Raw genomic sequence first — 69,249 nt, 5'->3', positions numbered from 1 at the left:
TACTATTAGGCAGGGGTTTGTGGAAAATGATCCAGGACCCTTCATTTGCAGTGTACCTGGGAGAGACTTTAGATGTAGCTAAGGTAACCAAGTCTCAGAGATTATTCAGACAACAGTGATAGAGTGAAATGCTGAATTACCTCCTTGGTAATTTTCTATTGCTTTTTGTACTAATCTCTGACAGGTAGATTGAATCCTGATAAAGGTACTTTAGAGTAAAGGTCTTCACCATATCACAGAAGATTTTTGATCTTCAGCCAATTTTCCATTTATTTGCAAACAGTCAATACAATTGAATTCCAGTAAAATAAAGGATTTAGGTAGTCCCTTGGAAGTTATGACAATAGAGGATTAAATTTGTACCCCAGGGCTCAAAGTCCTGGAAAACCATTGGTTTAGTCCACCTCTTTCTGTTCCTATTTTTAATGCATTGTTCTTTTTGAATACGAATAACATTTCTGTGCTAATAAGTCTGCATTGCTGTAGGTAAATGATTATCAGTTCTTCAAAAGGGTGGAAAAGCACCTTGGCAAAGAAGTGAAGTTTATTTCATCCAGGTTATTCATTAGTGATCAGAGAACAAGAGCTATATTAATTCTCTGAAATTCCGACCCATCTCTTTGTTTCATCGCCAAAGATTGAGAGAGAGAAGGCCTTTCCTTTTAACCCTAATCTCAGTCTCAAGACAATTTGTTTTTAAATTTTAAGAAAAGGCTTTTCAGTCATTAATTGACCCAATAAATGGGGGAGCTCTGTCTCAACTTGATTACTCAACATCTTTATTTATTCATGTGTTTTATTTCATCCAACGCAATCTTCAAAAGAATTGACTGGTTTGGGCCGATCTGGTAGGCCATCAAAGGATATTAAGATATACTTTCATGATCTGAGTTAAGTTAGATTGTTTTGAATCAAGAATCAAATCGGGTCAGAGGAGAAATCCCAGACCTAGGACATTTTGGATGTTTGTTGAGTTAGTGACTGATTCCCGTAATATTAACAACAGTTACAAACTTATCTTATACCCCTATTCATTCATGTGATTCACTTTACGCTGCGGGAATTCTATAGCTTTGTGGTTTGTGCTCTTAGCTTCCTTCCCTCTATCCCTTCAGTCATTTCTCAGTTGCCAACAGAACCCCGATTTTGTTTAGGGCAGCTGTGTGCTCAGGAATATACACTTGCTATAAAGGGAAGCATTTGATAGATAGCCAATGAGAAGAAAGCCTGACTTGCTAGATGTTTCTTATTGAAAGGGATTGGATATGGTACCATCGGTTCTATTTTTCCCATCTTGAATTAAACAAGTCAAGCATCCATCTTGTGATGCTAGAGAAAAGGCCAGGAGAACTAAAGAGCCATCAGTTCTGACACTGAAGATCTGCTATTCAAAAAATAAGTCATAACATATATCATACACGCAATGTGCCAATATGTAGTTTCTGGTGGGCCCAAAGCACTCCGTTTCATCTATAGGTAGGTCCCCGAGAAGTGGTTGCTTAAATTGTGTATTTGGGCCGGTAGAAGAAGAGCATTCTGGCTTTAGATAAGGCAGATAAGTAAGAAGGCACAATGCATTCTTAGAATTTTAACTCCTACTCAGAGAGATTGCAGAGAGGAGCACCAAGGACAGACCCAGGGAAAGACAACACTTGAGGAGGAGCTAATAATTAAATGAAAACTGAATGTATGCTTCAGTTCCATGCAGCTACTGATTGTCCACCTTAAAATTGTCTACCTAAAAGAAATGTAATTCAACTCAAGAAGAAGAAATAATAAAAAAGACACTTTACTTTGTTATGCTTATTCAATCTCAACCAACACTAAAAATTATAACTAGATTTTTCCCTGGTTAACTCAATGTTCTATTTCTGTTGATTTCCTCTTCTGGTCACTCTATGATCTTTCAGTGGGGAGATAAAATAAATTTGTTGCTGTTAATTCTTTTAAAAAATCACATTTAATTTTTCTAAAGCAGAGATGAGCCCATGTTTTTCTATAAAGGGTCAAATAGTAAATATTTTAGGCTTTTGGGCCATAGGGTCTCTGTTGCAACTATTCTGCTCTATCATTGCAGTGGGAAAGCAGTTCTAGCAATCCATAAATGAATAGGTGTGGCTGTGTTTCAGTAAAATTTTATTTTCCAAAACATGGGATGGCTTTGGCCCATGAGTCTCCTTTGCCAACCTCAACTCTAAATAAAGTTACATCCACACAGGGTTCTAACTATCAGCGTTGGCTTAAGCTACTTAGGCCATCTTTGCCTATTCTCTCCCTGTAGATGCCCTAGGGCAACTTTTATAAGACTCTAGAAAAGACAATGGTTAGATTAGAAAAACAAAAGCGTATTCATTGAAAGAGGAAGATACTAAGGAAGGTAATACATGAACATTTTACTATAGTGAGTTTATAAACTCAGATATGTGTGAAACATATAAACACCTTTCATAATCATTTAAGAGGTGAGAATCAATAATTATAGAGTCAATATTTTCAAGTTCAAAGAGAATAGTCATCCTGCCCCTTTGTTTAACAGGTAAGGAAATTGACTCAGATAAGGATAAGAGACACACTGAGCTGAAAGCATTGCCAGGCGTGGATCTGGGTATTCAGAAAGTCCAACTGAGTTGGAACTAGCACATTTGTGACACAGAAAAAAATGACACAGTTTCTAATTTAGAAACTCTTTGGTGCTTTTAGAAGAAGTATGTCAAATTAAAACATGATGTTACTGTTAGAAAAAAAAATTTTTTTTTAATTTTGTTTTTGTGTTCTAGGAGATTTTATAGGTTAAACACACACACAGGTTGTTTAGCTGATGCGCTTTTTCATTAGGCAGAGATAACTAGCTTTGCAAATCCCATGCCGCTTTCAGGACTGAATAGGAGCTCAGAGATGTAAACAGTTGTGGGTTCTTCACACCAGGTGCAAAGGCCAGCCCAGGTCCCCATCTGTCTCCTGGAGAGGCCCAGGAGAGACCAATCACACCAGGGGTGCCGGACTCCGAGTCGAGTCCGAGGGGCCTTCCAGGCAGCTGTTAACCTGGATCTCAGGCAGAGCTGATTTCCACAACAAAAAGGAGGTAGCAGAGGCAGAAGACTGAGGGATGAAAGGTAAGAAAAGAATGGGTGCCAAACTTCTGGAAAGTCAGCAAAACCATGTGGTTACTTACTTTCCTCTGGGCAAAATAAAATCAGTCAAAGGACATTTACGCTCAGGTCCAGCTGCTAAATTTCTACATCACATCCAAGTTAATATCTGCAGTACTGCCCTCTGGTGGACAGAAACTTCATTACAGTGTTAGAACGGAGCTGTAGTTCCAAGCAGTTGTCAACCACCTGTTGAAAGCCAAAATTCTTGAGAACTGCCTTTTTTCCCCCGGCAGCTGAGAACACTGATGACTATCGTTATTCTAAAACCAGCGCAGCCTACTTTACATACTACGTGGATATAAAAATCACTAAGGCAGTGATTTCCAAATGTTCTTTTTTGGTAGCTAAACATGTTATTCAAGCAAACTCTTGGATAAGTGGCTTAGTATGAAATCAGGGCTCATTTCAGCCCCATGGCAGCCCCTGTAGTTCCACAGAACCACGGCACTCGGCAGAGGCCAAGTTTGAAAAAAAAAAATCCACTCTGAGATCTCACGTTTGGAGAAAAACTAAGATGAATGATTTGCAAACCTCTTTCTCTGTTTAAAACCTGTTTTTTAATGAACTGATTTCCCAAACCTAAAGTACTCCTCCCCTCCAAAAACATGAAGGTTTCAATTTCCTAACTTCCTCAGAAAAAAACTTTGCCAAATTTCTGCAGAGAGCCATAGTATGTCTCTATGTAGTGCTATGGCTATCAAAGGAAACGGGAACATTCTGAAACGTGTAGAAATTAAAGGAATATATACTTATCCAAACCAGGTGGTCTCTGGGGCTGTCTTCTATGTATCTGTCAGGTGCTTATTTGGTAATGTAGCTTCTTAGTACCTTTGCAGACTTGAAAATTAATTTTCTTTTTTCCCAATAGTGGTTGTCTATCTCTTGAGGCAGACCCACAATAAGCAAGAATCCAAAAAAAAAATTTTAAGTTTATATTAAGAAATATGACATCATGCAGAGAATTCTCTCCTGTGTCAGACCTACCCAATGTTCTAGCCCATGAGCCCAAGGCCAACTGGAACAGGTCTGAAATCTGAAAATTCGGGTCTATTGAACCATTGTGTTAAGGAAGACTGCACCCCAGAGGAACTGTGAAGCATCTCACCCAATAAAGGGAAGGATGAGTTATTATAGGATTTGAAGAAAGGGTGAAATTAAGGTGAAAATTAAATGCAGTGCTTTGATATCTTGCTCAAAGCAAGATAGGGCTGTGGATAAAGGGTCAACATAAGTCTGAATCATCACACGGACTTAGAACACTGTTTCTGTGGAAACCACAAAGTTAAGATAGATGTGGAATATTGTGTCCAGATATTCTTTACCTGAAGCTCTACATCTGGATTAGAAATTGAGGCTGCTTTCCTGTATCAAAGTGATTGAGATCCTCCAGGCAAAATGGAATGTGTTATCCTTACTGATGTAATTTCACACAGCAATGTTTGATGTCTATGATACTAGAGAAAAATGTTTCTCAGTGAATGAGAAAGCAATAGGCACTCAGGAAAGAAGGTTGGCTGACACTTTCTAGCTGTGGCATGTCCTTGGGAGAAATATTGCTTCCCATAAACTTTGCAGCTAGTTTTCTCATGTCTGTTATTCTAACTTGATGAATGGCTGGCCATGTGTTTAGTTTCTCAATCTAAGAGAATCTGTACTTTCTCAGTGGCTGGCAAATGACTGTCCAAGGAGGCTGTGAGAGCATGTGAGCTGGGTGAGGCTACCGGAGCAAGGTCACTGTCATTTCTAGCATGTGAGAGCATCAGGCCGGGATAGGCAGTCACACTCGCCTACCATCAGCCTCTGACCCTTACTCCTTTCCTTTTTCTCCATTGCTCCTAGGTTCTTTACAAAAGCTCTTATTTGACACATTCCTCCTTTAGATGTGTTAATACTTTCAATCGAAGTTTTCTTCTTTCTGTTATAGTTCATTTTAGGTTATCTTCATAGTTTCAGTCTAAGAGGAGGATGGGGGTCATATCTTATTTCTGAATTATTGGGGGAGACACCTCATGGTTTGTCCTTGATGGGGGTTCTGGACATGCTACCCCCAAATATGTCACCTTGGCATATTGAATATCTTAAACTGAAGGAGTTTGAGAAAACAGCAGAAGCAGGAAGTTTACTCAGACCTCCTCCCACTCAGGTTTTCTTCTCTGAAAGCAGGAGATAACTCGCCTATGTAAAAGGAACCCTCTCTGTACCTCGAGGAAGGGAGACATTCTTATCACCAGAGACAGGGATTGTAGGGCCAAGAAGGTTATATAAAGAAAGCTTTAACTTCACCATTTACTACCCCCAGCCCAAACCCGTTTGTCTTCTCTCAATTCTTCGGAAATGTGTTGTTTCTTTGTCTAAAAGGTAAAAAGCTTCCTGCTCTGGTCACTTCTTTGAGTCTTCATTCTCTTGTGAAAGCTCCCAGGTACATGTAAAAATTTAATCAAATGTGTATGTTTTTCTTCTGTTAATCTGTCTTTGTCAGTTTAACTTTCACACCCAGCCAGGAACCCTTAGAGAGCTGAGGAAAACATTCTCTCCCCACACCCTAAAATATAGCTGAAAAACTATCTTTGTTTATGTGAGTGAAAACGGATCAAATAATCCTTAGTCAAAGGAATATAATTTTGGTTGAAGTTATAATTTGGCCTCACTGAGACAAAATAAAATACTGAAAATAGCTTCTAAGTAAAACTATCTTATATTTATTTAATAATACGGTAGTTTGTTTATTGTGATGTGACTCTTTGCCAAACTAAGTGAAAAAAAAAGTGACTTTCAGCCCTATAGCTTTTTTTTTTAAGTAGTTGCTTAGATACAAGTTCTTTTAAAAAAATGTACAGAAAAGTTAATAAATGACTTTTGATTAACTTTCAAATCAAAGGTTTTCTTGATGTGACATCTACATAATTTTCTGAATTTTCCAAATGAGGCAGATCTGAAATCCCCAGGGCCATTTCTGCCCATGGAAAAGCTGGATAAGCCTGGACTTCCCAAGTGATGTCACGGTGAGACTTGAGCTTTGATAATCAGGAATTTCAAGACCAAGCCAACATTTCAAGAGATGGGCTGAGAAAACAATTGTGAGAAAATCTCTGTGAGAGATTCAATTGAAATGAGAGAGTCTTGTTTTCATTAAGTACCTATGATTGCATATTCAAAATAAACTCTTAAAATATCTTGCTATACAGTGTCCAAATATCTTGGAGAGTACATGTTAAAAATTATCTAGCAAGATATTCACACTACAATATTTTTAAGCGATGAAAACAAGTTGTAGAATGATCTGGGTACTACAACTCTCTTTTGTTGAAAAAAATAGGAAAGAAAAGAAATTATCTGTGAATGGTTGTGTGTGTGTGTGTGTGTGTGTGTGTGTGTGTGTGTGTGTGGGTGTAAAAAGTATCAAAAATATCTAGATATCTGGCAGGAAACCTATCAAACTGCTAAATGTAATTACCTCTTGGAATGTAGAGAGAGAGCAGGAAACTCTTATTTTTCATTTTATGACCTTTTGTGTCATTTGCATTTGTTATGATTCGCATTACTATATTTGTCATTTCAGAATTCAATTAAAAAAGGGCTATCCAAGTTCTGAAATATCACATGTCTCTCTTGACTCATAACTTCTTCAGGTTTGCATGTCGTTAACATTTAGCAAGAACATGATGGTAAATTGCTTTTAATTTCAATATCAATGGGCCAATAAAGTTCTTTCTGATACAGTAAGATATAAAGGAATTGTACCGAACATTACAATATACAATATTAGTATTATGTATTATATGATAGACAACATAATGTGTAGTATGAATACTGGAGTCTCTGAAATTGTCAAAGTGTAATCTATTTGTGAATGTATTCGTTCATTCAATAAATGTTTAAGTACCATCTACTCACAAGGCTCTGAGCTAGATGTCAGGGCAGCAAACATGAAAATGTCATGGTCCTTATTCCTGAGGAGCTTGTGCTCCCTTGGCATGGACCAGCACACAGAAAATAATTAATACACCATGAGAAGTGGTCTGTATAATAGAAATATTTGTATCAAACAGATGCAGGACACCGTGTGAAGGAAGGACAGGGGGGCTCCTAGGAGCTCACTCCAGCTGGAACTTGAAGGATATAAAGTTTTCCAGGCAGAGAACATGGGTAAGGATACTCCAGGTAGAAAAAATAGCATGAATGAAAGAACAGAGATATCAAAATTTCTAGCACAGAATGGGATAGATAAACCTCTTGAGAGTATCAGATTAGCTTACATTGACCTCACTTACTCTGGAAAATGTTGGACTAAGTTGGACTAAGTTGGTCCCTTGGTAACCATGCTTATGTTATGTGATACCTCCCCCCCAGCCATATGAAACAGTTATATTCTTTTGTAACAATAACCTTTTAAGTATAAACGTGTATGATCTTTATATAATTGAGTGTTGGCAAAAATTAAAGACAACCCAAGTATTATAAGTCAAAGCATCTAGTTGATGAACCAACAATGTTTGGATGAATAATAAAATGACATATAAATTCATAAATTAATATGCATTTATTTCATAAAATATATTTTTCTTTTCTTGTGTTTTATTCAAATGAATAATTATGTTGTTATGATTCAGAGTTTCACAAAAGTTGCGTTCTCTCAACAATAATGTGTGATGTTTCTTGAGTCATTATAGTTCTCAGTTTTTATTAGTTTCAGTTTGGGTCAACTTTGCTCTCCTGAGGCAGTAGCATCAGGAATGGTCAATAAAATTCTTAAAGCAACACTCAGAATGAACAAGGAGATTTATATATGATTCTTTAAACTTTTTTAAAAATTGAGATATAATTGACATGTACATGATGTTTAATCATTTTAATGGAGCTACATGTAATAAATTACCATGATCACAGAATCTATTATAAAGTATTGTAATTTCGTATGTTACTGTCACTTAGACAAATTTCATAGTCTCTTGGGGCAATATCCATACAGTACTTAAGTTTTTCTTCTTTTAAAAATTTCAACATTGTAACATTATAAAAAATGAAAACAGCAATAACATATTGCTCAGTTTATTGAAACCTCTCTTCGTTCAAGACTATATCTAACCTATAATATGTTCAGAAAATAATCTCGATAGAAAATGGTTTAGAGGTTATGGGTACATGAATCTTCATAGATAAACAAACATTCTCATTTCCGTTTTCTTTATTGGAATGCTACTTTTGTTGTTTATTTTATATGCAGCTTCAATTTTAAAAATCTTTTCTCTAACTTTAAAAAATAAGTACTATTAATTTTTTAAAAGTGGACCAAAAGTATCTGTTTGAGTTCCCTGTAAGTTTTTGCTAACACAGTTATTAGCAAATAACAGTTCACACCAAATAGCCAAATACAAGACTAACTCATTCTGTTTCAAGTGCACTATGTGGTACAAAGAATGATCATGACTTTGAGCTAAAATTCTGGTTTATGCACTTGTTCAAACCAACTATGTTGATGCCATTATCATAGATCTGCCTAGATAACCTTTCAGATCAACGCCTAACACTGAAAATTGCGTTTGCTTTTTTTTTTTTTTTTAACAAAAAATCTAATTTATTTAACTTTGGCATCTGGGGTCCCAAACCAGTACTGCCTACTCACGGAGCAAGGGGGGGCTATGTAACACAACAGCCAGTGTAGACAGAGGCAGAAAATTGTTTTTAAGTATCTTCACTTAAATCAAAACCCACATATTTTCCAACATACATAAAACAAATTAAACATTCTTTGATTTCAATTTTGTTGGGTTTCTTTTGAGGGTGGGTAGTTCAAAAATTTTTGTAATAAAAATTATTCTTCAACATGACTTTTACTTCTGATACAATGTAGTTGAAATTAGTATTATTAGGTTTTAATTTGGGGGATGATTAATTTTTCTCCCTTTATTATATACATACGATTAAAAAATCTTATTTTGAGTTTATTCATTTTTCATTCAGCTTACATGTTCATCCACCATAGCATCAAATTTCTAAATAATTTCTAATAAACCTAGAAACTTGCCATTACTTTCTGTAAATGTTGGACTGTTTTTGCTATGAAAATCTTGGGATAAATAGAGCATACATGATATTATTCTTTTAAACATATGTTAATATCCTATATCAGTGTTACTTTCTTTGCTAAATGCTATCAATCTTTTTGCTGTTTAAACTTTCAAAAAGTTCTAATAATTGCATATTTTGTTTTGTGTGTGTTTGTGTATGTATGCACAATTGACATTTTGTGTTCTTTTGAGACACCAGGTGTTTTTAGCAACAAATACCTTCATTTTGAAGCTAATCTTGAAGACTGATTGTGAGGCATTTGACAGTAAAACATAGTACTTTATCTTTGAAATTAGAATATAAAAGCCAGTTTCCAAAGTTTCTTTTTCCAGTTGAACAAACCTTAATATAAAATGAAGTATTAGATTTTCTGTGATATTCACACAGTGGAAAATCAAAACAATTTATTTGCATCAGAATATGTTTTGCAAGAAACATTCTCACGGTGTCAGAAAGCCACATGGGCCATTTTCCAAAATCATCATCTAATAAACAGTAAAGCCCCAGAGATTTCATCTTTCTCATCTGATTGGCATATTCACGAATGTCATTTTTTCATCTTTTAAAGGGAAACACAGAGTTGCATTTGATGTTTCTGGGTTGTGATGTTGATATGAATAATCATCTTTGCAAATCTTCATTTAATAAAGAATACTCATATTCTTCAATATGAATTCTTGAATATTCTTCAGTTGCAGGAATTTCATCTGATGATGTATCCAAATTCAAGTTCTGTATTTGACTGGAGCAATTTTCTTGTTCATTTTTTTGTTTTGATCAGTAATTAAAACTTCAATAAATACAGAATTTGTAATATCCCATTTATAAGTTTTATGTGGATTTTGCTGAACATATATGTGCTCATTTTAAATGTGTTTTAAAATTTTAAGAAAACAGTCTCTTTGAAGATTTTCTATTTTCTATTTTGAGTTTATATTTTCGACATCTTTTATGATTTTGACTTGTAGTCATTCCTAAGGACCTAAAGAATTAAAAACTTAAACATAATTTTAACATACTTTCATCCAGAATTGCAACAAAATACATGTAAAAAATTAATTAAATGTAGAATACTTTAGAAATGTTCTTATAAAACATATTTCCCCCCCAAAGTTCTTTTTCTTCTAAAGTATTCTAAATCATCTATCAAAATTAAATGCAAAACACAAACTGTAATTTGGTGTCATAATTTTAATCAAAATTAATTAAATCAAGGTGAATTTAATTTTGTGTAACTTTAATGAAAACTTATTTTTTGATAAAAGTAAAACCATTTGCAATTGTACCATTCAATGTCCAGCTAGTTACCAATGAAAAGAGTCAGTACTATGCTTAACTGATGTCATAGATCTACACATATACAAATTGAAAAGTAATCTGAATGCTTAAACATTGTAAAATGTTTCTCAGTTGCCATGTGCAACCGTTGAGAATACTCCACGAAAATCAGGAGTGCCTTTGGAACCACAAATGGTAACATGAAGAGAAATCTGAGAATAGACCGGAGAATAGACCTTCAACACTACCGTGAAACAATATTTCATTGTAAAGAAATCTATTTTATTTATGGTATCGAGGAAGGATTTGACCACTGTAGCCTTTTTTCTTTCCTGCGTGCAAGAGCTCCTCATATCTTTCCTGCACTGTGGAGCAGTGTTTGCCTCAAACATGGTCAGCAGCACACTCCACACAGCCTCACATCACCCAGATGTGGACGCCTTGTACTCCAGGACCTATGACGAGACAGAGAGAGAAGTGTTTCCCTGAGGTTTCAGGATTATATCTTGTGTCACATCAAGAATTACAAGTAGTATCCCAGTGATAAAGACCCCGATATGTTCTCTAACAAGTTTTTTTTTTTCCATGGTTTTGTGATATGCAGAGGTCTGTCTTGCCTGAGTCTAAGGGAAATACTGGTGGCTGGGTCATTTGGATTCTCCTCAAGATTTTGGAATTTAGAACGAAGGCTTCTTGGGAGTTGAGCGATGTTAATAGCAGAGGGATGGAACTTCCCTTTATGGAAGTTTCTGGATCTTCCAGAGGCTGGGAAGATTACCTTTTCCTTGGATTACATGAGCTTCGTTAATATCCTTTTAATAAATGCCATATTTGCATAGACTAGCTTTGTTTGTTACATGTAACCTAAGGAATATAATAATGCATTGGTCTACTGTGAGGAAGGAAGAGATGAAGCTGGAGTGTTGGTTGGACCTAGATCGTAAAATGACTCCAATACCGTCATACCAGGGTGAAGGAAACACAGCACAGAAAACAGGCTGTGTCTTCAATCTTTCAGTTTGTCTTGGGATCATTGTGCAAAAATCTTTTCAACACTTTCTTTGTTTCATGTATGATTATAAGATGTCATTAAATGAGCAGGGGTTTTTCTTCAGTAGGTGGCTTTGGGCACGGGCTGGGTGATGGGAGAATAGGAACTCTTTTTTTTTTTACATCTTTATTGGGGTATAATTGCTTTACAATGGTGCGTTAGTTTTTGCTTTATAACAAAGTGTATCAGTTATACATATACATATGTCCCCATATCTCTTCCCTCTTTCATCTCCCTCCCTCCCACCCTCCTTATCCCACCCCTCTAGGTGGTCACAAAGCACCGAGCTGATCTCCCTGTACTATGCAGCTACTTCCCACTAGCTATCTATTTTACGTTTGGTAGTGCATACATGTCCATGCCACTCTCTCACCCCGTCACAGCTTATACTTCCCCCTCCCCATATCCTCAGGTCCATTCTCTAGTAGGTCTGTGTCTTTATTCCTGTCTTACCCCTAGGTTCTTCATGACATTTTTTTTCTTAAATTCCATATATATGTGTTAGCATACAGTATTTGTCTTTCTCTTTCTGACTTTCTTCACTCTGACAGATTCTAGGTCTATCCACCTCATTACAAATAGCTCAATTTCGTTTCTTTTTATGGATGAGTAATATTCCATTGTATATGTGTGCCACATCTTCTTTATCCATTCATCCGATGATGGATACTTAGGTTGTTTCCATCTAGGAACTCTTAATTGTCTCCTTTTATTGTACTGTCTGGCTCTGTCAGCTTCTAGCTTTCTGACATCGGAGGATGTCAGAGGGGGAGGATGGGGATTCTGGATATCCATCTATCCCTCACTTGTTCAAGTCAAGTCTTTCCTGTTTCAGGGAGGTGGAAACTGCCATGAATGATGCTTTTTTATCCATATCATTGCATCCACAAGGGCAGTGATAAATTAACATAGATAACACCGTTCAATCTGCTTGGATGTTCATACCTGAGGCTGGAGAAGATCCACTGCCTTTTGTACATCCATGCATTCCTACGTAGTCTCCAACACGTTACAAGCCATTCTTATTTGTTTAAAAGCTAGCTCCTCTTGTCTTTTGTTCAATTTGTTGACATAGATAATTTTAAAGTAGTTAAAAAAAAGACTATGTTTTGATTATGAATATAATAATTCTATTTATTAGAAATAACATGCAATTTATAAGTCATTTCATTGAAGCCATATATTCCATTAGGAGGTATTTTGTTTTACTGGATTAAGTTATTATATGCCTTTACCGAAATGTATATTGCAAAAAACTTTGTGAACTCTGAAACATTAACAATGTTAAAATTACATACTTGTCAGTGATAAAGCTAGTCATGTTTTAAAATACCTTATCAATTGCAAAATCAATAGCCTTCATATACACAAATAATAACTAGTTAGAAAGTATAATGGGAGAAAAAAAACTACATTTACTATAGCAATAAGAAAGCAAAATGTTTAGGAATAAACTTAACAAGAAATGTTCAAAACCAACATAAAGAAAACTATAAACATTCCCGAAAGATGCAAAGGTGGAGAGGAAGAGATAGAAAAACATTTTGAGTTCTTGGTTAGGATGTTTCTGTTGTATTTAGATGTCAGTTCTCCTAAGATAATTTATCACTTTAATGCAATTCCAATAAACAACAAGGTTTTTTTTATCCCCCTGGAGCTAGGCAAGTTAATACTACAGTTCATATGGAAAAACAAACACACTAGAAAAACATGGGAAAGAAATAGGGTGTGGGGTGAGAGGAGTGGAGGAACCAACAGACTAGCCATACCAGATATTAAAACTTATGATGAGGTTTATACTTTGCAAACAGTGTGGTACTGGTACATGAACAGATGGAATAGAACAGAAAGTCCAGAAAAAAACCTAACACATATGGTAATCCAGAATATGATAAAGGTGGTATCTCAAATCTCTGGGGACACAAATGAACTTTTTAGTAAAGTTACTGAGGTAACTGGATAGACACGTGGAAAAAAGATAAAATTACGTTCATTTCTCACACTTACAAGAATAAGCCCCAAATGGATTAAAGATCTAAATGTAAAAAAATGTAACTATACAAATATGGAAGAAAACATGAATGAATTTCTCTAAAATTTGAGGGAAGGTAGAAGATATCTAACTATAACTCAAAATGCAAATGCAAGAGAAGGAGTGCTTGATAAATTTGACTACCAAAAAAATTTTAAAGGCAAAATCATAAACAAAATTAAAAGACAAATAACAAGTTGGGGGAAAATACTTGAGATACTTATCGCAGATAAAGACTTCATATCCCAGGTATAGTGTAAAGAACTTTTAAAAGTTGAGGCAAGAAACACTGAAAATCCTATTTTTAAATAGGCAAAAAATAAGAACCGTTCCCAGAAAATACATAATCATGGCCCTTAAACATACGAAAAGATGCACAATTACACTCATGAGAAATTAAAATTGACATCACACAGGGATACCATTTCTCACTCACCAGATTGGCATTCTAAATCTTGACAGTGCATTCTATTGACGAAACTATAAGGAAATAACCACTCTCATGCATTAATAGAGAAGATGCAAAGTGGTCCACCCACATGAAGGGAAATTTGTCAGTAACAAAACCATTGTAATCCTACTTCTGGGTATTTTTCTTGAAGATAAACCTTTAAATTATAAAAATACACAAGTACAATTTCTTAACTGCAGCATTATTTGTACTAGTAAAATATTGGGAACTACCTGAATGCCTAGGAGTACTTCACACAGAGGAGTACTATAGCACTGTAAAAAAAAAGAAAAAAAGAAAAAAAAAAGAAAAGATTTCTATTTACTCCAGGAGATGCAAAGTTTTAAAAAAATTTAATTGCAAGAGTATCTACCATATACTATTTTTTGTGTAAGCAGAAGAAAAAAGAAAACACATAAATCTGCTTATTTGGGGGAAAAGAAACATGGGAAGGAAAACCCAGAAAACAATGAAATTGGCTACCTAGAATGGACTGGGGGGAACCAGGTGGAAGTGATAGGAAAGGGAGTGACACATCTCTGAGTATACCTTTCGGAAATGGATTACATGACCACATTGAAAGTGCTGTGGAGGTGGGGGAGTGGGTCAAATTGCTTCAAGTTACTTTTTTTTTTTTTTAATTTATTTTTGGCTGCTTTGGGTCTTTGTTGCTGCGCGTGGGCTTTCTCTAGCTGCGGCGAGCGGGGGCTACTCTTCATGGTGATGCACGGGCTTCTCACTGCGGTGGCTTCTCTTGTTGGAGAGCACGGGCTCTAGGCGCACCAGCTTCAGTAGTTGTGGCAGGCGGGCTTCAGGATTTGTGGCTCGCAGGCTCTAGAGCGCAGACTCAGTAATTGTGGCACACGGGCTTAGTTGCTCCGCAGCATGTGGGATCTTCCCGGACCAGGGCTCGAACCCTTGTCCCCTGCACTGACAGGCGGATTCTTAACCACTGCGCCACCAGGGAAGCCCCAAGTTACTTTAAAACATAATACTTTGATGATTTACTCTAGGGGAAAAATAAAGAACCGCAAATATATCAATTTCTTTTCAGTCTATTTGATATACATAGTGATTTGGGTGTAGCAATTAAACTATTTCATGTGTAGTGTAAGACTGGGAAGATAAGTCATAATCTCGACCTTATTGGAAGTCAGTATTCTCGTGAAAGAAGGGAGAAAAAAAGATGATCTGGGGAAGGCAACGAAGAACCTGTGGAGTGGGACGGAGGTTGAAAGTACCAGTATAACATCAGAATTTCAATTACTTATATAGACAACCACTGTGTGTGTACACACATGTTCTGTGTGCATTTTCCTACCTCTGTTCTCTAGAAGGACCTAGATGCAAAGACCCCCCAGTAGCAATGGGTATATTTAATTCTTAGATTTTGGTTTCTAAATACTGTCCCCCATTAAAGGGAAACAGAGGTTCTTGGAGAAATGGCCAATTCCGGTACTGGGGCAGAGAAGGTACATGATGAGTCTGGAAATCTTGTTGAACTAAAAAACAAGAAAGTGCTTTAAAAATAATTATGGGAACATATAAAAAACATACAGGAGGGCTTCCCTGGTGGCGCAGTGGTTGGGAGTCCGCCTGCCGATGCAGGGGACGCGGGTTCGTGCCCCGGTCCGGGAGGATCCCACATGCCGCGGAGCGGCTGGGCCCGTGAGCCATGGCCGCTGAGCCTGCGCGTCCGGAGCCTGTGCTCCGCAACGGGAGAGGCCACAACAGTGAGAGGCCCGCGTAGCACAAAAAACAAACAAACAAAAAAAAACCATACAGGAGCCAGCTTAAAGGGACACCAAATTGTCAAATCTGGTACAATTTTAGCATTAGCATTAATAAATACAGGAATGGATTATAACCCATGGATTTGGAATCTGTAGATCCATTATATTAATAGCCAGATAGGGAAGAGGGAAGATGAAAGGGAGGGAGAGAAAAGACATTTCTTATAGAAGAAAAGAACACCTACATGTGGAGAGAATGGGTGGACATGGAAAATTAACATTTTACAACCATCATAGCAAAGACGGGTTACGGCAAGAATCATCAAGTTTAAGAAGAAAAGTACAATGAATAGCAGGATATTTGGATGGGCTAAAGAGTCTCCCCACAGGCTACTTACTAGTTGCAAGGGAGAAAATAGAAACTACAGTGGTATAGTTTAATTAATTAGATGATCACTGTTTAATTAGATGATCAAAATTAATGTCATGAATGACGAGCAGTTGGATATACTATAATTGGGTTATCTGAGAAAGACACATAATCACACATGTAGTTTTCTAGCTGGGGATGCATAAATTGAATCTAATCATGAGGAAATATCAGCAAACACAAATGGAGAAATATTCTATAAAATTATTAATTATCCTTTGTCATGGAAGGTAAAGAAAAGACTAAGGAACTGTTCTAGATTTAAAGAGACTAAAAAGACAGCTGAATGCAATACATGGTCCTGTACTGAATCCTGGGGGGAAATGCTATAAAGGACATTATCAATGTAATTGAAAGAAATATAAATGGTAGATTAGATAAAACTACTGCATCAATGTTAAGTGTTTCAAATTCATTGACTGTATTATGGTTATGTAAGAAAAAGCCCTTTTTCTTAGGAAATACTTAGGAAGTAATAAGAGGTAATGGGAAGTATATATGTATAACCCCTCAAATGGTTCAGAAAAAATAAAGAGTACAGACATGTACAAATAGAACGATAAAACAAATATGATAAAAGTGTTAAAAAATATCAGAAATATGGGTAAAAGATATATGGGCGTTTCATATATTATTCTTGTAATTTTTCTATAAGTTTGAAATTATTACAATTAAAACGTTTTCTTATATAATTAAAGATTTTATTAATTCAGAATGTTCTTTGTTCAATTAGTTTGAATTAGTAAGAAATGGCTCTAATTTGTTAAGTAACACCCTGGGGGGTCTGTGAAAAATTCCTATACTGGTGCTCACATTGTCCCTATGGGTGAATCACAAGCCAGAAACATTTGTTGTGTGATGCTACTGGGACTTCTGCCGTTTATAAATTTGAAGGAGTACGTTTGGGAAGAAAAGCAGAAGTTTCCTGTTACTTAAGTCTACAATAAAACAGAACTCATACACTTTATATTTCAGAGCTAATCAAGTGGAAATGTCAATGGGGAAATCCAGGTCAATTATAATTCCCATCATGACTAAGTGGCATAAAGACTCAGAATACAGTGACCTAGAACTGACCTCAGGGAGAAATCACAGTCAGATCAGGATCCTTCATTTCCAGGATTCTTTGTAAGGTTAACTCAGCAATTTGTAAAGCTTACCATTTACTATAAACACAAGCAAAGATCACTACCTACATTTCATTCTCTCAGACAAATATGCAGTATAGTACCAGGTTATTTCTCAGGACTATATATGTTGTTTATATATTCTTAAGAAAGATAAGTTCAGATAGAGAAACAACTTCTCAGGTATAAAGGGAATGTGTATGATCATCTTAAATGTGAGTATCAGACATTAAAACTCTAGTGTCATCATTACCTGCCTTGGAGTTTTCAGCTCTGGAAAAGCTTAGTATATTCTTAGCCTAAGCTAAGCATACTCTACTCTTACGCTTAGCACAAGCTTAGCATATTCTTCAAAAGCTGTCATTATTATTAACTAAGAAATACAAACAACACTGATTTCCTTCAAACTTGTTCAATCCTTTTGGTCTAAAAAGGCAGGCAGGCTTTCATTTGAAAGATACAGAAATCTTAGAAGTTGGCTGGCCTTCTTCTCAGAGCATCCCTGATGTTTTATTGTACACCATTATTCACAGTAAAAAAAAAAGTAGCTACACTGAGTCAATTCATTGCAAATAATAATGAATACAAACTTCAGTTCCGAGGTTGTTGACTGTATGATTTTGAACAAGTAATATATTTCTTTGAGCCTCTGTTTCTACTTAAAATAGAGCTTCTGAGAAGGGCCAGCAGAACAGGGAGGCATCTGGAAACCATATAATTTACAAAATACTTAAAAGAACTGGGATACCACCACACACACATTAGGATGGCCAAAATCCAGAACACTGACAGCACCAAACACTGGTGAGGATGTGGAGCAACGGGAACTCATCCATTGCTGATGGGAATGCAAAATGGTACAGCCACCTTGGAAAACAGTTTGGCGGGTTCTTACAAAACTAAACACACACTTTTACCATAAAATCCAGACATCATGCTCCTTGATATATTACCCTAAGGAGTTGAAGAAACTCACAAAAAAACCTGCCCATGCATGTTTATAGCAGCTTTATTCATAATTGCCAAAACTTGGAAGCAACCAAGATGTCCTTCTGAAGGTGAATGGACAAATAAACTACAGCACATCCAGGCAATGGAGTATTATTCAGTGCTACAAAGAAATGAGCTATTAAGCCCTAAAAAGACATGGAAGAACCTTAAGTGCATATTACTAAGTGAAGAAAGCCAATCTGAAAAGGCTGCATACTACATGACCCCAACTATATGACATTCTGGAAAAGGCAAAATTATGGAGACAGTAAAAGGATCAGTGGTTGTCAGGGTTTGGGGATGAGGTTTGTGGAAGAGATGAATAGACAGAACACAGAGAATTTTTAGAGTAGTGAAAAAAGTCAGTATGATATCATGATACTCATTTTCTGGTAGATACATGTCATTATACAGTTGTCCAAACCCATAAGGTAAACTATGGACCTTGGACGATTGTGATGTGTCAATGTAGGTTCATCAATTGTGACAAATGTACCATCCAGGTGAAGGATGTGAATCGTGGGGGGAGGCTATGCATGTAGGGGTGCAGTCAGGGGTATATGGGAAATCTCTGTAGCTTCCTCTCCATTTTGTTGTAAACCTAAAACCGATCTAAAAACTAAAGTCTTAAAAAAGGGAGAGAGAACTGGGGAGATGTTAAATGCAGACTTAGGGGGCTGCCTTCCATTGCGATGAAGGAAGAGAGTGAGATTTGGTTTCTGTGGCTCAGTGGGTAGAATTCCATAGGTGGAAGTGCCAGGAAGCAGATAGTAGATAAAGGCTTAAGATACTAAAGGATTTCCTACCAACTTAGCTGTGTGACGTGGAAGGGACTGTGTAAGGGGTCGCTAACGGGGTCAAAGGAGACCCTGGATGACACCATGCAAAGTCCAACACCCTGCAAGCGATTGCACCTCTAGATAACCCAAACACCCAACTCTAGTTAATGTGATTCTTTGCTTAGTTTAGTCTAAGATTGCATTAACCTTTTTAGGAAATTAAAACAAGCCCTTAACTCATACTAATCTTGAGGTCAACTAAAATCCACAGGTCTTTTTCACAAACATGACTGCCAAGTCAGACTTCCTCAAACTTGTACATGTACAGCAAGTTCTTTTTTTTTCTTGGTGATGTAAAGGGGGAAAGGCTTAGTATAGATAATTGTCAACACATGAAAATTAGGCGACTGAATAGGCAAATTATATAGCATGCACGAGTGAGGCACTAACTAAATTATATTTGTTAAGCTGGTCAAACATTCTAACTTCCTGGAGTGGCTAATCCAGGCTTGCACACTCTTTGGGAGAGTCTTTTTAAACTGTTTCTTTTCTTTTTTTTTTTTTTTTTTCCAGTACGCACGGCATGTGGGACCCTCCCAGACTGGGGCATGAACCCGTATCCCCTGCATCTGCAGGCGGACTCTCAACCACTGCGCCGCCAGGGAAGCCTGTTTCTACCCTGGTACAAAATCTAGGATTCTCCCGGAGTTATTTTATCAAGTGCCCCATTTTTCATTTTCTACATGCTGAGTCTCTATTCTTTTATCACAAGTAAAGGAAACTTCAGTTACTTGACAACTAAGGGAGTCTGAACTGCTGAGAATGGATCAGTCTCATCAAATTAGCAAATATTTATTTAGGGTCTGTCTACCATATGCTTTGGATGGTGCAGTGGGGAATAACAAAGGAGGAAAAGACACTACTTCTCGCTCTCAAATAACATGTAATCTACTTGGGGATATATACATATAACTTACATGCGAGCAGTCTATGATAAGAGTCAGGTGAGTGGAGGAAATAGACATTTATAGGAATTGAGAAGGAATTGCTTGGGCTGATGTGATCAGGGACGTTTTCATAGAAGTAAGAGCTAAAAGGATGTTCAGATAATGATCATGTCTCATTTTGGCATCTCTTTTACTTTTTCTGTTGTCACCGAATATGGATTTATTATAAGAATAAAGGAGTGTCTTAAGAGCTCCAAGAAGAGAAAGGCAGCCAGGCCTCTGAAAACAGCCTTGACAAGGTTTTGGAAAGTCCCAAGTCTTCCTCTTCCGTAACTACCTTCGCTTTTCTGGTCACCTGTTTTACACTCTCTTCTGTTACTTTGGTCCCTGGAGAGGTAATCCCACAGCTCCAGAATTTACAGGTCATACTTTCAGCCACCTGCAGAGAGAGAATCCCAAATTAAAATGTCTTGGGAGGTGATGGTGGTGAAGCTTGTTAGTTCAGGATAAATAATTTAAAAGATGCACTTTAGAAACAATTGTCAAAAGAAAAAGAATTTAAGGTTCTCAGCTCACCACCAAATCTTCTCCCAAACATTTCTCACAGACTGCTTCTTATCTCCCTGTTTCCTTAGACTCTTTTGTAGCCAGGTTTTGAGACATTGTTATGTGAAACACACTAGCTAAAATATCCATCAATTAATTACATTTGCATCTGCTTCCACCCATTAGCAGGTAATCGAGAATTGACTGTACTACTTCTCCGCTAAAAGGCTGTGTCATCAATCAGGCTAGAGCACTATAGAGCAAGATACTAGCATCTCCCACATCCTCTCAAGTGATCAATCAGATGGATGAGTTAAATTAGTGCGTTTAGTCTGCATCTTTGCTCATAAAAATGGAGAACATTTGCTTCAGGTTGTTTTCGAGGAGAAGATAGTTTCTTGCGGGAAAAGCCTAAGAAATGAACCAAAATATTTCTGTTGTGATGTATAAAAACATTTGGAATTGGTTTGTACAGATCAGTATCCAATCAAGGTCCAAACTGCATTTTGTGGTTAAGCTTTTGATCACACGGCAGCCCATCACCTTCCTTCCCTCCTATCCCACCTTATTATGCCATGGATTATTGAAGAAATTAAAGGTCTATCGGATGGTACTGACGTGATAAAATGTGTTTAAGAAGGAATACTGTGTCCAGAGCGATGACTATATTGAAAGAAATATAATACTAAAGTCTGGGACAGTACATTAAGGAAAGATTGCTGTATTCTGGGCAAAAGATGAGGGTGGTCTGAATTAGGTAGTCGGAACAGGGAATGGAGGGAGGAATTCATCTTAGATCCAATCCAAGGGATAGTTCCAAATTCTGAAGAGTATTACAGCCATTACGTAAGATCTGTAGTAACCTAAAAAATGAGAGTAATATTTAATAAGGTTTTATTCAAATGTTTAGGCAATATCATTAGATGGTGATCTCTCTCAAGAAGTGTTCAAGAAAGAGCTAGATGACCAGCCACTGGGGATGATGTCACCTTAAGGTAAGAATCTCTTGGCCCTTCCTCCTCATCCTCAACAGGTTCAACCCGCATTTGAAGAGTAAGTGTGAGAGGAAACACACAGCTCTGTGAGGCAGCCCAATTTGGGGCTCAGCATCTGTAGTTATTAGAATGTGTCTCCTGGCAATTAGTCCAAAATCTACTTAGTTGGCTTTGGTTCTACCTTCTAGGGCTACATAGAAGAAACCCCATTCTTCATCATCTTCTCTTCTCTGGGCCAAACCTTTTTAGTTCCTGTGTCTCATTTCCCATCTTCAATCCTCTTTTCTAGCCAGGCTCCCAATTGTTACTGCCCTTTTAGGAGCTTGTGCCCAGAACTGCACACCCATTATAAGGGGCAGTCCAACCTGAACAGAACAGAGAGTCTGTGAATTCCATTGTCCATGTACTGTATTTCATTAACATAACCAAAGATGACAGTCAAGGTCATAGCAGCTCCTTAAACTCTTCACTCACTATGAGTCAACAAAATTCCCAAAGGTATTCTTTGCATGTGCTACTGTTTGAACATGTATACCTCTGAAACTCACTTTGGAATCCAAGTATAAAACCTTATATTAACCATATTGCATATCTCCTCTTTGGACTCAGGCCATTGCTCTAACCCATCAAGTCCTTTTTGAACCTTAAATTTGACATCAAGTGTTTCAGTCATTCTTCTCAATCATAACTCACTGAAACTTTAATTAAAAAGCCAACTCAGCCCATGTTAACTGAAACAGAAATGTTAAATAGGGTAGGGCTGTGGATGAAAACTCCTGGAAATCTCTGTCCAAGATGACGCGGTTTCTGAACAACATTTTTTTGGATGTGGTCCGTTACTAGTTACAATGCACTTAATTGATTTTATTCTAGCCCCCAATTTTCCTTCTCACCTCCAAGGATGTTAAAGGTCATTAATATTCTCTGCCAACAGCCTTCCGTTGGTCTATCTAAATAAGGACTCTACGGATAAATGAGGTGAGTCCAGCACGGCTTGTTTGTAGGGAATCTATGCTGATTCCTAATCTCTCCTGAACAAGCTCACCAGATTGTGGTCCAGAGACTTCACCTCCCTCCCCTTTGAAAATCAAGATCACATATGCAAACTCCACCTTTTTGGAACCTGTGCCATCTTTCGCCATCATAGATTAACACAGCAATGTGACCTTTCTAGCAACTTCTCTCAGGCAGTTCATTATTCCAGGCCAAGAGATAAACTCACTTAAGGCACTGGGTTTCAAGAGTCTTTCACCAGAGCTTGATCCAACATTGCGGGTCTGAAAGTTATTCTTGTTGATGAAGGTAGTGGAAAGTTGAGTAGGAGTAGAACAATGTGCTTTTTCTCCCTGTTTTCTATTGACATTACACCATCTGGCCCTGCAGCAGGTCTTTGCCTTCCTTGTTCTGCTTCCTGCTTTGAGCACACCCCACACCTCCTCACTGTGCACTTTGGCACTTTTCACAAGCCTTACTTCCTACTAAATGTTTTAGCATTCACGACACTGGATATATCCTCACGTGCACAATTCTTCTTAATTATGAGCTTGTCCACTTGTTTTGTGTGTCTTCTCAAATCTGAACTGAGTTCCATGAGAGTCACATCAGCATCTTTGCTCATCACTCCAGCTTTTTTTAGGTTGGGTTATTTACAAAGATCAGTAGTTCCTCAAACCTTTTTTTTTTTTTTTAAGTATATATTCAATTTGACTGGGTTCTAAATGGTTTTGGATGCTTTTTTTTTAATGTTTTATTTTATCTTATTTATTTATTTTTGGCTGCGTTGGGTCTTCGCTGTTGCACGCGGGCTTTCTTCTAGTTGAGGTGAGCAGGGGCTACTCTTTGTTGCAGTGCCTGGGCTTCTCATTGCGGTGACTTCTCTTGTTGCGGAGCAAGGGCTCTAGGCACACAGGCTTCAGTAGTTGTGGCTCGCAGGCTCAGTACTTGTGGCTCACAGGCTCTAGAGCACAGGCTCTAGAGCACAGGCTCAGTAGTTGTGGTGCATGGGCTTTGTTGCTCCACGGTATGTAGGATCTTCCCAGACCAGGGCTCGAACCCGTGTCCCCTGCATTGGCAGGTGGATTCTTAACCACTGTGCCACCAGGGAAGCCCCACTCAAACCTTTTAAGTCATCTCTATTTTATAGCTGAAGTCACAGACTTACACCAACCTTTAACGGAACTCTTTCTGAAATGACTTCCCAGGTCTAGTTTAAATGTCTGATACTCTTCAGGGGACGTGGATAGCTTCTCTCAGGTTTCTCAAGGAAGCAACGTGGTAGTGGAAGAGGTCTGAATTCTGAGTCAGGACGTTGCTTAAAGCCTGGACCTGCGCAAATTAGCTGCCTGACCTTAGGCCAGTTCCCTTAATCTCTCTGACGCTAAGTGGAGATAATCACGCATTACCTCACAGAGGTAATCTCACATCTCACAGTCATGAGATAAATAAATGAGATGACGTACATATTAAGTGCCTTGAGTGATATCTGATACATAGTGAGTATTCAGGAAATGTTTGTTCCTTTCCTCTTTGCCTTTCCCTCTCCAGTTCGCCAACATGTTATCACTTGCTTTTCATAATTCATTCAGCGTAGAAGTTCCTCTCATAGTTTTTTGTTCCTTTGGGGAGACTCCATATCCAGCGAGGTATGTAAGAATTTACCAAGCTTCTGCCTTTAGAGTGGATGAATCCAGCTGTCAGTTCAGTAGAAATCCCCCATCATTGCCACATCTTGCCTCTCTGCTGCTTTTGCAATCTGGGTCATTTCCTCCATCTGGTCAGGTGTTAACTCTAAAAAATAGTTAGCAAACACTGAAAACATTTTCAGTTCTTTGCTCTTCATTCTTCTTGCGTTTAGCTTTCTGTTCCAAACTGCAGTCATCTTTCGCATCATGGGGATATCTTTTCTCACTCTATACATAAGTCAATTCTGAGGAACCTGGATGGAAAACTTTAATGGAAAAGCCAAAACAGAGTTCCCTGAACAATGCTGGAATGCTGAGGGACGAATTTGAGCTTGGTCATTTTGAGTTGGGACCTTCATCATCACTAGCCTTCCTTCATTTCCAGATTCAGAGCTAAGCTGAAACGCTGTGCTTCCTCAAATGCTTCTTTGACTTTCCTTACTTCCTCCAGTTAAAATTCCCACCCTTTTGGGTTTGAATGGGGATAACCATTTACATTAAACAGTCATTCCTACATTTTCTACTTTCTCTTCACTATTTCTGGTTCACTTTCCCCCTGCTGCTCTGTCTTCTTCAAGGTGGACCTGATCTGGACAGCACAGACCACCTTTCCTGCAATGTCTGGAACTAAACCTCCCTCTTGGGCAAAAATATACTTATCAGCCTCTGGACCAAGTGTGCATCACCCAGCTGACAGGGGAGGTAGCAGGAAATGGAGGAGCGGAGCATATGCTCCCATCACTGGGTGATTTGTTCAGTCTTAAGGGACAGCCTGTTGAAATTAGGCCACACTAAACCTCACCTACTGACTGAGTTTGTTTCTCTGGATTTTTCTTTTAGGTCAGGCCTAACCCACAGCTGGATTTTTAACATCCATCATGTCATAACATATATATACATTCTTGCTGATTACTTCAAGAGGACTTATGCTTAGTGCTACATGTTTAAGTAACAATCGAAAGTAGCCCTTAAAGAAAGCTGAAATTTTTAATGAACTTCTTTTGTTTGCAGATTCTCTATTAAACATCTTGAAGACAAAACCCCACACCCACCCCTACTCAATTTACAGTTTTTAGCAAACTTTCAAACATTTCTTTTAGTTACTGACTGTATTGCTGGGATGATGTCACCATTCCAACAAAACACAAGGTGGACTCCTATCTGATGAAGGATTCAGAAATAAGTTCTTGAACTTATCAATGTAAATGCCATGGTCTATACATCCTCTGTTCCCCAAATACCAGGATCTGTTCTATTTTAAAAAACTGAATTCCATTCCTATTCAAGTGCCCATCTCACATGTCAGAATGACTCCCCATTTTCAGTCACTCTTCAATCTCTCCTTTTCATGTCCATTTAAAGTTAGTTCGTTTTTTTCCACGACAGTAGGCTGCTAAAGTTTATGGGTTGTCTGGGAGCATCGACAATGGTAGAACATAACGTATGCCTTGTTTTATTTGGCAGACCAAGCCCCAAGACAGGCCTTTCGCTTCTGGTGGCCAGAATGTCTACAAAACAGGGAAGTATTTATATGCTCAGATTTTGGAAGGTAGAGGGAGGCGAGTTGCATCAGTGAACAATCAAAGGTCAAAGCTGGATGGGATGTTTTGTTCCCAGGCTGCATCAGTTATACTAGGTGGAAGCACACAGAGGCTTGGAGGAAATGGGCATGGAACTCCCCACCAGCTCATGCCAAGTGGTGACCAGAACAGATGCAAGCAGCACGATAAGCTCAGCATCTCACAGCAATGGAAATGTGGAAACTAATTTGGAAAGAACTGGAGTAGAAAGGTCAGGAGAAAAAAAAGTCCGCATCTCTGTGTGGGTGAAAATATATCTGAGAAACTCCACTCCAAGAAATATGAAGGCAAAGGGGGAATGTCTTGGAATCCAAAGGGAGATGTTTTCGGTGCCTTGACCCCAGTGGAGTGTGGACTCTCGAGACTCCCTGAGCCTGAGTGAAGTTGTCCCTTACTGTTACTTTATGCTTTCCGGTTTACTCTCGCTGTTTGATTTCAGAAAGTTGAGAAAGGTACTGCTAATGGACTGTTTATGAGAGAACATCCTTTGGCAATGAAAAAGACAGGAAAAAATTTTCCCCTCCTGATAATTTTAGGATACTTAGAAAAACTTTGAGAAAGTCATTTTGAGCTGATTGGTCAATGTTCATTATTTCCTCCTCAATTAGTTTGAATGCTTCTCATAAATCACTAATATTTATTGAGTATTCGCTTTGGGCCAGGCTCATGGGAAGCTTATGATCAGCCATGGGTACCCAAGGACCAATAAACTGGGGATTTATGGGACCAAAGACTCAGGGAGGCAAAGATTAAGAGAAGAAATCAATAGTATTAACACGAATCTTAATATCGACACAGGATATTAAAGAGGGGTGGGATGGGGAGGGGAGGAACAGAAAAGCCTCATAACTTAGTAGCTTTCCTGGTCTCCATTTTCAAGAATGCTTTTAGTTTCTAATTGCTGTATTGTGCCCTTTGAAAGAAAACTGCTACCTCCTCCAATCATGATATAATACATCCAGATTTTCCAATATTCACAATGGAGTAAGAATCTTACGTCAAAAGAGGCCATCGGGCCTTGTAACTCTGACTTGTTCCTTCTCCTTCTTGGGAAGTTTCTTCTAATCCTCACTGCTGCCACCATGATAGCCTCTGGCAGCACTGGTCCCTCCTAAAGGAGGGCCTCGTGCCTTCACCTCTCCCCGAAGAGCATTCAACAGAAGCAGTGAAAGACAGAAACGCTCTGAATCTAGATAACGTGATTTACAAGATGCACGTAGCATCTGGGCCCTCTGGGCTTCTTCCCGTCCTACCTCATGGCTTGTCTCCATGAGCTAGACCTCATCTCAGCACCCAGACCCCATGTTCCCTACACTTCTCCCCAAGGGAGCATTTCCCAGAGAGAGATATAAGTTCCACATTTCTGCACAAGACCATCAAAGGTTAGTGATTAAAATCGGGTTTTGGAGCCCAGTAGTCTGGATTTGTGCCCTTGCTAATTCCACCACTTACTAGCTGAGTTCCACAGGTTTTCAGATACCAAATGATGATAATAATTGGATGGTTATGAGGATTAAGTGAATTAATACAAGTAGGTCCTTGAAATAACCCTGGCAAAGATTTAAAGCTCAATAAAATTTAGCTTCAAACTACACGTTAATCATCATATCAGTTAATCCACGAAAGCCTAGATAGCAGCATCAAGGTCGTTTTCTCATAGTTTGTTTTCTAGGAAATTTCCTAACCTGTAAAATCTTTTGTAGCCAGGTTCTGTTTAAGTCAGAACTTTCCTTAAGCATTGAGTGGTCATTGGTCCTCTGTTACAACAAACGTGCTATGAACTTAAAACGGCTCTAGAAAATAAAGTCTATTTTTAAAAAAGGAAAAAGTAACACAGATGAATGATTGAAACAGAAATCTCTTCCCCTTTTCAAAATCACTCAGATTAACTGTCTCAATTTTTATTTCATATTGATGATTGCATCCTGTCAAATCAACACAAGTTTAAAGAGAGAAAGTCCTATGATGGGATGAAGTATCATTAACCTGGGGGTAATCCCAGCCTCCTCCTCTTCTCCCACCCACCAAAGATGGTCACTCGCCACTAGTGCCATTTTCCCCTCTGGTGAAGATGGGGTCTTTCTGACTGGGAGACTTTGTAGATGGAGATGCAGAGGGAGAGTGTGGGATGGGCAGGAGAGGCGAGCCACTTGAGGCTGAGGATGGAGAGAAGGTTTAGCACATCGTGGAGAGAGGCAGCACGTGTAGAAGGAGGGTTTCAGAGGAAACACTTTTACTTTGTTGTAAAAGTAGTTGCAGTTGTATATTTGAATCCCTTTCACATTTGTTTTTGTTTGTTTGTTTTTAACCACTCAAGTCAAGGATGAATGCAATCCTTCAAAAATTTCTTTTGGCCATCGGACCATATTTCTGCAAGACATCAGCAGTCTAAGAGAGCACAAGGAGGAACTCCAACATGCCAAAGGATTCAGAAATAAGCTTTTGACTCGTAAATCCAAACGTGATGGTCTATAGATTCTCTGTTCTCCAAATTCTGAGACCTCTTCTTTTTAAAATTTGAATTCCATGCCTGTTAGAATGTTTCTCTCACAGACAGAAACACCTCTCCATTTCCATTCCTTCTTTTCCCTTCCCCTTCCAGCTCAGCCTCTGCACTATCACAGGCTGTTTTGCCAAGAAATAAATCTGATGGCATTATTTGCCTTCCTTAGCTCCTCCATGGCTTCCTCTCTTCAGCAGTTTTAAATTCAAGCTTCTCAAATTTTTCTGACCTCCTACCACCAACCCTCCTGAAGCTCCCGACCCTGCCCGACCCCCAGAACACCACCAGCAGTGCCCCAGACAGGCCAGGCTGCTCCAGGCCCCGGGCCTTCTAGCAGTCTTCTGCTACTGTTTAAAATGTGTTCCCCATCCTTCCCAGTTAGAGAATTTCTACACGGACTCCCACGGAAACCTCCCTAGCCGACCACCCCTCGTCCACCTCTAGTCCAAAGAGGAGACAGCACTTCCCCTCATGGTTTTCTTTTCTCTCTGTAAATTCTGAATTTTGCTGTAAACATTAGCTTTTATCTGATTCCTCCATTCTGCTTCCAGAGAACAAGTCTGCACTTCACAGCACATGAACTCATCTCGTGGGGGTCCCTTAGTGATGGAGTGTGGAATAAACAAATGAATATATGCATCAATATCGTGCTGCAGCTGCTCCAGGTTTACTTTAAAATCGGTGTTTTTAAAGTAAACCTGGAGCATCTGATCTCCATTTCTCATTGCTTTTAACCCAAAGGCAAAAGTGGTCTGCAGAGACTTATTTTCTTTTTCATGTGAATTATTTTGTCCACTTTTTTTTTTTTTTTTGGCTTAGACAACAGAAATTTATTTCCTAACAATTCTGGAGGATGGAAATCCAAAAATCAAGGTGTTTTCAGGGTTGGTTTCTTCTGAGGCCTTTCTCTTCGGTTTGTAGGTGTTCATCTTCTTCCTGTGTCTTCATGTACTTTTACCTCTGCTCATGCCTGTGTCCCAATTTCCTCTCCTTAAAAGAATGTCAATCATATTGAATTAAGGCCCACACTAATGGCTTCATTTTAACTTAATCAGCTTTTAAAAGACCTTATCTCCAAATATTGTCACATTCAAAGGTGCTGGGAATTAGAACTTCAACATATAAATTTGGGGGGGGCAATTCTGTTCATAACAACATCATTAATAAAAATCAAAATAAGACAATGTAAAGCTATTAAATGATACAGAAGTGGGCAACTGGGAGAAATATGTCTTCCAGAAAATAAAAAAAAAATTACAAATGGCTGATAACATAATGATAATTTTATGTTACAATTTTAAAAGAAAGCATACTTTCATGTGATTATATTATTACTCTCTATTTGGTTATATTTTGTCCACTTTGACAATATATAATCTCACATTTGAAGATCATTTAATGCCACGAAGCCATGGACCCACCTGGAGAGCCTCTGAATTGATCTGGGCCAACCTGGAAGTCACAAAAATATTTGTATCCTTACAAGAACTTAGGAGTGCCTCGTACGTGGTAGACATTCTCAGTATTGAGCTGAACTGATGCCTCAATATTGAGTTGAACTGATGAGGCAGAGAGAGGAAAGGGGAAGTGTCGACCTGGAAAAACCTCAACTCTTGCTGAATGTAATTATCCATCTTCTCCATCACTGTCCTGGGGCTGCTGAGCACAGCTGGAGAAAGGTAACTAAGTCAATAGATTGGTCCTGCTATAATCTCTCAGGCCCTCAGCACTCCTGAATTTCCCTATGGAGCTGCGTTCCAATTCTCCACTTTCTTCAAATCTCTCATCCCTCTACTTCCTTAAGAGAAAATAGAAGTCATTACATGCAAACCCTAGTAATGACCTACCACTAAAACGTCACATTTTTTAGAAGGATGCTTTAAGTTGCCAGGATTGGAAAACTCAACTAGTTATCATCAGTAAGATAATTTTATCAACTCACATATCAACAGGTGCTGTTGCTGGGCCTCCGACTTTGGTTTGTCAAGTTCAGTGATGTCATCAAGTTCTCAGCCTTCCTCCCACCTCGCCTCTCAGCTAGCCTTAACCTGTCAACAGGCTAGTCCCAGTTCCAGGCATTACATCCAGAGAAGACAACCCTTGACGAAGAAAAATCGTTCCCAGCAATATTTCTAAGCCCCACAGCAAATTTCCCTTCACATCTGCTTGACTAGAACTAGATCACATGTCCATCCCTAAGTCAACCCCAGGCAAGAAGAATGATACTTCCATGTTTGGCTTGTTATACTTAACATTAAACTGAGAATCAGGTTCCCTTTCTTAAGAGGTTGATAATTGAACAAAATTGAAGGATAGGCCAACACCCAAATCCATCCCTCCTTCACTACCAGAAACTGTTAGTTTAGATGATGCTCTTTCCCTGCACATAGTATAGAGCTTGACTAATATGTGTTGAATAAACCAATGAATCTTGGCTCCTTGGCTTGACCCTGCCACTAACCAACTGTGTAGTTTTAAAAAACTGATTGAACTTCTCAGAGCCTCAGTTTCCTCTTCTGCCAAAGGAGAGATTTAGTGTAGCTTAAAAAGAAATATTGCTGGTTCTATTTCCATGACTCCTTAGCCAATGAAAAAGGTAGCCACACCTGATGAGTACCTAGCCTGTCCAGGGAATGGCCGTGACTCTGGAAACTTGCAGAGACTGTCAGCAATGACTGCTACTAATGATAAGAGGCGTAGCAGCCACCTTTCTCCAAGCCCAGCCATGCCTCAGCAGGCAGCAGCTTGCCCACCTGCAAACCAGTTCTGGTTTCAGCTCAAGGGAGCAAACAGGCAGGGCTCTTGAGGAATGTTGCTCTGGCCCCATCCCGCCTGAAAAAGACCCTCTTGGGTCTTCTCTCCTGTCAGGTTGCTGCAGTTGGGAAGTTGATCTCCATAAGCCATTGTTTTCAAAGCACAGAGAGCTCTGGACTTTCCCAGGAATTCCACTGGAATGTAAACAATCTTCAGATCCGAGGCAGAAGCCAGCGGATTTCCTGAGCTGTCACAAAACCACACATGTTGGATCCTAAGGATTTGATAGTTTCTAAAAAACTTTTGAGATTTTTTTGCCTCTTTAAGTATAATTTTGTTTCTAGCTCTAAACCTATAATATGCCTGACATCAGTTAATATTAATTATCTGAAATGAAAGCGTGAGCCAACTGAGTAATAGGTCTGTAGTAAAGATGTCACACAAACAATTTTACAAGTTTCTTGACTCCAGAAACTGTTAGAAATACAAGCTCATCCAATGTCCACCTTCATATTGGCTCAGATGGAACACGGCAATCCTGAGTCTATTCTGTATTGAGTACAAATTCTCGTCCTTCCTTTGCTTGAAGTGCCTCTGCTACCCGGCACGGTTCTCTATAGAGTACTTCAGACATCGAGGACCACAGGAAGCCTGGTACAAGCAGATTAATCCCACGCTGTGTGTTTATGCTGACTGTACCTATAATTTTTTTTTGCCTCTGTCCCTTAGATTCTCTCTGTGTCACATCATATCACAGCTCAGAAAGCACACTGCCTTTCCCCATTTCCCAAACACATTGGATGGCCAGATGCCCTACAGCCCTGCAGTCTTGTGAAAAGCTTACTTTAGAGATAGGAAGATCTGGATTTGAATATGAGTTCTGTCCTCTTTTAGCCCTGTGACCTGGAGCAAGTTACCTAACTCCTCTGAGAAGCTGTTTCCTCCTCTGTAAAGTGAGGATAATCATACTTCCCACATGGGCTGGTTGTGAAGATTAAAAGAGAAAGCACATGCCGAGCTTCTGAGCATGGCCTCTCACGAAGCCCTTGACATTGCTGGTTCTCTTCTCTCCTCTCTGCAGCTGTGCTTCCTGGAATCGCAAATGTGTCATGTGAGACCATCTAAAACAGTCCAAGAAATAGTCAAAATGTAAAGGCAACTTCATCCTCGGCCAGCTGTAAACTTACTAGAATAGTCTATCCCAGTAAATCTTTATCTGGTCCCTGACACGCTGTGGCAACTGGATAAAAAGAAATTCAATGAGGAGATGAGGTTATACAGATAAATGTTGACCACATATCTTTCCTTTCTTGGTTTCCTTTTCCTTTGAAATTTCTTGCAGCCCTCTGAGACATCCTGCTGTCACGTTCCTCTTTTAAAATGCTTCGTATCCTTCTTTCTATGTTGGTTGGCAGCTGTGAGCTTCATGATTTGGAGGGTGCTCATAGGCATAAGGCATGGCAGCCTCTGACTATGCGGGGTCGTGATTTCACAGACCTCCTCTGATTAATTTTTTGGTGTCTTCAGAAGACTCTGTTGAGATATAAATGTGGAATCTGAATAGTCTGGTCAAAGTGGTACACCAGGACACTTTGGTGGGGACTCAAGCCTGATGAAACTTTTCTGGTAACTTGGGCTCTCCGTTTCCTAGGGGCAGGAGTGAGCTAGGGGCTAATGGTACAAAGGAGGAGCAGTGTCAGTCCAGTTCCTATAAGGATCGAAAAGTCTTTCTTTGGATCTTGGTATTCTTTTCTCAAGCAGAGGGCTTAAGACAATTGGAGAACTAATATTCTAATGCATTTGTATCTTAGAGTAAGCCCCATCCTGCAAGAACAATGAGTGGCTCAGAGTCCAACCCCACCTGCTCCAACCAGATACACCTAGGAGTCTGGTTCAGACCAGATAAAGCCACCTTGGTGATCCAGATGGGCCCCATGTCAGGAGTCAAGCCTGAGGACTCCAGAAAGTTCTCATTCACTGAGAGGGAGTGAAAGGAAGGAAGAAGGGTGATCCCAGAGATGCCAAAGTCTGGGTCGTTGGGTGATCATTGTTTATAGGAATTGCTCAGCTGGGGGCCTCCATCTTCTATCACCCAATAGACCTGTGTGTCCTACCTTGCTTTCTAGAGAAAAGAAAATCTCCATCGTTATTTGGATATGAAGAGTCTACATCAGTGGTTCCCAGATTTTTGTTTTGGTTTTGGGGTTTTTTTTGAAGTGGTGGTAGTGGTAAATTGCTTTGGCATTGTTAAAATACAAGCATTAAGAAAACCCCCAAAACTCCAGATACATCTACAGTCATTATTTATTAATAGAGACAATATTTTTTCTCAAAAAAAAAAATGTAGAAGGGCCAGAAGGGCATAAATCTCAGGATAAAGGACAGTTTTTAAAAAGTAACTAATTCTCAAAAAAAAAGTAACTAATTCTCATTTAAGACAGCCTTTCTAAATTATCTTTATTTTTTAAATTTTGCTGTGGATTGAGGAAACTTCATCACAAATCAGAACAGAGAATCAGGAGAACCGAGTTCAAATCCAGACTCTGAAGCTCTTTATGTCTCTTGGGCAAAACACGTATTCTCTGTCCTCTGTTTTGTTATTTCCTATATGAGGGGATTATGTTAGTTGATTCCTCAAGGGCCTCTCAGGCTCTAACTTTCTTTGAGCTGCTATTTCTCTGATGACAGCGTAGAAGGCTGAGATCTGTTTCTATCACTTCTCAACCACACGTTTTATGGAACATTTCATAACAGATGTTGTTTCATCAGTTTCCCCACCTGCAACCCAGCTAACAACTCCCTTCCTAGGATCCGTAAAGGCTTGTTATATTATACAAAACCCAGTAATTTTCCCACTAGTCCGGGAGTTTCCCAGGATTTTCTGCCAAAGATTATTTTGGCGTCTAACAACTTTTGGGAGTTTTCTGTCATCAGTATTATCATCAACAAAAAACATTTCTTAAGTTAACAAGGAAAATTACTGAATAAAGACATGATTATTTCGTGGGTAGAAGTGCAGACCGCATATGAAAGAGCCGCACTGTCCAAACAACATAAAAACACATCAGGGAGTTGGGATGCAGACTATGTGATTAAAACAGCAGCTTTGAGGGTGACATATTGTCGTAGTAGTTAGTGGAGAGAGAGGCCAGCACCTCTCTTCTAATCAGTCCAGAAAGCGTCATCGAGAGAACAAGATTACTTAAAAGACGGAGTAGGGGAAGGAAGGAAAAGGGAGACTTCATAGGACAGGATGTCAAAAATCATCCCACAAACTATAGCCACACATTAGACTGGTTCTCTCCACTGGGGACGATATTGTACCTCAGGTGACACCTATCAATGCCGGGAGACATTTTTGGTCATCACAACCTAGGGTGCTATTGACATCTCGAGTTTAGAGGCCGGAGATACTGATCCCTGTCCTACAATACACGACGGCCCTGCAATGCACAGGGTGGCCCCCAACAATAAGAATTATTCAGCCCCAAAGATGTGGAAAAAAAAGAAAAAAATTATTCAGCCCCAAATGTCATTAGCATCGAAGCTGAAAAACCCTGAGTTAGAGAAAACTTGGAAGTGAGAATGAGATGAAGAACCAGAGGACATTTAGCACAGGCGTGGAACACAGGACGGTGTTAACTTGGAGATGGAGAAGGAGAGTGTGGAGGCGCACTCCGTAATTGAAATCTGTCCACCTTCATCCTTTCTTAGGCTCCAAGATCAGCCTTAGGTCTGTCGCTGGGTCTGTTGCTGCCCAGCCAGCCGAACATGGCGAGGGGGTGGGGAGCAGAGGCAGCTACTGCCTTTCCTCCTCTGCCTGGTGGATGTGCTGGGCTGAAGCCTGCTCTGAAGGAGGAGGAATGAGAGCAAGACTGAGGGGTGACGTCACCAGGCACGGAGGTTAGGTAGGCAGAGCAGATTTGCTCCCTCTAGGTGTACGGACCAAGGCCCTGTGCTTTCCTGCCTTGAGTAGCTGAGTCTGTTAGAACAGGGCCACTTTGCTGCTGTCTGGATTTGGCACATAAAATCCCTGACCTAAAACATTCTGGGTAGTTAAATAAACCCAGGGTAGCTGGCAGTCCCAGTGAATTTTTCTCCCAAGTTCATTTCCTCCTTGTCCCCACTGCCCCCCTCCTCATTCCAACCACACTCACCTCCTGCTTTAATCCAGGAACACTCCTGCCTCAGGGCCTTTGCACAAGCTGCTTGCTCCCCTTGCTTGGAATTCTTCTCCCCATACCCACATAGCTAACTCCTTCACACACTGCAATTCTCTGCTCAGATGCCAGCATACCTTAACCACCCAACTCAAAATTACAACTCACTCTTCCACACACACTCCCCACCCCCATTCCCTGCACCCTTTCTTGTACAGCATTCACCACTATTTCCAATGCTATATGTAATTGTCTTAATCAGTTTATTCATTGTTTATCTCCCCCCATCTGAAAATATGCTTGAGGGTCAGAGATTTTAGTATGCATTGTTCACTGATAAATCCTAGAAATAAGTTGAGTACTTGGCATACACACCTATATACATATATATATGTGTATATATATACATATATATACAGACACTGTGTTTCAAATTTGTGTACCACGGCTATTCATTCCATTGCTAGTGTGCTTTATGAATTAATATTTTAAATAAATCTTACAATTATATAATGAATAATACAAACTGCATTGAATTTGCTCATTAAAAATGATTTTTTTTTCAGTGTAAACATTTTAGATATACAATTTTGTTAACTCTCCTTGGACGTGCCTTTTTTTTTTTTTTTTTTTTAATAAGCAGAGACCCTTTAAGAATGGAAGCGGCAGAACCTCGATGTCCAGTTTCCCTCACTTAATAAATAAGCCCAGGGGACTATTCACAATGGTGCGCCATTTAGAATCAACATGCTTCCAAACAGGGTGGGACTATTTTGTTTTGCTTTAAAGATGCCCTTTGCACATAATATATGATAATCTCGGGAGACCAATGAGGCAATCGGGGAGATCTAAAGGCTGGGAACAGTATGTTCTTTGAAATCCCTCTGACAGGAGCAGACAGTCCCTCCTTCCCTCAAACCATCCTGAAGGGGAAGTATGTCGGCTTGGACAGTAATGAGACAGGGTGGGAATTCCCCCTTCCTTTTGGTCTACTTTACAGACAAGCTTCGTGAGCGTGAAAGATGGGTCATTCCCATCCTCAGATGCTTTAACTTGAAGCCAAGACTGCCTGGGAAATAAATATTGGAGAATAAGTGAAACTAACTTTAGTTCCCTCCAAAACAGAATTTTTATAGAAACTAGTGGCATTAAAAATTGCCGACCCTTAGACACTGCTGTTTCATAGTGTCACCGATAGATGGCAGCACATGATCCATCTTTCTTCATCGATAAGTGGATTCAAAGCTACTTTTCCGCGGGAAGGTCCGCGGCTCGTTTCTTCAGCTCCTCTGAAGCTGTCCTTGTCATCAAGCAGCAATTTAGGTGTGCAATAAAATCTTGGGTTTCTTCCCCTCTCCCTGTCTAGATTAAACCTCTTGGTGACTTCAAACCACAATCACCAAGTCAATGATGGTACTGTGACCTGGAAAAAACAGCGAGGAAATGAAAAACAAAACAAAAACCATACTGTGAGTTTTCAAGGGAGAATGAGATCATGGCAAGCAGGCAGTTAGCAAAATAAATTGGAAACTAGTTATGTTCAGAAGAGTCAAAAGGCACAGGGGGAAATTTTTGTGATTTGCCTTTTTAGGATGGCTATATCCAAACACAGAGAGCTTTAACATGAATGCTAATACTTGGATGGTGTATCCTGAGTTGACCACTGCAATTCCTTCCAGTTCCAAGCATTTCTGATCTGTGACCAAAAAAGTTCCAAAGGGTGTTTCCAATAGAATAAAAGTATTTTCCTTGGAAAATACTTCCCTATAAAATACTAACCTTGGCTAGTATTTAAAAAACAAACAAACAAAAACCCAAATCGAACAAAAATCCTTCAGGTAAACCAAAATATTTAACAGAAAGAAAATCAAAACCCAGTGGACTGGCCAACTAGAACACTGTTTTTAAACTACAGGTTGCTATTGATTCGTGTTTTGGAAGTCAACTATGTAGGCCATAACAAGCATTGTAGAATATATTACATTACGATTCAATATGCGATAGCAATACAATACAATACAATACGCTATAATACAATACAATACATCAGCGTGCATCCTTGTTTATAGGGTTCTATCTGGGTCCTGGCCAAAGAAAACTTGCAAAACTCTGCCATGGAGGGCTGTGCCTGCTTTCAACATGTGCATTTTCTATAGTCCAACACCAATAAGCTCCTCACTATCAAAACATATGATTTAACAAATAGAATTTTAGGTCAGTGTTAAGTGGCATCAAGCAGCAAGCTAAACTGAGGGTCTCCCCAACCACTGGTTACAAATATGAGAATTAGACCGTTTCTCATTCTCATTATCCATATATTCATGATTTTCCAAGACAACCCTATTTTCAGGCATTTTGTTTTAGTCTTCCATAAACACATTTATACTCATGAATTTATATGTCCTAACTTTCAGTTTAGAAAAATCTAGCCACTGATTAACTGATAGGCCAGGGGTCAAAACCTAAATGTCTAAAGGAGCTAGTCAGATAAAATAAATGAGTGAAGCAGGCCAGGAGTAGCAAAGGATTGAATTTAGATTTTACAGGAAATATGTAATTTTTTAAAGTTGACAAGTAACATTAAAAAAGGAAAAAGATATTGTGCTGGGCAGACACCAGCCCTGCTGTGGACTAAATTGTATCCCCCCCCCCCATCAATTTATATGTTGAAGCTCTAACTCTCAACGTGACTGTATTTGGAGATAGGGTCTTTAGGAGGTAATTAAGGTTAAGTGAGATCATAAGGATAGGGCCTTAATCCAATAGGACCAGCGGCCTTACAGGAAGAGGAAGAGAGAGATCTCCCTATGCACACACCAAGGAAAGGCCATGTAAGCACATGGCAAGAAGACAGCTCTCTACAAGCCAGGAAGAGAGCCCTCACCAGGAATCATATCAGCCAGCACCTGATCTTGGACTTCTAGCCTCCAGAACTGTGAGAAATACATTTCTGTTGTTTAAGCCACCCAGTCTGTGATATTTTGTTACAGCAGCTGGAACATTCTAATACAAGGCCTCAGGATATGCCCATGGTTCTTGAGGTTGCAACCTCTGCCCCAGTTATACTTCAGATTGAATGATGCACAGCCTCATCAGGGTAAGTATCTGAAGTCACTTTAAGTGTCAATCCTCACAATGGCTTTGAAGTCTCAGTACAACTGTGACAGGATATTTATTCGTTGAAAAAATATTTCAAGAGTATATGATTAAAACTAGTTTGCCTGTGAGTATACTTAAAAAGTATTAACTTTGTGTTAAGCACACCTCTAGGTGCTGAGATACATCTGTAAAGAAAACAGATGAAAATTCTTATGTTCACGGCTTTTCTATCCTAGTTGGGTGAGACAGACAATCAACAAAATAGATAAGTAAAACATGTGATATGCTAGAAGGCCGTAAGGTACATTTGCAGTACTGTTTGAGAATGCTCACTTTGCTCCAGAACAACTGGGATGGATGAAACACATTTAAGCAATGGTAAGTCAGTTCATAACATGTGAGACGTGTCAGAAAGATAAAGTAGAGCATATGTGCATGAACATAGAGAGGAAGAAATGGCAGGGCCCGGATGTCTGATATTCATGACACTAAACTATATGGAGACATTCCGTATTCATGAGTTCTTTACTCAGCCACCCATCTGGGAAATTCATTCTGGCCCCAAGTGATCTTTGCCCCCAAAACACAGAAAATTCCTACCTGCTCAGCAGGTTAGTTGCCAAGCAACAGCCATGGCCACGTGCTGGCTCCAGATACCTTCTCTGTCCACTGAGATCCCATGATCATGTTGAACTTTGATCTTGGTAATGATCAGGGAAGGCTGGTGTGGGAGAGAAAGAAACCAACGTCCGAACATTGATGTAGCTGTGGACCCAGGTACTATGTTCCTTTACCCACCTGCTGGCTATATTAAGCATGTTAACTTACCCCATCATTCCCCTAGAGTGAGTTTTAATTAATTTAATAAACCCTGTGATTCAATCATTTTAATTCAATTTGTGAGCCTTTCTGGGAGAGCTTGCCTTGTTGTAGACTTAGAGGCTGTCATAGCAATGAAATAATTTCCCATGTGACCAAAATGAAAAGTGCTTTAGCATCAAAAATAGAGTATAGAAGGGAGATGGGGAGTATTTTAAATGGAGTGGTCAGGAGAGGTCTGATTGAGAAGGTACCATTTGAGCAAAAACTTGAAGCAGTTGAGGGAACAAGACAGGCAGATATCCTCAGGAAGATCAGCCCAGACGAGGGAATCATATGTACAAAAAGCCCCAGCCGTGAGCTTTTCTGGCAAGCTCCAGGAACAGCAAAGAGGCCTGTGGGAGACCAAGTGAGAGGTAGCACAGGGCCCGTCCATATGGGCCCTTTAGGTCCTTGTGAGAACTTTGGCTTTTACTCTAAAATGATTGCCATTGGAAGGTTTTGGACAGGAGAGTGGTTGAATTGACATTTTAACACTATCAGTCTGGCTGCTGTATACTGGAAAGGAGCAGGGGCAGAGCAGGGAGGTCAGTTAGGAGATGATTGCAATGATCCAGGCAAAAGGCGATGGTGGCTCAGACCAAGATGGTGGCAGTAACGGTGTTGAGAGGGGATGAGATTCTGGATATGTTTTGGAAGCAGAGCCAACTGGGTTGGCTATCAGATTAGATGTGGGGAGTGAAAAGAGGAGGAGTCACTGATGAATCCAAACATTTAGACCTTAGCCACTGGAGATGGAGACACCCTTAGCCACCTCCAGATGGAGACTCACTGGAGATGGAGGAGAAAATAGGGAAAATTTAGCATCATTTTATTGAAGAAGGAACTGAAGCTTAAATAACTTACCCAAACTCACATAGGAAGTGAGTTGTTCAAGCCAAGAATCAATGCAAGTTAGGTCATGCTTCCAAGCTCATGCTTTTTCTGTCTCTCATCCCCCTGAGAAGATTATTCAAGGAGAGGACTACAGAGAGGAGTGTACAGAGAGAGGGGTACACGGCTCCCCGCCGTCTGAGAACAGTGTTCCTATGAAAACTTTCACGACCCAAAATGGCATAAAGCAAAGAAGCAATTACCTTAGAACACGTGTTGCTGATGGATGCACAAAATAAACTGAGATAACGTGCAAATGTTCACAGACACAGTTCACAGCTATGGCGGCTTGATGCTGAGATGCCGAGGGTAGCGCCCAGGGATGGAGCTTGGTGGTACCCCTCTCACCGCTTGCAGTGCCTGCTGCCTCTAGAAGGCTCACTGCAAAACAAACACTGAGTGCAATTTTCACTTTTCGTCCTTTTTCTTAAAAGAAAAATCCTCATTGAATTTCTTTCCGTTAGCAAAGACGGGTACCAACGTAGGTCTTTCATAAAAGCAAAGTGGCATAAAATGAACTTTCGAAAAGTGGGGCATACCTGTATACAAAGAGCAATGCGAGCAGAGCAGAGAGAGCAGCTAATTCGGACCGTGATGGGGGAATCAAAGAGTTCACAGAGGAAAACTCACAGCTTGGCCTTTAAGGGGGACCAGGTCTGGAGAGGCGACTCCAGAGAGAAACTTGCATGAACAGGACTGAGGTGGAGAGGGTGTAGGGAAAATTCAGAGAATCACAAAGTCAGAACGTTCGAAGGTTGGGCTATACCATTTCAACCATTTTACTCGAACTCAAAATTTGGCTTAAATGTCTTCTGACCTCAATTTCTCTTCCATATGGACCTAGAGTATTATGCAGGGATCAAGAGAGGGAGATGTTGTTTTCCAGGTGAGAGGGAGTCTTTCGAACAGATTTCGCTTCCTGCTGCTGCTTGTCTGACACCAGCAATTAGAGACAGAGAACTCATTCTGGGTGGAGCCTTCGCAGCCAAGGACAAGTGGATATCCCAGGTCAGCAACGGAAATTATCTGTAAACACAGAGACAATTTGATAGTCCTCAACTCAGCACTTCTCAGTTCTTAAAGTGCACGAGAATCACGCACCGCCAATTCCGATTCAACAAGTCTGAAACAGGGCCGGACTTGAAAGTCTTCACTTCTGTCAAACTCCCCGGTGATGCTGCTGCTGCTGTGCTGTGGACAGCTTCTGAGGAGCAAGGCCCCAGCCCTCTGTAAAGGGCACCAAAGTCAGGGTCGCATAAGGAAAAGGCCTAGAAATCAGGACATTTGAAGTCTAAGCCTGGATGTTCAGTAAATAGCATTGTTCAGATGTTAATTTCTTATTTTGAAGAAAGGAAAGGTATCATATTTAGTTAGTGAAGCTAGAAAATATAAACTCAGGGAAATCAGAAGGACATCTGCAGCTATCAAGAACTTGAGGAGAAAAAGACAAAACTGAAGAGGAAGACATTACAGAATATTTGCCTCCCTCCCACTCCCCGAAGCAGGATGAGCCATGAATCCAGCTGGATTTTGACCACACAGAGCAGAGGGAGAGTTTGACACTGACCTGAGCATGGATGACCCCTGTGACCTTTGTGATGGGCATCCCTCCCAGACTTGGAATGCTACAAAGGGAAAAACCACGTAAAAATGAAGTGAGCATTAATTAGAGGTGGAGAAACTTGTTATCTAGCCAGGTGTTCTTTGAGAAATTTCCCACAGGTATTTGGGACATGTTTGTGTAGCAGCGGATGAGATCATGAGAGGAAGAATTTAAGTATGTAAAACGATGTTGGGGCGGTTATGAGCCCCAGTGCAGCACGCCTGTGTGACTGCTGGCGGTGTCAGTGTACGGAGCTGACAGCTTCGGTTACACTGTCAGTTACGTACTAAATGATGGGGGGATCCATGTTGTCTCTTCTTCTCTCTTGTTTTGTCTTCTGCTATCACTGCAGGGAAGAAAATCTACAGCTCCGTGGCTCCTGCCACCTGTTAGCTATGCAACTGTGGGCTGTAAACTGAATTTCAGAGTCATCATCTCATCAAAATGGCTACTGATTCTCAGCACAGACCAGCAGTTACAGGCATGGGCTGGGGAGCCAGACTTCCAGGGTTGCAATCCAGCTCCACCCCCTGTAGCTGTGGACCTTGGAAAGTAACTTACCCTCACTGTGCCTCAGTTTCCTCATCTCTGAAAATGAAGATATGAGTGGTACCTACCTCATGCCATTGTTTTGTGGATTAACTGAGTTGAGTTGCAAACTGCTGAGATAGTGCTAACACGGTAAGTAGGACACACGCATTTAGACTATAAGGGGACTCACAGACACTTAGAGGTCTGTGGACATATTTCCCAAAGGACAGAAATTGTTTTTTAAATCTTCACCTTAACTCCGGTTATTATCAGTTCATCTTGGATCATCTGGGTAGCCACCTTGTAACTGAGGACTGCCATGCTATTTCAATGCCCTCATGTGCACCTGTGTGCTGAAGGAAGAAAATCTCTTAGTAGTTTTAGTAGAAAAGTGGTGGGTGGGCTTCCCTGGTGGCGCAGTGGTTAAGAATCCTCCTGCCAATGCAGGGCACATGGGTTCGAGCCCTGGTCCGGGAAGATCCCACATGCCGCAGAGCAACTAAGCCCATGAGCCACAGCTACTGAGCCCACGCGCCTAGAGCCCATGCTCCCTAATAAGAGAAGCCACCGCAATGAGAAGCCACCACAATGAGAAACCTATGCACTGCAATGAAGCATAGCCCCTGCGCTCTGCAACTAGAGAAAGCCCACTCACAGCAACGAAAACCCAATGCAACCAAAAATTTAAAAAAAATAATAAAAAAAAAAGAAAAGTGGTGGGAGATTTTAGGCACTTCCCAGCTCACAGTGAGAGAGGCAGACTGAGTTCTGAAGTTTGGTTTTGGGGCAGCCTGTTCCATTGTCCATGACAAGAGGATGGGCAGTCCAGATCCCATCTTTGCAAATACAGTAAGTCCCCTACATATGAACCTTCAAGTTGCGAACTTTCAAAGATGCGAACGTGTGTTTGCATGTCCGATCACGTAAATTAGTTCACGTGTCTGGCATCTATTGTCACGTGTGAGCATCCTCTACAAGGGCTTGTGCTTTTGTATACTTTACTATATAGTACTGTATAGAGTACAGTAGTACAGTATCTTTATTTCGAACCCAGGATGTCTGGAAGCAAGCATAATAGCAGCGGTGATGTAGCTAGTACTACTGTACTTTTCAAGGTACTGTACTGTAAGATTAAAAATGTTTTCTTTATTTTTTGTGTTTATTTTTTATTATTATTTGTGTGAAAAGTATTATAAACGTATTACAGTACAGCACTATATAGCTGATTGTGTTAGTTGGGTACCTAGGCTAACTTTGTTGGACTTAACGAACACATCAGACTTACGAACGCATTCTCAGAAGGGAACGTGTTCGTATGTAGGGGACTTATTGTACTCACTTGCATAGTGGTAAACACAGAATGAAAATATTTTACTCCCATTTCTAGCAATAATCAGATTAGATACCTGCTTAATACATAGTGAAAAATTGCTGCAGTCTGATCCTATCTTCAAATGAATCAGACAGTTTTCTAGAATTACAGTAGTTCTACTTTTCCTCGGTTTCTCTCTCCTCGGTTTGTTACCCTCAGTGAACCATGGTCGAAAATATTAAATGGAAAATTCCAGAAATAATTCATAAGTTTTAAATTGTACTCCGTTCTAAGAAGCATGCTGAAATCTCGTGCCATTTCCCTCCCTCCAACCTGAGACGTGAATCATCCCTTTGTCCGGCGTACCCCTCCTGTGAGTCACTAAGTAGTCCTCTCAAAAACATTAATATTTACATTTCTATCGATGCATTTCACAGAAACAAATCCTGTGTTAATGTGTAGGTTGGCCCATAAGATCTTGCTGCTAAATTGTGTCTTTTATTTTTGAGAGCCCATGAGCTTTTTTCTTTTATTTCCCAAAGAGACATCCATTTTGTATTTCATGAGTTGTGAACATGTTACATATTATATTGATTTGCTTATTTGACAAATAAATAACTGAGGACTTATCATGGACCCAACCCAATGCTAAGTGACCAACCAAAAAGTTACGGTCGTTGACATCACAGAAGTCACAATTTCATGAGAAGCAAGAGATAAATACATAAACATACAAACACAAGGTATTCTATGAGGAAGAATTCTGTAAGAACAGGGGCAGGAGCATAGGAACCTAATTTAGTGTGTAAGTTTAGAAAGCTTTCTTGAGGAAGTAATATCTGAACTAAGACCTAAAGAATGCTTTAAAAAGTCAAGTGATGGATGGGTGGGTGGAAGGATTTCTCAGCAGAATCAAAAATAGAAGAGAAGGCTGCAGAATGGAAAATAACTTGACTTACTGGAGAAAAAGTATGGCTAGAGCACAATGAGAGGTCTCTGTGAGGCTGGGGAAAAGTCAGATCCTGCATGGGTTTGGATTAAATTATAAGGTCAACTGGAAGCTCTCAGAGAATTTAAAGAATGGAGTGAAACATATCACTGACTTTTTAATGAAGAATGGGTAACTGGGCAGGAATGGAAGGAGGAGGTTAAAGGGTACTGCAGTGGTCCAAGTAGTGTCACCAGGTGTTGACACCCACATAGAGAAATGATGATGGCTTGGATGGGGGGAGAGTGGTAAAGAGAAAGGAACTCGATTTGAGATCTAATTTGAAGGTATAATCTGCAAGACTTTGTTTCTTACTGCATTTCGAGTAGGATAATTCTGGTTTCCTGGCTTGAGCAACTGGGTGACAGAGGAAGAGGGAGTTCCTAGAAGAAAGGACCCTGTGACAAGAGAAAGAATGAAGAGGAGGCCAAAAACGATGTCAAGAGTGAAGGGCATTGTACACCCAACCACTATATGGTACAATACTCCCACACACAAAAAACTCACACACCAGAAATTAGTGGTAAATAACAGACCGACTCATTGAAGACAGACTGTCTTTATTAAAAATAGAAATTTCTGCTGGCAAAACTTGAAGTAGGGCCATGAGATTTTCCGTACAAACTTACCTAGGTTAATTCACTGCCATTTAAAATAGTTAATGCCTCCTGGTTATAGAAGTAGTAAAATAAAATTCTCTAGGAACAAATACAAAATCTTAAGGTCTACACAAGCCAGTCCTCTGGTGTCAACTTGCTCAGCACAACGTCATAGCTATAGTCTCTTGGAGAAGAAAGAACCTTTGTTAGAGATGATCTGTACCTTTTCAGAGATCTTACTGATTCAGAAAATGGCAGAGCCAGGATTGAAAACATGGGGAAAATAAGAGATGAATTCTTATACGAATTAAGACAGTAATGATCAGAATAATCCAAACTATCACATTTTGACTTCAATAATTCCACCTGGCTGTCTGTTCTCCCAAGGTCACTGTAGTATTGTTCCATATGCTTTACTTGAACTGTTTGGATGTGGCCATAGGCTTTGAAATAAAATCTTTGGAATTTAGACAGATTAAAAAGATTGTAATTACAGCATTTCAACAGTCTTTCCCGTAGACTCTGAAATGATGGAGAAAAACTTTCTACTGTAACTAACTATCAAGAAAAAATAATCTCTCCTAACTTGATTTTAAAGGTATTTCCCCAGTATTAATAATGATAGATTAAATCATTAGCTCCTACTGGAAAAAGGCTTTAAATGTAGAAAATGTCACATGCTGAAATTGATCATAGAATGAGTGGTTTCTAATATTTTATTTTTATTTATTTATTTTTTAATATCTTTACTGGAGTATAATTGCTTTACAATGGTGTGGTAGTTTCTGCTTTATAACAAAGTGAATCAGCTATACATATACATATATCCTCATATCTCCTCCCTCTTGTGTCTCCCTCCCAGCCTCCCTATCCCACCGCTCTAGGTGGTCACAAAGCACCAAGCTGATCTCCCTGTGCTATGCCACTGCTTCCCACTAGCTATCTATTTTACATTTGATAGTGTATATATGTCCATGCCACTCTCTCACTTCGTCCCAGCTTACCCTACCCCCTCGTGTCCTGAAGTCCATTCTCGATGTCTGCATCTTTATTCCTGTCCTGTCCCTAGGTTCTTCAGAACAATTTCTTTTTTTTTTTTTTTTAGATTCCATATATATGTGTTAGCATATGGTATTTGTTTTTCTCTTTCTGACTTACTTCACTCTGTATGACAAGACTCTAGGTCCATCCACCTCACCACAAATAACTCAATTTCGTTTCTTTTTATGGCTGAGTAATATTCCATTGTATATATGTACCACATCTTCTTTATCCATTCATCTGTCGATGGACACTTAGGTTGCTTCCATGTCCTGGCTATTGTAAACAGAGCTGCAATGAACATTTTGGTACATGACTCTTTTTCAATTATGGTTTTCTCAGGGTATATGCCCAGTAGTGGGATTGCTGGGTCGTATGATAGTTCTATTTTTAGTTTTTTAAGGAACCTCCATACTGTTCTCCACAGTGGCTGTATCAATTTACATTCTCATCAACAGTGCAAGAGGGTTCCATTTTCTCCACACCATCTCTAGCATTTATTGTTTGTAGATTTTTTGATGATGGTCGTTCTGACTGTAAGACTTTATTTTCAGTGTATCTGGGCTTAGTATAAATTATCTGTCATGTGACATCCTAGCTGAAGGTGCCTGCAGGTTAAAACAAAACAGGATGGTGAGAAGTTGGCCTTTGACATATTGGAGCTCCATTTATGGAGATGCTGCTTAATGGTTCAGAGGATAGACTCAGAGCCCGACCATCTGGGTTTGAATTCCAGTTCCCCTCTTACCCACACCAAATCTCTAGCTGTGAGATCTTAAACTAGGTACACCAATACTTTTGAGCCTCATTTTCCTCATCAATAATATGAAAATAATACTTTATAATGTGTCTGGTTTAAATGAGATACTATTTATGAAAGACTTCCTCTGACGTACTACTTCAGTGTTAGCACAAACACACATGCTCTGGGTAACTGCGTTAGAGGTGGTGTTTGTTTGGGTTTTTAGCTCTTCAGGAGTGAACTGCAGGAGGTTATGGTGACTTGATAAATGGGGCGGCCCTAAGAGAAAATGTTTGTACCTAATTCTTTATAAAAGCATTCCTGGGTTGCGGTAGAACCTAAACAAAAAGAATATGAAGACTTATCTTGCAAAGTAATTGATAATACTTAGATCCTTTTGATTCTAAGTTATAACTTAGCTGATGGGTGACATCCACATTCAAGATGCTTATCCAATTTAAACACTATTTCAGAAACTTGGACGAGCAATAATTGATGGCTCATAGATTTAAAATTAATTTAATATTTATCAGGAATCTTCCACATGCAAAGCACTTGTGGAAGGAATGCAAAAAGCCTGATATATGATTGCTTCTACGCAAGCAGCTTATAGTCCTATGGAAGATGTGAGTATAATAGAAAATAAACCAAGCTGGGTGGTGGCAGTGTTGAGTGTAACTAAAATTAAAGCTTTCCAGACTCCAGCTATAACTCAGAATGCTGGAGTTATAGCCTAACAGCACTTTTAAGCCCCAAGAATATGCCAGAAGTGAAGACTCTTCCTGAGGCCTGGGGCAGTATGTTATAGGCCAGGGAACAGGTTTTAACAGAAGAAGCTCCAAAGGTGTGGCAGCTAGGGAGGGTCTACCTGGCTGGTCTTGGAGAAAAGGATGAATGATGGGGTATTTCTTTGGTGCACAGTCTGATTTTTAGGAACTTATTGTTTCATAAGAGAGATAAGACATATGCCAAAAACTTATCATTTCACTCTCTGCTTAAAATACCTCAATGCCCTTCAGCACAAAACCGAAGTCCTTAGAAAGCATATAGGATTTTTCATGACTTCGTCCCTACCTGTGGGTATACATTAGGGATGCTTTCAGCTGAAAGTGACAGAACCTTCAATCAACAGCAGCTTCAACCAGTGCTTCTCAGGTTCTAATGTACCTTCCAATCACTGGGGCTTCTTATTAAAACGCACATTCTGATTTAGGAAGTCTGGGGTGGGACCTGAGATTCTGCATTTCTAACAAGCTCTGAGGTGATACTAATTCTGTTGGTCTATGGCCTACAATTTGAATAGCAAGACCTTCAAAGAGTGGAATTGTCCCTCTTTCACAAAACAAGAAATTTGAAAGTAGATTTTTTCAGATCAACAAAGTTAGTGCTCTGGGATTGGCATGTCAGGAATTGGCAAACTATGACCCATGGGTCAAATCTAGCCCACTGACTATTTTTGTAAATAAAATTTTATTGGAACACAGCCTTGTTCATTTTTTTAATGTACTGCCTGTGGCTGCTCTTATGCTAGAATGGCAGAGTTGTGACAAAGACCACGTGGCCCTTAAAACATTGACCGTCACCCGGACCTTTACGAAACAAGTTTGCTCCCTCCTGGCATAGACATTATTATTCACTCTGGATGGACCTGGGTCCAGCACCTCTCCAAAACTCAGTGAGGACTCTGCTGAGGAAGAAAGTCAGGACGTAACCATGCCTGCAACGTGGCTCCTTCCCCTCACATCCTGCCATCATGTCCCCTAATGTGCAACCCATCTTTCAGCCATGGCACACGATTGGCAGTTCCCCAAAGGCATTGAGCATCAGTGCGGCTTCAGAAAACGCCAAGGATGTTTTGAGGACAGTGAGAAGATCACTGGTATAGAATGTTTGCCCAAAACAATGTAAAAAGGCTTACAGGGCTTCCCTGATGGCGCAGTGGTTGAGAGTCTGCCTGCCGATGCAGGGGACACGGGTTTGTGCCCCGGTCCGGGAAGATCCCACATGCTGCGGAGCGGCTAGTCCCGTGAGCCATGGCCGCTGAGCCTGCGTGTCCGGAGCCTGTGCTCCGCGACGGGAGAGGCCACAACAGTGAGAGGCCCGCATACTGCAAAAAAAAAAAAAAAAGACTTATAGCCAGGACAGGCTGTTAGAGGAGTGACATGGAGGATGACCTCAGGTACCAAGCTAAAGAGTTTGAATTTAAAAGTCAGTGAGGGGCCTTGAAGGAATTTAAAGCATGGGATCAGATTATTGTTTTATGCTTTATATGTTTTATATTGCTTTCTATGTTATATGTTTTACATTGTCTTATTACAGTGTTTATGAAATTCTGATAGCAGTCCTAGAATGGCCTGTATTAGTCTGCTCAGGCTGCCCTAACAAAATACCATAGAGTGAGTGCCTTAAAAAACAGATATGTATTTTCTCACAGTTCTAGAGACTAGAAGTCCAAGATCCAGGTATTGGAAAATCCAGTTCCAGGTGAGGGCTTTTTTCCTGGTTTGTAGACAGAGCTACCTTCTCACTGTGTCCTCACATGTCCTCTTCTCTGTGCATAAACAGAGAGAGAGAGAGAGAGATCTGATATTTCTTCCTCTTCTTACTGGATTAAGATTCTACCTACCTTTATGACACAAGTTAACCTTAACTACCTCTCTTAAATCCCCATTTCCAAATACAGTTACCTTGGGGGTTAGGGCTTCAACACATGAATTTTGGGGAGTCACAATTCCATCCCTACCAGCTGGTGGAAAGGGAAGTTTTGGCAAGGAGGTAGGTAGGTAGAACCACCCATGAGATGTTAGAGGCTGAAAATACCACCGCCTGCCTCAGAGCTAAGGACTGTGAGGATTGTAAGGAAGCAAGGAGTGGCAAGAGAAAGGTGGTTACAAATGCATATTTACATCAGTAGGTCTTGGTAACCAAATGAATTCAAGGAAAAACTCTGACAGCTTCATTTAAAGCCTGCGGATCAGGGAGTAGAGCCACAGTTAACAGGAAAATGAAGACGTGGGAGCACGAGCTTCTTTGGGCAAATATGACAGGTTGGGATCTATTCAATCTGAGGTACTATGGGGTTATCTACATATCCTTGGAGGATGATTAAGTACTCTTCCCTTAACCAAATGCTGCTGAAAGCACCTTTTATCAAGAAGTTGTTGATAATGAGGTTTTTTTGGAAAGTCATCACACTCGCCCCTTGAGACCCCTTTACTTATTTGTGAGAAGATCGTCAGGTTCTTCATTATCTAACCAACCACACCAGTTCTCTTAATCTGATTGGTGGGAATGATTCTATCACCCCAACATGTTACAGTAACCTCTAAGAAATATTTAGTGGATATTCATTTATGTATGCATAAAAGTGATAAATATATAGTAAATATCAACTGATCACAAGATACAGTTCTAGGCAGTAGGGGTTTAAAGATATTTATCTAAAAAGGAGCTAACTCTAAGCTGAGTTGGAGTGAGCTTAATAGTTCTGTTGTAGAAGTGCTTACTCATTTTCTCATCTAAGCTTTGACTTGCATCAGTTTTCTTTAACTGTCAGAAAATGAGGTAGCATTCTGAGAAGGATCTAGATATATCACATGAAAGTCCTAGGAGAGGCTGGTAGAGGAGACCAGCCATGTGATGGTATTTCTGGAAGATGATTTGACAGCTCTGCCCAGTAGGAGCAAGCTCTCTAAGAAGCAGTCTGAAGACTGGGGTGCAAACACCGCCCAAACCTACAATAACTGTGTCTCATGCTTGCTTTACCTGTGAAGACCATATCCTCATGCACCAGGGTAAGGTTTCACCCTAGCCTGCCTTCTTTAGTTTAATCATTGGAAAAAGAACAAGTCAGAGCAAAAGATCCTTCTAGCTGTTCCCTAACATTCATCGTTGCTGATAATGTAGCCTCTTCAAAATACTCTTTTAACTGGACGCTATGAATTCCAAGCACCTTTAATGATACCTTCTGTCTTTTGTAGGCTACAAGATCACTTGTGAAAGGTCTGCTTTCCCTCCATTGGCTGTGGAATATCCTCTCCTGTATGCTCTGTTTTCGAGTAAAATAACCCTAGCCCAGTGCCTTTTGACTGTCTGTACTTTCAAATCAACAAAAATTTACTGTCTCCACATGGCATGCATGACCTTGGGCCAGGTGCTATGAGTTAAACAAAGGCGAATGAGACTTGGACCTTGTCCTTCCATATTCAAACCAGCAAAGGACAAAGAACACAATTACAGGGCTGGTGGTTAAGGTCTGGACTTAGACAGGCCTGGGGTGGAATTTCAGCTTCTCCACCTACCAGCCTAAACAAGTTACCTCAATTCTTCTAAGTTCCTGTCTTTTTCTCCACAAATGGTCATGATAATAATAACATCTGCCTCCTAGGCTTGCTGTCAGGATTAATTAAATAATAAAGATAAAGGACAGTGGCCGCCACACAGAAAGTGCTTAATACAATTTAGTCTTATTATTTTTACTATTCTCTTTATTTCCATATGGAAGAGGATTAGATTTTTCCTTCTGAACTCCCCTCCCCGCTGCCCTGCTTTTTTTTTTTTCACTCCTCAAACTGCACAGGATTCTCCAGGGTTTTTTTAAGAGCAGAGAGAAAGATGCCGTGCAAAGGACCTGAGATTTGAGCAGAAGCCTGACCACAGATGTCCAGGCAGCTTGAGAGACGATGTTGTGTCTCGGTTTAATCTGATTCAGTTCTGTTGTCATCCCCTCGTTCCAGACCTTTGAGAATCATTTGTTGTAGAAAAGAACCCCAAACACCATCACACAGCTGATGATTGGTCTCAAGGCATTCACTCCATAAATATTTATTCTACATTTCTGTGCACCAGGCCTGAGTCAGTGCTGGGGACAGAGTGGTGGACGTGGCAGCCTCAGGCTCTGACCTCATGGAATATACAGCCCGGCAGGTGGCAAACAAACACCCCATGACAAGCAGAGCTCTGGAAGTGAACAGAGCGGGGCTCAGCCTAGGCTATGAGGCATCACAGTGACCTTCCATCAGGGACCACATCGTGAGTCTCATATGCAAGGTGGTAACTCTCCGTTGCCAAACTGGAAACCCAGGGTGTAATGAATAATTGAAAACTTCTAAGCAAGGGATTAAGCAGGAAGAAATGGAAGTCCAATTATATCATTGGTTTTAAATTGCAGAAGAATGTTGCCTAAGGGGCAGTTTTAATGTCTCCAAACTATTTTCTGGCCAGAAACGTTAGTTCTCCAAAAGTCATCTGATGATGAAGGGGTGACTGCTGATACTTCCTGTGCCCTTCCCCAGTTTTCAGGACGACAATTCTCAGGAAACCACCAGTGGAGAGTAAACCATGAATTTGGACTCAAAATAACGTAGTACAGTTGGAGAGCACCGACTTCAACTGGATGCAGGACTGGAGGTGCTCCAAATTTGCGTAGTTAACAAGATTGAGCCGGTCTCCATGAAAATGGTGGCTTTAATCGTCATAAGGGTTTGCAGTGATTTTATGTAAAAATAGCATTCAGATGCCTAGCCATTTGACAAGGATCTGGCTGCCATCCCTTGAGATTCAGGAAGTCACAATTGTCGAATCACAGCTGAGCACGGCCGGGGTGGGGTAGACATGGGAACTGAGGCCTGGCATGAAGACTTTCCTCCCACTGGGATGAGTCAGGTGCCGGGTCAGGGCCCAACTGACCTCAGATCCAGCCCCTCACACCTGTGGCTCACTCTGCGATGGCAGAGGCCACCTCTAACCACAACTTGAAGATGTCCCAAGTGATGCATGAAGCAAACCTCCAGGCACTTGAGAAGGGGCCAGGCTGGGAGTCCAGGCGGTAGTGAAAAGACCTGCCATTTGTTGAGCCTTTACTCTGGGTCTAGCAGAGTTCTAAGTTCCACTTGAACTACCTGATAACCATGATGCTAAGTGGTTAACGTGAGGGCAGTCCTGCAGGGCAGGGAGTGAAGAGCTAGAAAAATATGTGTACTTGGAGGGCTTAGATAAGAATTCAGAAACTGAGACCAAGGGAAAGGTTCCAGCTGTGTGAACCGGTGCTCTCAAAGAGAGGTTAGCATTCTGTCGGGGTCACCCCAACTCAGGGGCCATGTTAAGAAAATCAAGACACTAGAGAGCAGAGAGGAGGACAAAGAGGTGCTTGGGAAATGATGGGGGAGCCAGAGGTGCATTTGGGTTCCAGGTTCCAGCTCCCAGGTCTATGAGAGAGAGAGAGAGAGAGAGAGAGAGAGAGAGAGAGAGAGGGAGAGAGAGAGAGAGAGAGAGAGAGAGAGAGAGAGAGAGACAGAGACAGAGACAGAGAGAGAGAGAGGGAGACTTGGGCTGCTTAAATGTTTCTTGATCCATGATTCTTGGGGTTAGCAACTGTGGTCAGCGGAGAAAGCAGGAAGGAGATGAGATGGGCAGGTAGTAAAGGGCAACACAGTCAAAGGCTCTCATTTACCGGAGAGGGAACACCGATTCCCATGTGAGACTTAGGCATTTCTGAGGAAAAATTAGGATTACCTCACGCTTTTGGAGAAAATGTACTTTCATTTTCACCAATGAACATTCTGCCTCCCCAACTTCAAATAAATGTCTCTTCCGTTCCCATCCGGGACAGGCAACTGACAGCAGAGCAAGTCTGCTAGACTCTTTGTAGTTAGAGGGAAAGGAAGTGAAGGACTACAGAGTCGTTTATGAGGTGCAGCTGTACATTCAGAGAGCATGGCTGGCACCACAAAGAAATAACAGGGGTCCCTTGAGGTCCCCTCCTCACTCCTCATTGCCCAAGGAGTATGGCACATGGTAGGAGGCAGGGCTGCAGAGAGGGCATGGTAACCAAAACAGGGTGGCTTTTAGGTTCTAAACTGGCTCTGCCAGTTCCTGATTTATGAGGCTTGGGGGGACAGATGTGCTCTCTATCAGCCTCCCTGTCTGCATCCCTAAAATGAGGAGGTTGTGTTTTATGTTGCTGAGGATCAGGTACAGATCAGATAAGATGATGAAAAATCCTGGTCCTCCCCCAGATTCCCATACCCCTCAGCCAGAAACCAGGGAGTCAAGGAGACACCTTGCTCCCTTGTTTCTCACCTCCTACTATTTCTGCCCCCTAAATCTCTCTTGAATTCATCCCGTCCTTTTTCTGCCTATTGCTCTTACCTAAAGTCATGCTCGCGTGCTCTCCCACATGGATACACTGGTTCCTGGTGTCCCCTTTCACCTTCCATTTACTCATCAGCCTCATCCACTCCCATCAACCATTAAACAGCTTCTAAGGAGGAGGCATTCCATCTTTTCTCTCTGCCTCATCAGGGTCAAGCACAGTAATATTGAATAAGCTCCCCATAGAGTGTCTGAGAAATAAATGACTAAGTGGTGGAATGAATTAATTGGCATATGTGCAAACAGCTTTTTTACAAGATAGTATATGAATGCGAGTTATTCTTTTCTTTTTTTTTATACAGCAGGTTCGTATTAGTCATCAATTTTATACACATCAGTGTATACATGTCAATCGCAATCGCCCAATTCATCACACCACTATCGCCACACCCCCGCTGCTTTCCCCCCTTGGTGTCCATACGTTTGCTCTCTACATCTGTGTCTCAATTTCTGCCCTGCAAACCAGTTCATCTGTACCATTTTTCTAGGTTCCACATATATGCGTTAATATACAATATTTGTTTTTGTCTTTCTGACTTACTTCACTCTGTATGACAGTCTCTAGATCCATCCACGTCTCAACAAATGACCCAGTTTCATTCCTTTTTATGGCTGAGTAATATTCCATTGTATATATGTGCCATATCTTGTTTTTCCATTCATCTGTCGATGGGCATTTAGGTTGTTTCCATGACGCGGCTACTGTAAATAGTGTTGCAATGAACATTGGGGTGCGTGTGTCTTTTTGAATTATGGTTTTCTTTGGATATATGCCCAGTAGTGGGATTGCTGGATCATATGGTAATTCTATTTTTAGTTTTTTAAGGAACCTCCATACTGTTCTCCATAGTGACTGTAACAATTTACATTCCCACCAACAGTGCTAGAGGGTTCCCTTTTCTCCACACCCTCTCCAGCATTTGTTGTTTGTAGATTTTCTGATGATGCCCATTCTAACAGGTGTGAGGTGATACCTCATTGTAGTTTTGATTTGCATTTCTCTAATAATTAGTGATGTTGAGCAGCTTTTCATGTGCTTCTTGGCCATCTGTATGTCTTCTTTGGAGAAATGTCTATTTAGGTCTTGTGCCCAATTTTGGATTGGGTTGTTTGTTTTTTTAATATTGAGCTGCATGAGCTGTTTATATATTTTGGAGATTAATCATTTGCCCATTGATTCATTTGCAAATATTTTCTCCCATTCTGAGGGTTGTCTTTTCGTCTTGTTTATGGTTTCCTTTGCTGTGCAAAAGCTTTGAAGTTTCATTAGATCACATTTGTTTATTTTTGTTTTTATTTCCATTACTCTAGGAGGTGGATCAAAAAAGATCTTGCTGTGATTTATGTCAAAGAGTGTTCTTCCTATGTTTTCCTCTAAGAGTTTTATAGTGTCCAGTCTTCCATTTAGGTCTCTAATCCATTTTCAGTTTATTTTTGTGTATGGTGTTAGGGAGTGATCTAATTTCATTCTTTGACATGTAGCTGTCCAGTTTTCCCGGCACCACTTATTGAAGAGACTGTCTTTTCTCCATTGTATATCCTTGCCTCCTTTGTCATAGATTAGTTGACCATAGATGTGTGGGTTTATCTCTGGGATTTCTATCTTCTTCCATTGATCTATGTTTCTGTTTTTGTGCCAGTACCATGTTGTCTTGATTACTGTAGCTTTATAGTATAGTCTGAAGTCAGGGAGGCTGATTCCTCCAGCTCTGTTTTTTTCCCTCAAGATTGCTTTTGCTATTCGGGGTCTTTTTTGTCCCCATACAAATTTTAAGATTTTTTGTTCTAGTTCCGTAAAAAATGCCATTGGTAATTTGATAGGGATTGCATTGAATCTGTAGATTGCTTCAGGTAGTACAGTCATTTTCACAATATTGATTCTTCCAATCCAAGAACATTGTATATCTCTCCATCTGTTGGTATCTTTAATTTCTTTCATCAGTGTCTTATGGTTTTCTGCATACATGTCTTTTGTCTCTTTAGGTAGGTTTATTCCTAGGTATTTTATTGTTTTTGTTGCAATGGTAAATGGAAGTGTTTCCTTAATTTCTCTTTCAGATTTTTCATCATTTGGGTATAGGAATGCAAGAGATTTCTGTGCATTAATTTTGTATCCTGCAAATGTACCAAATTCATTGATTAGCTCTAGTAGTTTTCTGGTGGCATCCTTAGGATTCTCTATGTATAGTATCATGTCATCTGCAAACAGTGACAGTTTTACTTCTCCTTTTCCAATTTGTATTCCTTTTATTTCTTTTTCTTCTCTGATTGCCATGGCTAAGACTTCCAAAACTATGTTGACTGATAGTGGTGACAGTGGACATCCTTGTCTTGTTCCTGAACTTAGAGGAAATGCTTTCAGGTTTTCACCATTGAGAAGGATGTTTGCTGTGGGTTTGTTGTATATGGCCTTTATTATGTTGAGGTAGGTTCCCCCTATGCCCACTTTCTGGAGAGTTTTTATCAGAAATGGGTGTTGAATTTTGTCAAAAGGTTTTTCTGAATCTATTGAGATGATCATATGGTTTTATTCTTCAATTTGTTAATATTGATTTGTATATATTGAAGAATCCTTGCATCCCTGAGATAAATCCCACTTGATCATGGTGTATGATCCTTTTAATGTGTTGTTGGATTCTGTTTGCTAGTATTTTGTTGAGGAGTTTTGCATGTATATTCATATATTCATCAGTGATATTCTTCTGTAATTTTCTTTTTTTGTAGTATCTTTGGTTTTGGCATCAGGGTAATTGTGGCCTCATAGAATGAGTTTGGGAGTGTTCCTTCCTCCACAATTTTTTGGAAGTTTGAGAAGGATGGGTGTTAACTCTTCTCTAAACATTTGATAGAATTCACCTGTGAAGCCCTCTGGTCCTGGACTTTTGTTTGTTTGAAGATTTTTAATCACAGTTTCAATTTCATTACTTGTGATTGGTCTGTTCATATTTGCTGTTTCTTCCTGGTTCAGTCTTGGAAGATTATATCTTTTTAAGAATTTGTCCATTTCTTATTGACATAGAGTTGCTTGTAGTAGTCTCTTAGGATGTTTTGTATTTCTGCAATGTCTGTTGTAACTTCTCCTTTTTCATTTCTAATTTTATTGATTTGAGTCCTCTCCCTCTTATTCTTGATGAGTCTTGTTAATGGTTTATCGATTTAGCTTCTCTTCTCAAAGAACCAGCTTTTAGTTTTATTGATCTTTGCTATTGTTTTCTTTGTTTCTATGTCATTTATTTCTGCTCTGATTTTTATGATTTCTTTCCTTCTGCTAACTTTGGGTTTTGTTTGTTCTTCTTTCTCTAATTCCTTTAGGTGTGAGGTTAGATTGTTTAGTTGAGATTTTTCTTGTTTCTTGAGGCAGGCTTGTATAGCTATAAACTTCCCTCTTAGAACGGCTTTTGCCGCATCCCATAGTTTTTGGATCATTGTGTTTTCATTGTCATTTGTGTCTAGGTATTTTCTGATTTCCTCTTTGATTTCTTCAGCGATCTCTTGGTTATTTAGTAACGTATTGTTTAGCCTCCATGTGTTTGTGTTTTTTACGTTTTTTTGCCTGTAATTCATTTCTAATCTCAGAGTGTTGTGGTCAGAAAAGATGCTTGATATGATTTCAATTTTCTTAAATTTACTGAGGCTTGATTTCTGACCCAACATGTGATCTATCCTGGAGAATGTTCCATGTGCACTTGAGAAGAAAGTGTAATCTACTGTTTTTGGATGGAATGTTCTATAAATATCAATTAAATCTATCTGGTCTGTTGTGTCATTTAAAGCTTGTGTTTCCTTATTAATTTTCTGTTTGGATGATCTGTCCATTGGTGTAAGTGAGGTGTTAAAGTCCCCCACTATTATTGTGTTACTGTCGATTTCCTCTTTTATAGCTGTTAGCAGTTGCCTTATGTATTGAGGTGCCCCTATGGTGGGTGCATATATATTTATAATTGTTATATCTTCTTCTTGGGTTGATCCCTTCATCATTATGTAGTGCCCTTCCTTGCCTCTTGTAACATTCTTTATTTTAAAGTCTATTTTATCTGATATGAGTATTGCTACTCCAGCTTTCTTTTGATTTCCATTTGCATGGAATATCTTTTTCCATCCCCTCACTTTCAGTCTGTATGTGTCCCTAGGTCTGAAGTCGGTCTCTTGTAGACAGCGTATATATGGGTCTTGTTTTTGTATCCATTCAGCAAGCCTGTGTCTTTTGGTTGGAGCATTTAATCCATTCACATTTAAGGTAACTATTGATATGTATGTTCCTATGACCATTTTCTTAATTGTTTTGGGTTTGTTTTTGTAGGTCTTTTTCTTCTCTTGTGTTTCCCACTTAGAGAAGTTCCTTTAGCATTTGTGTAGGCCTGGTTTGGTGGGGCTGAATTCTCTTAGCTTTTGCTTGTCTGTAAAACTTTTAATTTCTCCATCGATTCTGAATGAGATCCTTGCCGGGTAGAGTAATCTTGGTTGTAGGTTCTCCCTTTTCATCACTTTAAGTAAATCATGCCACTCCCTTCTGGCTTGTAGCATTTCTGCTGAGAAATCAGCTGTTAACCTTATGGGAGTTCCCTGGTATGTTATTTGTCATTTTTTCCCTTGCTGCTTTCAATAATTTTTCTTTGTCTTTAATTTTTGCCAATTTGATTACCATTTGTCTTGGCATGTTTCTCCTTGGGTTTATCCTGTATGGGACTCTCTGCTCTTCCTGGACTTGGGTGGCTATTTCCTTTCCCACGTTAGGGAAGTTTTCGACTATAATTTCTTCAAATATTTTCTCTGGTCCTTTCTCTCTCTCTTCTCCTTCTGGGACCCCTATAATGCGAATGTTGTTGCGTTTAATGTTGTCCCAGAGGTCTCTTAAGCTGTCTTCATTTCTTTTCATTCTTTTTTTCTTTATTCTGCTCTGCAGCAGTGAATTCCACCATTCTGTCTTTCAGGTCACTTATCCGTTCTTCTGCCTGTTATTCTGCTATTAATTCCTTCTAGTGTAGCTTTCATTTCAGTTATTGTATTGTTCATCTCTGTTTGTTTGTTCTTTAATTTTTCTAGGTCTTTGTTAAACATTTCTTGCATCTTCTTGATCTTTGCCTCCATTCTTTTTCCAAGGTCCTGGACCATCTTCACTATCATTATTCTGAATTCTTTTTCTGGAAGGTAGCCTATCTCCACTTCATTTAATTGTTTTTCTGTTGTAATTGTTTTTCTGTTGTAATTGTTTTTCTGTTGTTCCTTCATCTGATGCATAGCCTTCTGACTTTTCATCTTGTCTATCTCTCTGTTAATGTGGTTTTTGTTCCACAGGCTGTAAGATTGTAGTTCTTCTTGCTTCTGCTGTCTTCACTCTGGTGGATGAGGCTATGTAAGAGGCTTCAGCAAGTTTCCTGGTGGGAAAGACTCATGTTGGGTAGAGCTGGGTGTTGCTCTGGTGGGCAGAGCTCAGTAAAACTTTAATCTGCTTGTCTGCTGATGGGTGGGGCTCAGTTCCCTCCCTGTTGGTTGTTTGGCCTGAGGCAATCCAACACTGGAGCCTACCTGGGCTCTTTGGTGGGGCTAATGGTGGACTCTGGGAGTGCTCACATCAATTAGTACTTCCCAGAAGTTCTGCTGCCAGTGTCCTTATCCTCAGGGTGAGCCACAGCCACCTACCACCTCTGCAGGAGACCCGCCAACACTAGCAGGTAGGTCTGGTTCAGTCTCCCCTGTGGTCACTGCTCCTTCCCTTGGGTCCCGATGTGCATACTACTTTGTGTGTGCCCTCCAAGAGTGGAGTCTCTGTTTTCCCCAGTCCTGTCAGAGTCCTGCAATCAAATCCTGCTAGCCTTCAAGTCTGATTCTCCAGGAATTCCTCCTCCTGTTGCAGGACCCCCAGGTTGGGAAGCCTGTCATGGGGCTCAGAACCTTCACTCCAGTGGGTGCACTTCTGTGATATAAATGTTCTCCAGTTTGTGAGTCACCCACCCAGCAGTTATGGGGTTTGATTTTATTGTGATTGTGCCCCTCCTACTGTCTCATTGTGGCTTCTCCTTTGTCTTTAGATGTAGGGTATCTTTTTTGGTAAGTTCCAGTGTCTTCCTGTCAACGATTGTTCAGCCGTTAGTTGTGATTCTGGTGTTCTCACAAGGGGGAGTAAGAGCACGTCCTTCTACTCCACCATCTTGGTTCTCTGGTTCACAAGTTATTCTTTTCTTTTTTAGTTCAATAAGTATGAGTATTTACTATGGATCTGACACTGTGCTACTGGGCTGGGTAGTGAGGACCTAAAGATGAGTTAGATATTGTCCCTGACATTCAATTGCCACCTAGGGAGCAAGGCAGGCTGTACTAATCAAGGTTCTCCAAGGAAACAGAACGCATAGAGGTGTATCTATATACAGAGAGATTTGTTTTCAGGAACTGGCTCATACAGCTGTGGGGCCTAGCAAGTCCAAAATCTGTAAAGCAAGCCAGCAGGCTGGAGACCAGGAAAGAAGTGATGCTGCAGTTCAAGTCTGACGGCAGTCTAGAGGTGGAATTCCCCCTTCCTCAGAGGACCTCAGTCTTTTTCTCTTAAGGCTTTCAGCTGATTAAATGAGACCCACCCACCTTATGGAGGGTCCTCTGCTTTAACCAAAGACTGCTGATTTAAATCTTAATCATATCTAAAATACACCTTCACAGCAACATCTATACTGGTTTTAACCTAACATCTTGTCACCAAAGCCTAGCCAAGCTGACACATTAAAACTATCTTTCAGTTACATAGATAATCAATGACAGCACAATGTATACTATTGTATGTCTGTAAAGTGAGTTAGGTCTTTCTTTCATGAGAAATTTCTCTGTAGACGTCAACATTTCAACTAATATTTGTTAATTGCTCTCTCTGAATATGTCATTTACTCCACTGGGGATTCCACTTATATAACATTCAATCTTCATAACAACTTGTGTTATGGGTATTGTTATCATCTTTTAAAGGTGAAAGAGAACCCAGTAACCTACATGAGGTTCCACAGCTAATATGTAGAGGAGTTGAGATTTGAGTAAAGCTTTTCCAACCCAAGTTCAATGATCTTTCTACTACATCATGACACCTTTAACAAACACCTAACTTGAAGCCTTGCTTTTCCTCCAAGAAGCAGTTATTTTGCCAGAAATTCTGTCGTACCATGAGATTTTCCTAAGAGGGATGCTCTACATTCAAGGATGTGAATCAGTTTTCCCAGCTCATTTCATACTAGCTCTGCATCTGGGAGAAGGGCCTGATTGGTCACGACTCTATTGGATCATGCTGAGTCAGTAACCTGAAGGAGAAGCTTCTCAGATGTCATTATTAGGACTGAGTTTTTTTCACAAAAAAAATTGTCTCAACTCCAGGCCAGACAGAGAGCACACAGCCACAGGTCTTTCTCAATGGAGAAGGTAGAATTGTCAGTACTAAGCTAATCTATTAAGTGTTTGCTCAGTATATAAAGAATACTCCACTTTAAACTTACCAAAATTAAGTAGAAAAATGGACTGCAAATTTAAAAATGCACTGTCTCTGGAGTTCCAACTTTCAACAGAAAAATAGACAAATGATATAGACATGTGAATTCAGTAAATATTTATTGAAGGCCTGCTAAGGGCCAAACACTGTTGACACTTCAAGGGATACAAAATGAGTAGGACATAGTCTCCAACCTCAAGGACACAAGGAGTGGAGAAGAAGAGGAGAAATAATATTTCTTAAATGGCTATTATATGTCAGTCATTTAATCTCATTTAATCCTCATAACAATCCCATGAAGTAGAGAGTATTATCCCCTTTTATAGAGGAAGAATCTTGGTCTTAGCAAAATGGAGTGACTTGCCCGAGATCATCTATCTGGTAAATAGTAGAGCTGGAATCATCTCCCAGATCTCTCTCTAAATCCAAAGCTCATGTGAGGATACTGACCAGGAAAGAAGTGATGCAGCAGCTCAAGTCTGAGTGTCTAGAGGTGGAATTCCCCCTTCCTCAGAGGACCTCAGTCTTTTTCTCTTAAGGCTTTCAACTGATTAAATGAGACCCACCCACATTATGGAGGGTCATTACAGAGAAGATAAAACAAATACACCAACTATTATAGCTAGGGAAGAAATATAACACTGAGAAGGGATCAAGGAAAGTTGGGGAAATATGGAGGTGTTATTTGAAATGGACTTTAGAAAAGATGGTATTTTTCAGGTCGAGATGAGAAAAAGTAGAAGGTGTTTGGAGGATAAGAGTTGCACAAGCTCTCATGGAGCTTTAAAACCAAGATAATCATTTTAGAAAGGGTTAATGAATACAGATTAGAGCAAAGCAGATTAGAAGAAAGGGAGAACAGGTAGGACATCCTCACAAGTGTGCTCAGAAGAACCAGCAGGAATAGAAAGTGAGGACAGATTTGAGACACATCGCAGAGGGGATCGTAGGTGGTACTGAACTGAAATGATTGATCACTATGTCCAGACTTCTGTGGATGCAATGAAACCAATTCTGGTGATGGAGTAATTTACTTAGTCAGAATCATGGGCTAGAGGTCTTACTAAAGATGAAAGGAAAAACACAGGGAGAGACAGAGAGAGAGAGAGGGAGAGAGAACGAGGGAGAGAAAATGAGAGGGATTTTAGAATTTCTGTCCCGGAAGCGGAGCACATCTGAGTTGTGACCAAGTGTAAGATGTGACCTTGCTGGGGGAGTGGCTGAGATAGGATGAAAACAGAGCTCATCTGAGTGGAAGAGACTGGAAGATTATGAATCTAGAAGTCATCATGGAAGCTGGCAATGGATCACATGGAAAGAAGTCAGTATTCTGGAGGATGAGACCACTGAAGGAAGTCAGAAAAAGCCTTCAGAATTAAAGGTAACTGGGATCCAGGAGCAGAAAAGCAGAGGGCAGAAAAGTTGGAAATTTACCATGAGTCAGAAGAAAATATTGTCTGAAAATTGGAGAGTGTGTTATCCTGCAATCATAGGAAGTATTTTCGTGAGAAAAAGAAAAAGACTCCTAACTTAAAATCAGGAAAGAAATAAAATATTAGACATTCAAGTAAAGAATTACACTTTCCATATTTGCTGGCAAGGAATGTCAAGAGAGGCAATGAATGCTGTCAGATCAAATTATAATGCTTTACTCTTCCTCACCTTTCCTTACCTGTCCTGCATCCAACCCACCCAGTCTATGTAAACCTAATAAGGAAGAGAAAAATAGAAGCTGAGCAAATAGAAGCTGAGTGTTGTGTCCATCACTTGCTACCACTGAAATAGGCTTGCATGTTCAAGGACACCCTGCCCATCTGTATCACTTGTGATGTCAAGTTGGAAAGACAGAGTGTTGGTTCATGTAATATGCGAGAGGACATGTGGCCTGAGTGAATAACTTCTAATCAGCATGAGGTATAAAAGGCAAGTCTGTCCAACATGGCACCATGAGCTAGCTGCATTCCAGACCCATGACATGGTATGAGGTTTCACGACTCCGTCAGCAATTGTGCTCCAGTTGTTGCTTCTATGAACTACCGGGTTTTGCAAGCCTGGAACTTCCACCTACCCGGAGCAGATTGCTGAAGCTTATCTAGCATCTGTCAGTGAAGAGCTCATTGCACTGTCATGTGTTTTCTGGTTTAGACTTGATTCTATTGTCACATAATCCAGGGGGAAAATAAAGAGCTCTGCGCACTGATCCTCCTGTAATTTCAATTTTTCTATTCTTAGTGCTCTGCCTGCTAGGGAATTCCAGAAAGTGTTGCTTAATGGTTATATGGCAGGTCATGACAAAGATAGGAGTGGTACAGCTGTCAGTCAGAAGGGAAGACTGAGGGAAACAGTCCTGGCTGCTGGCAGCTGACCAGATGCGTTTGCTTTGTGTTGACGTTAAACTCTCATTTGGAAGGAACCTTGGAGGTCAGTGAGAACAATTGTTCATTCAAAGCAGCATTGCTGGAATATGGCCTTCCAGGATTAGGGAGCTGGCTGCCTTGTGGGACATGGCTATACTATCAAAGCTGAAATCTATATGAGGAGCTAATATTTATTGAGTGCCTACTGTGTGTCAGGCACTGTGCTAGTTCTATAAATGCGTTATCTGAACAGCCCTCACAGCAAACCTGCAAGGTGTGTCCTCTCATTCTCATTTTCCAGATGGGAAACAGATTCCAGTCCTGTGGAGCCAGGATCTGAACACACACGTGCAGTTTGGAGGACCACAGAACCCATGTTCTTTCAACTCACATGCCATGCTGTTCCCCAGGGATTCTGTGTTCCACCCTTCAGAGTACAACATTCACTCTGAATTCTCTGAATTGTTCCCCTGAGCCTTGCGTAACTCAAAAGTTCTGCCAGCTCCTCTCTGGGTTGCCATAAATCTACAGGTTCTCTCGCAAGAATATTAGTAATAATAACAATGGTATGCTCTTAAATGATTTGCAAATATATTATTTTCTTTTCACACAAGTCTTATAAAATGGATAGAACAAGTAGTTTATCGTTCAGTTTACAGATAAGGAAACAAGACTCAGAAAACAAAATTCCTTATGTCATGGCTAGTCAAGTGAGGAATCCCGGGTGCAAACCCACGTCTTCTAATGCCAAGGCCGGTGGTTCTCAGAGTGTGGCATCTGGACCAGCAGCATCTGCAACATCTGGGAATTTGTTTATGCACAAATTCTTAGGATCCATCACACATCTAATAAATCGGAAACTCTGGGGTTGGGTCCAACAATCCATGTTGGAAAAAGCCCTCTAGGTGACTGCGATGCACACTCATTCGAGTCTGGTCTAAGCCAGAGCGTCTCCCATCGCCCAGTATGGCGTGCACTCCACCAGCCCTCGTTCTGATCTCTGTGATGAATAGAAAGAGAAAAGGTGACTGGTCTAACAGAATCTTTTGTACCTGAAGTAATTTTCCTCAGTAATTTCTTAAGTTTATGCTTGGTGTTGGAAAAAACAGATCTCAGCCCCAACAGAGGAGGTTGGTCAAGGCCATTGAATTTAATTTTCAATGACCTCAAGGGTGACAGTCCTACCAAAGAGAGATTTTACTTTTTTTCTTCTGCTTCCAAAAAATTTTCTTTTACCTCCACAGTACTGCACTTATGAAACACTATACCATCATAATCCCAAACAGCGCTTATGGATTTTGGGTTTTGATAGAATTTGCCTATTATCATTAAACTAAGAAAATATTTTTTCTAACACACTATTTATTACAAATGAGCAATATTCATCCAAATAAGAAATCTAAGGTGATCACTTAATGACCAGTGGACATTATGGTGCCTGGGAAAGGAGACAATTTGGAAAAGAAGTTGAGAACTGACAACTCTGATCAAGCAAATGGCTATCAAGGTCAGTAGAAATATCACTTGTTCCAAATTAATGTCTGCTGGGAAGAGAGCATTGCACTGAGGACAAGAGCATGGCCTTTGAAGTCAGATGGTCCTGGGGTCCAGCCATACCTATGCCACTTACTATCTACAGACTTAGGCATGTTACCTATCTACCCTCAGCCTCACTCTACGCATCTGAAAAATGCGGATCATATTCAAACCCACTAGAAGTGATGTTTTGAGAATTAAATGACCTTATATATGAAAAGTACCTAACACAGTGACTACCACAGAGTAAAGACCCCAAAACTGTTAGCAATTATTTTTATGTATTAAGTATATATATGTGACAGGCACATAGTAGGTCAAATGCCAGAGATGTAACAATAACTGTCACGTGAACCTTGCCCACTGATCCTTAAGTCTAACCCTTTCAATCTATTCTGAAAAAGTCTGTTTTGGGTTTATTTATTTTTATTTATTATTTGTTTTTTGTGTAGTACCCGGGCCTCTCACTGCTGCAGCCTCTCCCGTTGTGGAGCACAGGCTCCGGACGCACAGGCCCAGTGGCCACGGCTCACGGGCCCAGCCGCCCCGCGGCGTGCAGGATCCCCCAGGACCAGGGCACAAACCCACATCCCCCACATCGGCAGGCGGACCCCCAACCACTGCACCACCAGGGAAGCCCTTGGGTTTATTTTTAATGCAGCAGTGGAACATATCCGGAATTCACCATATAACCTGGTAGGGCTGGGCTGGCCACTAGTAGGGCTACTTCCCTAAGTATCATATTTCAACAAATCTAAGGCACCATCATTGAAAGTTGCATTATTTGAAGTACAATTCAGAAGGCAAAAAACATGGCCAATCATAATTGCAAGATGCCATTCATTTAGTATCTGAGGAATATAGTACTCCTCAACACCAGTGGGGAATATTAAGATGTGCCCTAATTTCAATTCAAAAGGTGAAAAAAAAAATCTTTAGACTCAATGCAATATGGCATTTTCATTTCCCCATCACTGCCTAGAATCCACAAAGACACACTCTGCCTGGACCGTGCATGTATGTGTGTTAACAGGGTGGAAGAGGAAGTGGCTTGTGAGAAAGACATTTCACAGTAGACTGGAACTGTCTTGGAGGGAAACTGACTAAGCCAGAAAATAAATAAGATATCAGTGAGATTGATTCTGCACTTAGAGAACAGTGAATACCTGGGCTGCCCATGTGCCGTCTCCAGATGACTACAGCCAGGTCAGTTAGGTATACATTTGCTTGGTCCCTACTCTACACCATTCACTATTGAGCGTAAGGCTACAGGCAAAAGAACATCTATTCTTTGTAGGGGTTCACATACCAGTAGGAGAGACAGACGTGTAAACACAACGCAGATCGATGGTTTCAGTATATTGAAATATGCACAAAATCTAGAAATAGTACAGGGAAAATGATTCATGGGGTGTGGAGGTGGAGAAGAGCAGGGAGTGTATATTGAAAAAGGTTTCCTGTGAGTCAATACCTGAAGGAGATTTTGAAAGGTAACCCAGAGCTGAATGAGTAGCTAGTAAGAGCACAGAATGGACAGAAGGCGTGGGTGCCTTGTGTCCACTCCACCTAACCTTGCCCTACTCCAGCCAGCTAGGAAGAGCAGTGCCAAACCAGTGACTTTGCAAACTCATATGAAGTACCTCACTATTATTACACACATACAGAAAGACAAAATGAAAAAAAACCCCAAAAACCTGGCACAGATTTGGTACTATTTTCCCCCACAGAGTTGACAAGCTCTTGCCTTTTTTCCAAAAAGCAACGTTAGGACTCCGTGTCTTAAGGACAAGTTGAGATACACTTTTTTTTTTCTAATTCTCTGTATTTCACTTTAGAGAATAAAAGAGAAAGGAAGGGAAAAATAGATTGTAATAAAGGAAAAAGGAAAAAAACTTATCATGATGTTGATATAAAATACAGATAAGTCAGGGAAACGAAGGAGCATGTGTGATTTTTTTCTCAAGGAGGAGTTTTGCTATGTATTCGGGGATGGTCTATGTGAGCTGGGAAAGCGTGTACAAATTGATTCCGTTTTTCTCTGGGCACTGGTTCAAATTTGTCTCCTTTCTGTCTCCAGGCAATGCTGATGGTGCAGTAAGGTTTTTATTATTCAGGCAGGACTCTGGCCACCTCTGACACTTCCAAAGTTAGTGATTCATTTCCTTGATTCTACCAGCTTGTCACTGCCAACATAGGGTCCCTCTGCACACGGCAGAGCATCCTGAACCACAAATTTACTGCTGCTCCTTCCTTGTTTCATTTTAATAGCTGCCATTCATCAAATTGCCTTCTTCCTACATCTGCCACCCACTATACACCCTCATTTACACTCTGATAAACATACCAGATAATGCCAGTTGGATCAGAGATTCATATACCAGGGCAAAAATATACCAGGTGACTCATCTTTGGACTTTCTGGGATTTCAGGGTGAATTTGTTCACAAAGAGCATATGCATAACCCAGGATCCCTCTGAAATAAAATCCCGGATCAGTTGCACAATACCCTGGACACTGATTATGGTTAAGCAGAAATAGACAAGAGTATATGATTATGGTTCCAATCAAGGAGACCTCACCCCACATAAATATCTTTGCATGGTGATCGTGAATACAAAGCCTTTAGCACAATGCCTGATAAATTAAGACCATCGAAAAGTTAATTTCTGCTACGTAGAGTGATCTCAAGGGCATCCTACCCTAATCTGAGATGATAGGTATTTTAGAAGGATCCAAAGCTATGAAAGAGGAGAAACTCAGAGGAAAGGGGAAGTTTGGTTTGTTTTTATCAGAACCTGTTTTGACTTAAAACAGGGAAAAGCCAAGCCTGACTGTCTTCCTCAATATTAAACCAGCTTAGAAAGCCACAAAATCTCATTTTTAAACACACTTTGGTGGACCAAAGAACATAGCATGCTGTGTATCAATGGGATTCCATGCTCGTCAGATCATAGAGAATTTTTTGTGTACATAACTTATATATTTTTGTAGAGCAAAAAGAATTCAGTTTTCATCAGGATCCTTTCTTTAAGTCAGGGCCAAACTCTTCTGTCTTCTGTGTCTGATGTCAGGTCACCCTGTTTCATGATGGGGAGCACTGGGGAAATAATGGATGACAGAAAGGAGAGGGGAACTGGTGGGTTTTGATCTGTGTACGATGCACAGGTAACTCATCTGTGCCTCCTCAATACTTCCTCCTGGCCCCATGGATGTGGTGACAGGAGAACAAGTACAGCAGAAGGAATCAAATCTGAGTGATGACTCTTCCCTCCCCTCCCTTCCCTACTTATGCCCTGTGACATGATTGTCATCCTTCCCACCGGAGTTTTAAATAAAGGCTTCTATGGCTCTCAGGGCTGTGGGAGAAATCCCCTCCCCTCAGCCTTCGACGAAATGTCGTTTGGCAAATTATGATGAGAACACCATTATGGTGTGGAGTTTCTAGTAGAAAGTATTTTTCTGTTTTGTGTTTGAGAAAAATGTAGGTATTGTGTTAAGAAATTAAATAGTTCATACATTTTGAGCCCTTTTTAATAGCTATTATTTATTAAACTATTAGCATTTTATTCACTGTATATTCAAATGAATCATTGAACATATAACAAATTACATTTAAATATTTAAATTATATTCATGGGGAGAAGTACATTTGGATCTTTTATTTACGGAAAGAGCACTCTGAATAATTGTGTTTTTTGTTTTGTTTTGTTTTTGAATTATTGTGTTTTTAAAAACCACTTAGAAGCATAAAATCCTAACCTTTCAGAGATTGGAAAGCTCTTAGGCATCCCTTAGTCTACTCTAAATTAATCAATAA

The 69,249-nt window shown here is 40.1% G+C and overlaps 1 long non-coding RNA gene across 1 annotated transcript; it reads right to left on the bottom strand.

Annotated features, from left to right (window-relative positions):
- Window positions 1-29,163: 29,163 nt before the first annotated feature.
- LOC117196742 (uncharacterized) lies at window positions 29,164-30,898 on the bottom strand. Its single transcript, XR_004477069.2, has 3 exons — window positions 30,287-30,898; window positions 29,766-29,796; window positions 29,164-29,334 (listed from the first exon to the last, which is right to left on the bottom strand). It is a non-coding gene; the product is annotated as an uncharacterized LOC117196742 (long non-coding RNA).
- Window positions 30,899-69,249: the final 38,351 nt, after the last annotated feature.

The sequence above is a fragment of the Orcinus orca genome, chromosome 12 (assembly GCF_937001465.1).
Source record: "Orcinus orca chromosome 12, mOrcOrc1.1, whole genome shotgun sequence".
Classification (NCBI taxonomy): domain Eukaryota; kingdom Metazoa; phylum Chordata; class Mammalia; order Artiodactyla; family Delphinidae; genus Orcinus; species Orcinus orca.
The sequence above is the reverse complement of the archived record's forward strand: the minus strand, read 5'-3'. Positions and strand labels throughout refer to the sequence as shown.